General features: G+C 37.0%; 2 protein-coding genes and 1 pseudogene across 2 annotated transcripts; all 3 read right to left on the bottom strand.

Annotated features, from left to right (window-relative positions):
• Nucleotides 1-34404: 34404 nt before the first annotated feature.
• LOC149194386 (actin-related protein 2 pseudogene) lies at nucleotides 34405-35431 on the bottom strand (annotated as a pseudogene).
• Nucleotides 35432-35674: 243 nt separating this feature from the next.
• On the bottom strand, nucleotides 35675-37382 carry LOC149194385 (uncharacterized). The gene is made up of 3 exons (XM_089407661.1): nucleotides 37379-37382; nucleotides 36715-36791; nucleotides 35675-36595 (listed from the first exon to the last, which is right to left on the bottom strand). Exons 1-3 carry the CDS (start codon nucleotides 37380-37382, stop codon nucleotides 35675-35677), a joined length of 1002 nt encoding a protein of 333 aa, XP_089263787.1.
• A 16310-nt stretch (nucleotides 37383-53692) lies between these two features.
• Nucleotides 53693-70963, bottom strand: LOC149194384 (protein RGF1 INDUCIBLE TRANSCRIPTION FACTOR 1-like). Its single transcript, XM_089407659.1, has 5 exons — nucleotides 70790-70963; nucleotides 54383-54574; nucleotides 54222-54296; nucleotides 53947-54087; nucleotides 53693-53722 (listed from the first exon to the last, which is right to left on the bottom strand). The coding sequence occupies exons 1-5, from the start codon at nucleotides 70961-70963 to the stop codon at nucleotides 53693-53695; spliced, it is 612 nt and encodes a 203-aa protein (XP_089263785.1).
• Between the last annotated feature and the right edge of the window lie 1126 nt (nucleotides 70964-72089).

Raw genomic sequence — 72089 nt, 5'->3', positions numbered from 1 at the left:
CTTACACAAGCGAAAATTCAAAATTAGAAAGAGACTATCCTTTGTAAAACCAAATTTAGTAAATGATTTTCAATTCGTATTATTCTCTCTAAAAGAAAATTTTTAACTAGAGGCAATAATGTACAATGAATAGAAGAGATAATCTTCTATGTAATGTGTTATCACTTAGAACTAAAATTGATATATGTAACTTTTCATCCTAGCCCGATGACAAAGGTCAGTGCTAGTTTATTTTTGGTTTAATTTTCTTCCCTTAGAATCTGAAGTTTTGAAGAGTTTTTGAGTCAAGTTATTCTCAGCTCCCATTGGTTCCCCTCCATCAACCATTGTTTTATAGCCACCTGTTATCTTATGTCAGTCACCGTGCCTTTTTGTAATTTCGCAGCGCAATCCTGATTAGGCAGTTTCGCAGCGCATCATTCAAATTTAAAACTGACAGCGCTGCGAAATCATGGATTCGTACATTTCGCAGCGAATCTTTCCCGAAATGTCAAATCCGTTAGGTGAGTCATAGGCCGTGTCTTCTCATGTCAGCTCATGTACCCCTCTTATCACATTTCACCACTCATTGCCACTATCACCACCACTAGATCTGTTGATACACATGAATCATCATTTCCAAGAAAGACCACCGTGCATAAAACTTAATGATGGTCGTAAGTCTTGCATGAAATGACAAATCTGTAAGATTACAACTTGAAAGATTTTAAACGGCAAAATTTAAAATTCAACTGCAAAGATAATCAAGCGAGGCTGAATTCAAATAGAAGCTAAATCACAATTCCAACCGGAGCTGGTAGTCATTGTTTGCGAAGATTTGGAAGAACCAATGGAGAAAAAGGAGCACAGATCCGGCAAATGTCTAAGGACTGAGCCTGAAGGCTTAGATATAACGCTGAGAAATAAAGAGGTGGAAAAAGCATTTAAAAAGGCCGGGTGCTGGAATTTTTGCAAAAAGTTACAAGGAGGGCACGCACAGGTAACTAAAGAATTTGCACTTAACTTCATAGGCTTGAATTCAAAAGTAGCCATGATGGAATTGCAGGTTTCGCCAGAAGTGATATCTACTGTGACAGAGATCCCACGAGGACAAGAGCAATGGTTTAAAAATTTCAAGTTTGACATGAATCCTTGCAAGGAGTTTTTGAAGGATGAATTTGTAAATGAAGATTTAAGTAAGGCTGTGCCCAGGAGTTATGTCAAAGAATATTATGCTCATTTACTCACCTGCATACAGAAATATCTGACTTGTGAAGGAAGGTATAACAAGGTTTACTCTTACCATTTTAAACTCCTTTTGCATTTCACCGGGAAGGTCTCCATAGACTTACCTTTTTATCTTTTCCGTAGTTTGAGTAAGATGTGTGATAAGGTACAGCTGAGGAAAGAGGATTGTGAAACCTCTTTGTTTCATCATGGTTTGATCAAACTACTGGTTTTAGATGGGCTCCAAAAGGTAGACAGAGATTGGAATTCATTCATTTTTATGGCTGGCTTCAAAAGCCAGACTGGCCTCACTCCTCTACCTGCTAGAGATTTTACAATAGCCGAGCTCCAAACAGAAGCAAGAGCTAAAAGAGTTCCAAATTCACAAGTAAGAAAACAAGTGAAGCCACTCATCATCCAAGATCAACCTCAGCAATCAACTAAGGAAAAAGCTCATGGTAAAAAGACTGTACCTGAAACAAGCACATCTGAAGTAGTCTCAAGGATAAGAACAAGAAGCCAGATGAATAAGGAAAAAGGTAAAGTTGTAGCAGTCGAAGAAAGTCCAGTGTCCAAGGGAAGTTTAAATGCCTTATTACAGGCTATTGACTTTGAGCAGTCTCTACCCGTTCAAATTGAGTTGATACAGTCAGAACAAGAAAGCACCAAGAAAGCCAAGGCCTAAAAAAGGCTTAAATTTGATGAGCCAGCTGAAGAGTTTTTTTTTAAACCTAGAAGACCTATGACAAGGAGATTCCAGCAAGTACAGGAAGCACTGTCAAGAACAGAGGAAACAGGGGAAGGGACACAACGTTGGCAAAAGAAAAACACAGGCAAAACAGTCATCACATCTAAAGAAGATAATATAGCAGACCTGAAGAGCCAATTAGAATCAACTAACCATGAGATTTCCAAATTGAAGAAAGCTGCTAGAAGACATGCAGTCATACAAGCAAACTATTATAAAACTCTATGGGAAGGGAATGCAACTGTAGAAGCCCAGGTGAATTCAGTGGTTGATGGCCATTCACAATTTCACACCTGGACAGTACCAGCAATCAAAGAAGCCAAGTACATCAGAAGGATCAATATGCGACTGAGAGCTGGGAATAAGGTTATGAAGAAACAAATTGAAGATCTGAAGGCACAACTAAGCCAGCTTAAAGGACCTGCTAAATGAGTTTTCATTTCAAGTAAGATTCTATTTTAAAATTTTGATAAGTTTGCTTGATCTTATCTTTCTGAAGAAATCTAAATCCCTATTCGGCCTTTGGAAAGTCTAAAGAAGTTTTTGGCAATCAAGCACTCGGTTAATAAAGGTCTCAGGTTAAAAACAAGTTGTTTTAAATAACTCAGCAGTTTCGTAGCGCGCTACGAAACTGCTGAAAGTGATGATTTCAACATAAATCAAGCAGTTTTGAAGTTGAAGCGGGAAAATTTTGAAGGACAGTTTTATACAATGAGAACACCTGAAGTTACAACAGCCAATCAGACTAGCACAAGTGGAAATAAATAGTTTGAATCAAAAAGTGGCATTTTGTCATATCATAAGGAAATTGAAGCATGTATCAGACAGCTTGAATACGTTTTCCTTTTTGTTTTCGAAACAGTGGATGACACATCATCAAATCAGGTTTCATAACAGCGGACAGCACATCAAAACGTGGCCACCGTCATATTTTGAGGGACAACAATTAAAAAACCGACTTATGAAGATTCGAAGATCATACAGCCGAGAAGCAAGGATAGTCTCCTAATTTTTCTGGACAGTGAAGAAGATACAGCATCCAAGGTTAACATGGAGCATTAAACACCCATCTCAGCCAAACTGAAAGAGAACCAGATGTCATAGAAAGGAATCATCTTAATTAAAGCCATCATGCATGTAATATGGAGTTAGAATCATAGTTGATTTAGATCTCTAAAAGACTCCAGTCAACACTTTGTTGTATTTATTAAGTAGTTAGAGTTTAAGAGTTGTCAGTAATAGAAGTAGTTTTCGAATTCCCCTCATGCTTGAGGAGGAATATCGATCAGTTAGAATAAGAGCTCTATATATAGCTGAAACAACAATGTAATCGGGGTTGGAAAATTTTATGGAAAAGCTTGTATTTGGCCTATGTAAGACTCATTTTCAGTAATACATGCTTGACTTTACTTCTCAGGATTCATGAAGGATTTTTTATGTTCAAAATATGTGATGTTGTCTTTTTCTTAATTCTTACAGTGGTATGGATGTATAATCACTCAGAATTCACTGAATGTGCTCTGACTTCCTGTATACATTTATAAACTGTGTGGTCCCATATGGGTTTATGTTCTGAATGTTTAAATGTTGAATTCCCTGAATTCCATGTAGGGTTGAGTTCATTGTTATATTGAGGTGTTGTTGGCTCCATAAGCCCAATGGATAGTTTTGTTTAATGTGTTTCCACCATTCATATTTTTCACAGTTGTTCTATAAGAGTTAACCATCTTATCTTTAATCAAAATCATTAATTCATCAAGAGAGAGCCCTCTCAGGTTGAGGAGGCTAAGCCTCAGCCTAAAGTAGGTTGAAATAGTTACTTAGAGTCAACCTGACCAGCAGCCTATTAGGATCTGATTTTGAGATAACAGAATGTATTTCTTTAGAACCTGTCCAATAACAGGTAAAGATTCTCTCTTACCTGATAAATCTTGTAGAAGAAAAGTCGATGGGCCTATTTGTTCCACAATCTGGAATGGGCCAAGCCACATTTGTTGGAACTTAGTATGCTTACATTTCTCTTCGTGGGCTTTATCCCATTTTAATACTAGGTCTCTGAGTTGAAAATACTTTGAAGTTACAAAATTTGAATCAAAGGAGGCTTTGACTGGCTGCTGATGATGTGCATGCATGGTCCTAGCTTTTTCCCTTTCCTCTTCAAGCTTAATAATTTGTAATTTTATAACCCGCATAGATGAGGAAGGAGTTTCTCCAATGAATTGAACTAAGGCTAAGGAGGGAATAGCTACGTTTGTTAGTAAGACTGCTTCTTTCTCATATACCAAATTAAAAGGACAAGTGCCAATAGAGCTTTTCTAAGTTATTCGATCTACCCATAAAGAAAACACTAAAGAATTATGCTAGTGCTTTTGGCCTTGGTCAACAATTCGTTTAATAACCTGATGATATTTTTGTTTGTGGCTTTGGCTAATCCATTTCCTTTTGGATAGTAATTGGCCAAATGCTTAAGCTTAAAACCTCTTTTAAGAGAAAATTATGTCATAGCATTGCCTGAAAAATAAGATGCATTATCAAACATCAAATTAGCTACGTTTGTTAGTAAGACTGCTTCTTTCTCATATACCAAATTAAAAGGACAAGTGCCAATAGAGCTTTTCTAAGTTATTCGATCTACCCATAAAGAAAACACTAAAGAATTATGCTAGTGCTTTTGGCCTTGGTCAACAATTCGTTTAATAACCTGATGATATTTTTGTTTGTGGCTTTGGCTAATCCATTTCCTTTTGGATAGTAATTGGCCAAATGCTTAAGCTTAAAACCTCTTTTAAGAGAAAATTATGTCATAGCATTGCCTGAAAAATAAGATGCATTATCAAACATCAAATTAGATGGTAAGCAAAACATGGTGATGATAAATTGATCTATAAATTCAATAATATTTTCTGAATTGGCTACCTTGAGTGGAATTTCTTCTACCCATTTGGTGAAATAATCAGTGGTTGTAAGGATATACCTATGTTGTTTAGAAGAATGAGGAACGATCTCACCTATTACGTCCAATCCCCATTGTTCAAATGGTTGGTCAATGTTGACTGGCTGTAATGGTAGCGTGGGTTTTTCTGTCTTCCAGCAGTTGTTTGACAAATCTTACATTTCCTTACATAAATGTGTGCATCTTTGAACAACGTTGGCTAGTAATAGCAGGCACGCGGGATTTTATGTGTTGTAGTATCACCTCCAAAGTCACCACTAGCTGGTCCATCATGAAGTTCTTGCAACACCTTCTCTACCTCAGATTTCTCAAGGCATCTAAGTAAAACAGAATCATAATTTATTCTAAACAACACATCCTTGACAATTTGATATTGCCTAGCTTTTAATCTCAAGACTCTTTTCTTTGTGTAATTTAATTGGGTTGGTTTGTATCCATTTTTTAAGTAAAATATGATATCAGCATACCTTGATTCTATGTCGCTAAGGCTTACCTCATATATTTTTACATTGTCACCTCAATGTTGCAATTCTGATAGATTCGATGCTCCTGCCAACATCCTGCAAAAATCTTGACCTTTTATAAATTTCATTGGCTTAATTTCTATGTCAAATCTTTGCAGGGATGTCACCAAATTTTCTCTCTTTTCTCCTACATCCCATTGTATTAAAAGATTTCTCACTGCTGAGAAAGGTACTATTAATTTAGTGTGGGTTTTGAGGAGAAAAGGTCTTAAGTGTTTTATAGATTTGAAAAAAGCAAAAGCTTGTTTTTCAACATCTTAGAAATTTAATTCAACTCCCTGCAAATTGGAGCTAAAGAAAGAGATTGGGGCTTCAGCTTTTTCTTGATTTACTTGTGTCAGTATGGTTGCATATGATTTCTCGGAAGCGAAAGTATATAGAATGAAATGATTGGAAAATTTTGGCGTTGCTAAATATGGGGCATTTATGATTGCTTGTTTAATAAATATAAAAGCTTCATGTTCTGAATTTCCCCATTTTAATCAGAGAATTTTTCTTTATCATGGATTGAAGAGGTAAAACAATTCTTGAGAAGTCAAGGACAAATATTTTAACAAAATTTATTTGACCCAGGAAAGATTGCATTGATTTTTTGTTATGCGGTAAAGGTATTTCAGAAATTTCTCTAATTCTGTTAGAGTAAATATGAATTCCTACTTTGGACACAATGAATCCAAGGAGCTTTCCTTCACTTAATGTGAAAAAAGACTTCTTGGGGTTAAGAGAAATTCCATACCTTTGGCAATGCTCAAAGATATGTTTTAAATCTCTTAGATGATTACTGCGTTTTCTGGAGTATATCATTATATCATCCAAGTATATCACTACTAATTTGTTTACTAAACCTTTGAAGGCTATATCCATAGCTCTCTGGAAAGTGGCATCAATGTTAATCAGTCCAAATGGCATCTTCTAATAAGCGTAAGTGCCCCATTTTGTCCTGAACATAGTTTTCATCTGGTCATCTGGATGTACTAAGATTTGATTATAACCTGAGAATCCATCCAGGAAAGACATTAGCTCTGAGCCTGCTACTGATTGCAAAATATATTCCATAGGGGGTAATGGGAAATTGTCCTTTTGGCAAGATTTATTGAGGTTGCGTAAATCTATACATATCCGAATATTTTCGTTATTTTTCCTGACTAGGACAATATTGGAAACCCACTAGGAGTGTCTGACAAGAAAAATAATTTTGTCTTTTAGCGATTTATTCAACTCAAATTTAATTTGACTTTCTAAATTAGGATGGATCTTCCTCAATTTCTGTTGAATAGGTCTTTCATCAGATATCATGGGAATAGTATGTTGAATAATAGAGGTGTCATATGTCCTGAGATCTTCATAGTTCCATGCAAAGACATTCTTGTATCTTTTCAACAAACCTATAAAAGCTTCTTTTTCGTCTGGCATAAGTTCGAGACCTGCGGTAATATTTGATGTTTTAAATCAGTCCCAAGATTGATCAATTCAAACCTCAGATTTGAACCCTGAAGTTTTGAATTGGTGGATCGTTTAAATCTGTCTTTAAGGTCATATAAATCTTCCAACTTAACTACAGATTTTGGTATATAATTAATGATTGTTTCTTGTTTAAGTTGGTGATCGTGTTGGTCTTCATCAACTATCTAGTCATCGTAAGAGCCTTCTAAGGTCGGGAAGGTTATGATATCCAGATCGTTATTAAAGATTCTCCAGTTGGTGATATTATCAAGAATAGAAGTCCTAAAATTAATTCAATGGAAAATCGATTTGGGTTGTAATCTCCTGGTGGGATAATCTTGGAAGCAACATTGGCTAGAAGATCAGCACTAGCATTCTAGAGTCTTGGAATAGGAGAAATATTAAACGTTGTCAAGTGGAGAGTCAAGTCTTGGACTAATGACTGATAATGTTTCAAATGTCCTAATAAACAGTGTATATTATTTCTCACCTATTTTATGACAATCTCTGAATCTCTGAATACTTGGAGGTATTTGACGTTAACGCTAATTGCCTTATGCAAACCTTAAACTAGTGCCTCATTTTCAGTGATGTTGTTTGTGCAATCGAATTCAAGTCTGCATGCTAACATAGTCTTTTCCCCTTCTAGAGTGACTAAGATGCAACTCGCTCCTGCTCCATCATGGGATTTAGATCCATCAAAAAATAATTTCCAAAATAAAGATATAACTACAGGTTTATCTACAAAATTTACACATTTAGAAGTGTTTGTTTGAGAAAAAATTTCAACTTGAGAGACCATAGGTTTTTCTAAGAAAGGTGAAGTGTGAGAATTGATATTCCCTAGAAATGATCCTATAGAATAATTTCCGATGATATTGTTGCTATATGCGACTGGTTCATTTTCTCCTTCTAATTTTGTCACTATGAAATTTTGATGTTTCTCGTGATCAACCCTTATTTTATTTGGTTTTCCATTATAGGGAAGCCACATGTGAGACCAGTCAGTTGCAAAATAACCATGAAGATTTTCTAACCAGTCTCTACTAAGGATTAAGCCATAGAACTTAGGAATGTCAGATACAAGTATGTCAATGACTTGGCAAACTTTAGGGTTTGATGAAAGTCTGATGGTTACTTGGTTAAGTTCCCCAACAACTTCAACTTGAGAGCGATCTAACTGAACTATTTGTACAATAGATTTTTGAGGTTGAACATTCAACTTTGCACAAATTGTTCTAGGTAAGATATTAGATGAAGCTCTAGAATCAACTAAACATTTGTGTAAGTTTTTATTAAAGACTTCAAAAGTAAGGAGAAATGGAGGAGTGTGGGATTTTTATCTCCCCCCAATTAAAGCTATATTGGTTGGATCAATCTTTTTCAAAGAAGCACTAGGGGGTCTTCCCATTTCTTGGGTAGCTTGTGAGATCACGGCAGCAGGAAGCGGTGCAATAGGTACTTCTTTAAGTTCTTTAAGAAGTAACTTCTACTGATGTTTCAATTTACTAAGCTTGTGAAATGTGATGTTTTCCCTGGTCTTTTTCATATCATCAATAATATTATATTCCATTTCATCAGAAACTATCAAATTTTTAGATGAAGGAGAAGGATCCAATTGAGTAGGTGTAGTTTGAGTGGATTTTGGTATAGATTTCTTACCTGTTGCTTTGTCCCTAAGAGGTGGCATTGAAGCCTTCTGTTTTGGATTTGTTTGTGACAATTCAATAGGATTTTCACTTCGGGTAGCAACAGGTAATGCTTCTTGAGTTTCTTCATTGGGAAGTATAAAATCCCACTGTATTCCTTGTAACTCTGCTACTTCTTCATTGTCCGTTTGTTCTTTGTTTGTTGAACCTTCATCCTTCTCTCCATCTGATTCATCATTGTTGGAATTATGATGCATGTGTTGTACTTGATGGCAACCCACTCATAGAAGATCAACTCACTTATATATATCTAGATGAATCTACAGAAGAGATATCAGATGACAATTCTCAGTATGACAAGTTCAAAGGGGGAGATTGTTGGCATTATGAGACAAGTGTTGTTCTTGATGGCAAATCACACAAATGATAAATTATAGTGCAGCAAATTTATTTGATAAATTATAGTGCAACAAAGTTTCCTTCATGTATAGAAAAGTTCACGCACTTTTATGCAGAGAAAAGTTTATTCCATGTAGAGAAAAGTTCACGCACTTTTATGCAGAGAAAAGTTTATTCCATGTAGAGAAAAGCTCACGCACTTTTATGCAGAGAAAAGTTTATTCCATGTAGAGAAAAGTTCACGCACTTTTATGCAGAGAAAATTTTATTTCATGTAGAGAAAAGTTCACGCACTTTTATGCAGAGAAGAGTTTATTTCATGTAGAGAAATGTTCACGCACTTTTATGCAGAGAAAATTTTATTTCATGTAGAGAAAATTTTACGCACTTTCATGCAGAGAAAAGTTCCCTTCATGCAAGAGAAAAGTTCACACACTTTCATGGTTGGTTCATGGTATTAGTCCGACAGTTTTTGATCCTATGGTTTTGGTCTGTGGTATTGCATCCAAAAGTGTTGATCCCAAGTATTGGGTCCGTGGTATTGTGTTATTATGGTTTTGGACCGTGGTATTGTGAAAGGCCTAAGACTATAAAAGAGGAAGGAGATCATTTGGCAAAGAATCATCTAAATTATTGAATATCTGATAAAGTGCTAGATTTGGAATACTGTGATTGGGTTATGGTGCAGATATGGATCTGAGATAAAGAGGGATCTCACCGGTTGATGGAGAACAAGATCTAAGGATAGATCGGGATCAAATGGTTTGAAATGAACTATCTCTATATATTTGATTATTCTTATTCCAGATCTGTATACTGACGCTTGTAATGATCTGAATTGGGTATAACTTAAGTTTGAAATCGCTGCAAGTCATGTTTGAATATTTATAGATCTGTACGCGAGTTGGCTTTGGTGTAAGCGCGTATGTATGCAGGTTTGGTTCATTGTTATGATATTTGAAGTCACAGGTGGTTCTGGTTGTTGATGGTTTCTGATGACAGTTTAAAGGTGTCAGTATTCTGCATATCCTGTTTGGTTGAGTGTGTTTAGCTTCAGTATTGATGGATGAGAACTAATATTGGATCAGGATCATAATGACTCATATTTATGTGATCTGATGGACTAGATCTGGGTGCTAACACATATATTATCCTTGTATATTTATTGATCTGGTGTTTGGGTGATTCAGAAGATTGATTGATTATGTGCTTCAATGATATTAATGGGTCCAGTATGAAAATTGGATGAAACGTGGCCTTTCAGATTATGTGTTGTGCTTCAGGAGTATCCAGTCTGAAAATGTATGAAACATGGTACCTGGAGGAGAGAAGATCGTAGGCCGGCACCTACGTACTAGTATCTTAGCTAGTACAAGAGCTAAAGGGGGTGGTAGCTCCCTTCCACTAGCAGTTGAAAACTTTGGAGCATTGTAGCAGGTAGCAACCTGTGTATTAGTAAATGGATCGGCTAGTACAAGAACTATGGGGGTTGTAGCTCCCTTCCAGGAGAGACTAGAAAACGAGAGAGGGTTGTAGCTCTCTGCAGGTGAAAGCCTACGTACTGGTATAAGACTCCACCAGTACAGAAATATTGTAAAAGGATTTTCTTATTAAGAAGAAGATTGAGATGACTTGCAGCAGGTGGTTTTCTCCCACATTGGGTTTCCACCTTATATCATGGCGTTCATGTGTGTGGCTTATGTGTGATGATCTGTTATATTTTACTGCACCTGTTTACTATTAATATGGTTGATAATGTTCTAATGCACTCATTAAGGATCAACTAACTGAATCATAAGAAGTTGTGGCAGTAGCATATATGAATCTGAATATGGAAATGAAAAAGTTTTATTGATGTGATAATACTGATTCACCCCCCCCCTCTCAGTATTATTTCCAAAAATTGGTATCAGAGCAGGTCCTTTTGTAGAAGCTTGATCGCTTGAAGGAGATCCGTGGAACAATGGGAAAGAAGCTTAAGGAGAAAGCTCCTAAGCAGAAGAAGACATCTCAGAAGAACTATGACAGTGGGAGAATTGATTTGGGATTATGTGGAAGAACCACTTCAGATTCATAATCATTTCGGAATGAAGATGAACTATCAGGTATGAATTTGTTATCCTCTGATGTTCCAGCTATCTATCCATTTGGAAAAGATGAAAGTGATAGTGAAACAACTGAATTTTCTTTTATGGGTGAGCAAGAAAGATATCAAATAGAGGGAGAATTTAAAAGGCTTACAGACAAAATTAGAGATCAACAAGATCTATTGAACAAAAGGGAATGTGTCTTCAAACAAGAAGCTGCCAAACTAAAAGCTCAACTAGAGGAAGGAAACATGGTAAGGAAGTTATTCAAGGACAAATATCAAAAGTTGGAGGATGAAGTAACATCACTAAGAGATGAAGGCAATGAAAGAAGCACAACCATCAAGAAACTCAGAGATAGATCCAGTTACTATGAAATTATTGAAGCCACGATCCGCTCACTAAAAGAAGATCTTGAGGAATCAAAGAAGCAGAATAAAGAACTACTCCAAGCTCATGAAAATGAAGTTCTTGAACTAAGACGTCAGTTGGAAGAAGAAAGAAATGCTGAAGAAAACGTGAAGAAGTAGTATCTTGAAAAGGTAGAGCAACATCAAGTTGAGGTAAATATTCTAAAAGATAAATTAGAAGAAAAGGATAAACTGTTACGATTTCAAGATAGTACTAAAGTCTTGGATGATGTTCTTAATAGTCAAAGGTCTCCTGCTATCAAAACCGGTCTTGGTTTTCATGAATCTATTGAAGGTGAATCTAGTTCACAAAGTAAGACAAGGGACTCTACTGCAAAACCTGAAATGCTCAATAAGGATATGAAAGGTCAATCTCATCATCAACCAAGGAAAGGAATTCTTCAAAGAAGCTCTTTTACTCCTCCTATGAATAATGTTGAATGTTATGTATGTCATAATCTTGGACATGTTGCAGCCAGATGTAGAAGAAGAAGGGTTCAAGACCATCATGCAGAAAGATCATCACATTCAAGGTACTTTAATGGATATTGCTTTGCTTGCAATATGTTCGGTCATAGAGTTGTTAATTGCTATAAAAGAAATATGAGACATGTAAGATGTTACACATGTAACAAGCTTGGACATATAGCTAAGGAATGCAAGAAAAAAAAATGGGCACCATACCAAAAGGAGAAAACATCATCATCACACTTGAAGATGTGGAAGAAGAAAGAAGTACAGTCAGAAAGAGGTGGCACAGCACAACATACAGACATAACAGAATCAGAGGGAGCTGGAAGTGTAAAACTTCAGTGTCCTAAACCTCATATGCAAGTCTCTTAAAGAGAAGTCACGTATATACGTGAGTTGGTTATGACATAGTCGCGTATATGATTGTTTGAGGAAAGGCAGTAGGGACAAGTTCAAGAAAAGGATCAGTCATGATTCAGTTTATTATTTGCGTTGTTTGATAATGGTTACAATTTGCTAATGATGTGTGGAAATGTCTTGATGCTTAGAAGTGTTTTGTTTCTAACTTGATAATGATGATGTCTTGATACTTCTTGCTGATATGCATGATCAGATCTGACAGTAAACAAGATGGCATAGGTTTAGGGGGAGCATATGCTTTTAATCCATTGTTGGCATTATGGTTAATAGTCCTTGGTGATGATGCTTATATGGATAAATGATTCATCTTGCTATGATATGGTTATGAGTTGTTCAGATGATTCTTGGGGTTACATAGTTGATATTTAGATCAAATTTGTGGTTGATCCTCTAATGGTGCTTACATGGTGATCTTCATAAGGATAAGGAGAAGTACATAGCTTGAATTCACATCTTCTTTACTTGATGATGAGTCACTCATATGTTGTTGTCGTCATATGCATAAAGATCATATATTACAGTTATGATGCAGGATTCCTATTGTTCTTGGCACATATATGGATGAGGATTGTTGGCTGGATACATGGATGATTATTCAAAGTTGCATTGTTGGAGACATGATGATGATGAGTTCTTACCTATATGATGATAGGTTGTTTCGTACATATGTTGATGATATTCCCAATTGATGATACTTGGTCCATGCAGATCTGGATGGCTATGGTGTTTTACACATATGATATAATGTGAATGATTTTATGATGATGAGTTGATATCTATCTGCAGACATACCCTATCATAGGACATTTACAGGTTGCTGATCTGGAATTGGTTGTACGCGAGTTTCATAAGGAGTATCCGCGTATACACGCTTGTTTCTATGGATACAATCGCGTATATGTTAATATGGAGGAAATCAGTGGGCCAGACTCAGGGTGAGAACAGTCTGATTTGGGTCTGACAGAGACCATCTGGCACAGGTTCAGGGGGAGCAGATAAACTTCTAATGATGCATTGTTGGCATTATCATAGAAGCTTTTGGTTCTAGTTCACACCTGTTGTTGGTTTCATGTGGAACATTTGCAGAGGGAGAACAGAAGGAAATCATGGTTGCTGATATGAATGGTGATTGACAGATACTGCTGCTATCAATTATTGGTGACTTTCATAAGTCTTGATCTAGATATTTTGTCTCTATGTCATGTATCTCTTTTATGGTGTCAAGGTCATGTAACGGCCTATTTTGGTTTCCCCACTATGCCTGGGATGAAGATGTAATGTATTTGGTTGTCATATGTAAATTTTTGATGTATCCACACTTAGTTGGGTGGTTGATCCCCACTTGGTTTGGTGATGGACGTATGTATTGAGTCTTTTGGTGATAGGAAGGTCTTTTATGATGTATAAGTCTTGGTTCTTCTTGAAGAACACCTTTTTGCAGACCTTGCTTACAGACAGGGGGAGCATGAACAGTATAATTCAGTAAGAGCAGAGCTTTCATCATGTAGCATGGACAGATTGGTACACCTTGGCATATACAAAGGGGGAGCTCATTCAGAGATTTTAGCAGGTTCTCAGGGGGAGTATGGACAATGGAATGTTTATCTAGGAAATAGAATATCTTGGTTCGCCCTTTGCCCTTGATGTCAAAGGGGGAGAGTGATTTGGGGTTGTTGCCATAAAGTCCAAAGGGGGAGATTGTTGGCATTATGATGCATGTGTTGTACTTGATGGCAACCCACTCATAGAAGATCAACTCACTTATATATATCTAGATGAATCTACGGAAGAGATATCAGATGACAATTCTCAGTATGACAAGTTCAAAGGGGGAGATTGTTGGCATTATGAGACAAGTGTTGTTCTTGATGGCAAATCACACAAATGATAAATTATAGTGCAACAAATTTATTTTATAAATTATAGTGCAACGAAGTAACCTTCATGTAGAGAAAAGTTCACGCACTTTTATGCAGAGAAAAGTTTATTCCATGTAGAGAAAAGTTCATGCACTTTTATGCAGAGAAAAGTTTATTCCATGTAGAGAAAAGTTCACGCACTTTTATGCAGAGAAAAGTTTATTCCATGTAGAGAAAAGTTCACGCACTTTTATGCAGAGAAAAGTTTATTTCATGTAGAGAAAAGTTCATGCACTTTTATGCAGAGAAGAGTTTATTTCATGTAGAGAAATGTTCACGCACTTTTATGCAGAGATAGTTTTATTTCATGTAGAGAAAATTTTACGCACTTTCATGCAGAGAAAAGTTCCCTTCATGCAAGAGAAAAGTTCACACACTTTCATGGTTGGTTCATGGTATTAGTCCGACAGTTTTTGATCCTATGGTTTTGGTCCGTGGTATTGCATCCAAAAGTGTTGATCCCAAGTATTGGGTCCGTGGTATTGTGTTATTATGGTTTTGGACCATGGTATTGTGAAAGGCCTAAGACTATAAAAGTGGAAGGAGATCATTTGGCAAAGCATCATCTGAATTATTGAATATCTGATAAAGTGCTAGATTTGGAATACTGTGATTGGGTTATGGTGCAGATCTGGATCTGAGCTAAAGAGGGATCTCACCGGTTGATGGAGAACAAGATCTAAGGATAGATCGGGATCAAATGGTTTGAAATGAACTATCTCTATATATTTGATTATGCTTATTCTAGATCTTATACTGACGCTTGTAATGATCTGAACTGGGTATAACTTAAGTTTGAAATCGCTGCAAGTCATGTTTGAATATTTATAGATCTGTACGCGAGTTGGGTTTGGTGTAAGCGCGTATGTATGCAGGTTTGGTTCATTGTTATGATATTTGAAGTCACAGGTGGTTCTGGTTGTTGATGGGTTCTGATGACAGTTTAAAGGTGTCAGTATTCTGCATATCCTGTTTGGTTGAGTGTGTTTAGCTTCAGTATTGATGGATGAGAACTAATATTGGATCAGGATCATAATGACTCATATTTATGTGATCTGATGGACTAGATCTGGGTGCTAACACATATATTATCCTTGTATATTTATTGATCTAGTGTTTGGGTGATTCAGAAGATTGATTGATTATGTGCTTCAATGATATTAATGGGTCCAGTATGAAAATTGGATGAAACGTGGCCTTTTAGATTATGTGTTGTGCTTCAGGAGTATCCAGTCTGAAAATGTATGAAACATGGTACCTGGAGGAGAGAAGATCGTAGGCCGGCACCTACGTACTAGTATCTTAGCTAGTACAAGAGCTAAAGTGGGTGGTAGCTCCCTTCTAGTAGCAGTTGAAAACTTTGGAGCATTGTAGCAGGTAGCAACCTGTGTATTAGTAAATGGATCGGCTAGTACAAGAACTATGGGGGTTGTAGCTCCCTTCCAGGAGAGACTGGAGAACGAGAGAGGGTTGTAGCTCTCTGCAGGTGGAAGCCTACGTACTGGTATAAGACTGCACCAGTACAGAAATATTGTAAAAGGATTTTCTTATTAAGAAGAAGATTGAGATGACTTGCAGCAGGTGGTTTTCTCCCACATTGGGTTTCCACCTTATATCATGGTGTTCATGTGTGTGGCTTATGTGTGATGATCTATTCTATTTTACTGCACCTGTTTACTATTAATATGGTTGATAATGTTCTAATGCACTCATTAAGGATCAACTAACTGAATCATAAGAAGTTGTGGCAGTAGCATATATGAATCTGAATATGGAAATGAAAAAGTTTTATTGATGTGATAATACTGATTCACCCCCCCCCCCTCAGTATTATTTCCAACAATCATTTGGGGGCTTAGGATCAAAAGGGGAATTCTTTTTAAATGGTATAAAAGGTTTCTTAGAGGAAGTCTCTACTACCTATTTTTAATATCAACCATTTCGTTAGACATGGTCTTGAGGACTTTCAATAACCCTTCAAGATCGAAAGGATATTTTGGTGGTTTCTTCTTAGAGTCATCTTTGAAGGTTACTTTCTTAGATTTCCATTCTTCTAATGTGTTTTCCTTTTCCACAGCTAGAATGCATTTTTCCACAGTTATTGCCTCTTTCATATTTTCTGCCAAAGTTGGTTTGACATCTCTATCAATGAAGATAGTTGTGTTTGATGGAAAAGCAGAGATGTACCACTCATTTTGGACCTCATCGCTAGGCTTAGATGTCGTTGGTATCTTATTCAATAATTTATTGAAGTGAGATTTGAAGTCCTTAATGGGTTATTTCGGTTCAACTTTCAATTTGGAGAGATCATTGATTAGGGTAGTTGTAGATCTAGCATCTCCAAATTTAGTTAAAAATTTCTCTTGAAAAGCATCCCAACTGTTAATAGAACCCGATGGTAATGAAAATTACAATGATCCTGCTGCTCCCTGTAAAGTATATGGGAATAATCTTACAACTGCGTCTTCTTCCACTACTTCATTCAATTTGATGGACAACATAAAATTATTTATATGTTCCTCAACTAATAGGCCATTATCAGGATTGAATTTGGGAAACCCTTTCTCTTGGTGTGCTGGAAATTGATGTAAAGGTCTAGCCATCCTAACAGCCCCTGGATTTGTCCATGGCCTTGGAATATTATGTGCCCTTTCTAGTATGTGGGTAGGAGAAGGTGTAGCAGTGGTTGAATTTGATTAGGTAGAGGACGATGTAGCTCTTGTACCTGCGTGAATCATGATCTGGAGTGGCGAGGTGGATGATTGACCTTGTGAGAGTATAGATGGAATCAATGAAGATGATGATAGAATCTTGCTGTGAGATTCAAATGGTGTTTTCTTAGCTTTCTTCCGACTTGGCAGAGGAAATTCAAACAAAGGAATTTCGAATTTTTTGCTTTGTACTCTAGTTAACCGTTGAGATGGGGTGAACTGAGAGGTAACACAATCCTAGGATAACTCAGATTCTTCTTGAGATAGTGAAATCCCCTGTAATTTATGAATCAAAGATTGAACTTCAGGGGCTTCAGTAAAAGAAGAATGATCTGGCTTGTTTGGGATTCAACAACGGGTTGTATAATTTTCTGTGCAACTTCTCGCTTAGGATCAGGGGATTTGGAAGACTTTTGATAAGTTGGAGGTGATGGTGAGGGAGTTTTACTCTTAGAATGGCCTGTTAATTTAGATTTACTTGCCATTCACAGTTAGGCCCTCCTTCTAGCGCCAAAATGTTGATGCCTTGAAAATCAATTCTTCAACATGGGGGAAAACAACCCGGTTTGGACCTTGGTTGGCAACTCCTTTTCCGTTTAGAGTAGAGACTCTGACTAGGGATAATGGGACTAGTTTCCCAATCTATTTAATGCTTGTGCTAATGGGGTGATATGTGATGTTTTAAAGTAACGTCTGAGCTGAAAGTAATCTAATCTAAACTAACAATCACATGCATTTTATCCTAATTTAAATACTATCTAATTATAATATACCCGGGATTAAATTGATGTATGCGATCTACAATAATATCTGAAAGAAATTGGTAATAAAGATCATTCAATTGCGATGAGAAATAAATCCGTTTTAAAAATAATCTTTTAATATAAAAAGTTAGCTGAAATGATTGTGAAAGATATATCGCAGAAGGAATTATTCATATATTTAGCATAAAATATAGATCATCATCATACAGAAGTGCAATAATGGCAATCAAGATTCAAACTTTCATACATAAACAATTCTAAAAGGAACCCTTGCTTAATACATAAGTAAAAATGATTACGAGATAAAAGTATTGTTTATAATACATCATACTCATGTGTTTCAGCAATATTGATCTATCTTCAGTCCATTCAACACCATCTAAGAGTACAAAAGTGCAATTTCAGTAGAAGATGCTAAATCAGATAAAAATAAATCATCTTTCATTAATTTCACCAGAACTTCCTCAAAGGGACAAAAGTGCATGTTTTGAAGACTGTTTCTGATAAAATTTCTGGACCCCTCTCTAAATCCATGAGAGGGTTTAAATACTTAAAATATAAAAATAAAAATAGATTATTACAAAATAGTTGAGGGGGTTTAAACAACCTGCCTCAAATTGTGCAAAAATAAAATCAAAATGGAAATAAACAAGGTGACTAAGTATCCTACATTTGATCCTTCAAATCACAAATATCCATCATGGGCTTGAGCTGTGTTGGTTGGCCAACTTTAGCTTTCAATTGTCCAGTGAATATGACACTGGTCAGTGTTGGCACCATTTTCTCCGTAGAAGTGGTTAGGCATCGCAGGGTCATCCATTGGTTGTGAGGTTTTACCAAATGTTGCCAATATGCTTCCCAGTTTAACCTGGTCATTTGCCTTATCACTTCTGTTTTTTCTTCCATTGCATGTTTCAATTGTAGTTCAAGCCATTTCACTTTAGGAATGAAATTTGGAATGAACTCTGCCACAAGGTTGGCACTATGTAAATTTTCATTGACATTTTCTATGACACTGTTTGTTGCTACCGCCGAGTCTATTGTTGCCCTTTCTACTTCTTTAAGCCGAGAATCCCAACTCGCAAATAGAATTTCTTTATGTGATTCTTCTATCTTAGGCAAGTCAGCTTTTCTCCCATCTTCTGTATTCTCCCAAGTGATAAAATTAGAGACCTTTTTAAAGATCTCATCATATTCAAGTCTCATTTCCATGAATGACTTGTCAATTTATCACTTGTTTAGTAATAAGGCTTCCATTGTGAAATATTTTGGCACAATAAATATTTCTTGTGCATCAGCTGGGAGTTAAGACCAAGTGCTTAAGTAACAAACTGATCAATTTTTGGACCGTCTTTGTGTAGATCAGTTATTGCATTTATATGTGCTTCCTTCTCGGCTAAGCTGGTTTGATGTTCTATTTTCATTTGTTCAAATTCCTGTTGTAGCTTCGCCAACTATAACTCAGCCTGCTGGTCAGATTTTACTTGTTGTAATTGTTGCTCAAGCGACGCTATTTTATCTTCCTTTCCTCTAAGCAACATTTATACTTTTGTTTCTTTGTCCATGATCGTTGTAGCATAAGAACCTACAAACTATGAGATCTAGTAAGGTTGGCGGATGGGTCAACAGGTGAGTCTTTCCAGAGAACATCCATTGGTTCATTTTCAAGGGTAGTAGCAGTTGTAGAGTCCAATTTCCTTTTCTTTCTTTGTATTTTCACCACAACCTTATGTTGTGGGATATAAAACACATCTAGAGGGGGAATTTATTCAATTCTCAAAAATATCTCAGAAGTAGAGGTAACAGGGATGTACTCTACCTCTTGTATATTTGCAGTCTCTTCCACTGTTATTTCCTGAGTTGTTTTTTGTTGCAGAGTTTGCAACTCTGGCGCTTGTTCCTCTACGTTGAGACTTTTATTAAAATTTTCCCACTCTTCCTCTAAATCAATTACTAGGTTTTTATTAGTTGTGCGAAGGTAGTAGGAATTTCGGCCTGCTTGCTAGTTGAAGTTTCTTCAACTATATTCTATTTAGTTTGGGTTATATCCTTTATTGACTCCATCCTTCTGCTTTTCCCATTTTGCAACGACTATTGTGATTCCCTGGTAGATTTATATTGGATTCTGCTCCAGAAGTGGTCTTAGAATTTTCTTTGGAGTCACCTTCTATAGTTGCACTAGGAGTAGGCTCCCTTATTGGTTCAATCAATAATTGGTCCAATGGGACCTTTGCTAACCTCCTTTCTCTGTAACTATAAAAATTTTCCAAATATTCACGGTCAAAAAGTGATTGTGCCATATGCTACACCTTTGTGAAGGTGTTTTTCTGCAAAAATATGTCATCAAAGGTATCTTCCTCATTACTGAATACTTTTATTTTCACCAGAGTGGTGAAATTTTCGACAGTGCCGAATGGGTTATATTTCCTTCGAGGGAGTTTAAGTAATCGCTAAGATAGGATGTTCTCTGCTTCTCTGAATGCATGCCCTACGTCATGTAATGCAAATTCTCCACACTGTACATGGAATGTAGGCCAGATGGCCTTTTTTGATTCCTTTAATGTCTTGCTCATTCCTCCCTCACTAGTTATTTGATAGGCTATCTCTCTAGCCATCAATTTGTTTCGAACATAGTATGGGAGGACATGGGGGGAGGTGATGTTGCCTAAAACCCTAATATATGTAAATGTTTCCTCCCCAAAACATCTAGCCACTAGGAGGATGTCTACTTCAGCTTCTTTGGAAAACCTAGGGGCATCTCGATTATAAAGCCGCTTGTGAATAAGGAGCATAACTCCATGACAAATTTTGAAAAAATGTGTTTGAAAATTGGATTCCCACATGTCCTTGTGGTATATTTGAATGGGAAGTGGATATCGAACAATCCATTTCCATTCCATGATAGGGAATTTTGAACTAAAACAAATTGCATCCATTACATAGGCGCTCATAAAAAATGGAGGGTAAACCCTCGAAGCAACACTTCTTTTCCTTATATACTCGAAAATTATTTTTGCTAAAGTGTCAGACAAAATTTGTGCCCAATTCATTACATTGGATTAACAACTGCATCTATTAATGGTAACCACTCTGGGGAGAACTTAGTAGTATTGGGTCTGCCAAATAGTCTACATAACAAGGCCACTGCAAAACTATGAGGGGAACAAATAGACGAAGTAGTGTACATACTGTTTTTTTCTTTCTTGATTTTTTCCTCATCATTTGACCAGGCCCAGGTGCAGTTTGTTTGGTCGTCGTTCTCTTTGTCAAACTTCTCCACAAACTTCCTGTTGTAGATGACTTATGGCTCTGGTAGGTGGTACATAAGTCGTAGGTTGTCTGGGGTAAAAGATCCCATGACCTCTTATCTTCCTGTCTTGAGTTCTCTGGCTGAGATGTCGGCTTCATCAATAACCCATTTAACCAGGTTGGTATAAGGGATTATCTTCAGGCATGCAGCTATGTGGTGCAAAAACAAGCATGTCATCTCTAACATGGAAGCGTCTAAGGAATCATGTCCGTCAATTGTGATCGTTGTTTCCATAATCCTTGGTTGCTCCTCCTCCAATATATTATACATAGCCTCCAACATAGACGTTCCTCCCTCTTTGTTGCATGTAGTATACATAAATAGAGGAGTCATTTTTGACTTCTCAGAGGCGACTGCCTTTCCTTTCTTCACCATTGTTCTCAACGCTTTTCTCTACAGATTTTTCCTGAAAGTGAATAACAACATCTATCGGATACACAAAGATGAACATAAAATGAAATAATGTAGATATCTTGTAAAGGTGATAAAAATAATTTTATTTGAACGCATGTAACAAGATACCATATCACGCTAATTTCCCACTAATGCTTTGTTATCCCTTAGCTTTAATGCTCATAAATGTCAGCATCATAAAACGAGAAGAAAGCTTCTAGGGTGGCAAGCCTTTGAACTGTGATAATATATATATATATATCTTGCAATATCGCATTATGCCTTTTCACTTTTCTTACCTCCCGTTGTGTTTCTACGAGATGTGAGCCGCTCGTTAGTCATTTGAAAACGTAGCTACTTTCCAGGTTTATCTTATGTAAAAGACCCTTTTTACTGAGTGGCAGACCTAAAACATTTGCTTATGATATTTAAGGAGTGGGTCCAGGACTTAATCGCATTTCGCAATATTGGCTGGAGGTAAGTATGTGTTGTTCGTTTGAATGTCTGAAATGCACTGCGATAAAGATTACAATGCCATTGCAGTTTCGCATCTCGCATGTTTCACAATAACCTTTTTAAAGCGTGTTCTCTATGAATGGTAACATGTGCTGCGAGACTAAGCCTAAAGAGCTTAAGGACTTTGTTTATGTCAAATTTTCTATAGTTTCGAGCATAGAGTCCTTATTTAATCATTTTACTTGATTTTGGAGGGTTAGAAAGGTCTCTTGGTTGGTTTAATAATGCTACATGTGGGAAGGTAAGCATTTAGTAGTTTTCTAAAAAGGGGGGGGAGATTTTGATTATTATCTTTGCTTTATTCCAAAAATAAAAGAAATGCCTAAATGCTAAGTTTTATTTTTTGGATAGATTTTTTGAAGGGTCCCCATTTATTAATGTAATATTAACTACTATAATTAATAAATGGGGGGTTGTTGAATACCACAACATGTTGGAAATTGCATCTAGAAATGAGACCAAATAAGTTCAACAATAAGGGGAAACAAAAAGCCACTGCTATCACTCAATAAGATTTAGGTAATGAATCAGGTGATGAAAACAAATTCACTGTCATGGGAATCAAAAGAAAACAAGATATTGCAAGCATTAGTTCACAAAATTGTAACGCTACTACTACTCCAGATGAAAAGAGACGAATTGAGTTATTTCATGTTAGGGTCATATCCAAACACACCAAGATTGACACACTCTTGGATAGTGGGTCACAAGCAAATATAATCTCTGAAGACTTAGTCAACAGATTGAATTTTGAAACTATACCTCACCATAAACTATACCCTTTGGGATGGATAACAAGAGACACAAGTTTACAGGTTAAAGAAAATGTTTGTTTAAGTTTTCAATCACTGCATATTTTGTAGATGTGGTACTGCTTGATATTTCAGGTGTGGTGTTGGGTAGTCCATATTTGTATGACCAAAAAACAATCTTTTACCTCAAGTTTACCTCAAGTTTTTCATTCAAAAAGATGTTGCATCTTGAGATATATGATATCTCTGATCATATTCATGAATGGAGACGGCGTAGACGTATGATCAAATTTTGGATTACCGACCAGCTTCTTACCGATTGGTTTACGACTTCGTTCGTGCCTCCAATAGCTCGGGATATCGCCATGGGGGCGTGTGTCACTGAAGAGCAAGCTATTGCTCGAGCTCAATACCTTGACTTGGTTTATTCTCAGTCAGTTACGTTATATGATTATCTGCCTGATGTCCCAAGACAAGGAACATCTAAAACCCCGCCAACACCCAATGTTGACGGTATCATCGGTTCGGTTAATTCACCCTCTAAGAAAAATACGAACTCTGCAAAGCAAAAAACATCTGCTTCGAATGGACAACCTTCCCAGGCATCGTCTGGTTCGAATGTTACTTCTGAGGTTAATGCTGTCCAATCTAATACGGCAAGCAAGGCTTCGAAAGAGAAGAAAAGAGGGAAAGCTAAAAATAAGATGGAGCAACCTAAGTAGGAAACCCCAAAACCTCAACCTGAGGACGGCACTAAACGCAAACCCAAATATCCTTGTCTTATTTGCGATGAAAATCACTTTACCAGGGATTGCCCGAGGCGGTCCGAAGTTAGTCGTTTATTAAAAGGCACCTCTGGGACTCCTGCGGTGCTCAAGGAGCCCTTTCCCACCCAACATACTCAAAAAACTCAAATGGTGGCTGACCCTACTCAGCCTCCCTCTTCCTTTGGTTCTCAAGTGTTTATGGCTGGTACAATACCCATTAATATCAGTACTCGAACGAAGGATTATTCGTCATCTGCCGGGAAAGAGCCTGAGGTTCCCCCAAGTGCTCCCCCGTTCAGTTCCGGTCCACTCCACATTGAGAGACCTGCCACCGAAACGCCTCTTCGACCCCCTCCAAAAGGAGTACTCCGTAAATCCTCGTATAATCCGAATGCTCGTGCTGCACAGCACTACAACATCGTTGAGGACTTAGCACAGACTCCGTTGGCTATGTCCGCCTTAGAGGTTCTCCAGAGCTGCCCTTCTCAGAGGAAGTCCATGCTATCTGCCATTGGTGGCATAGATCCGGCCGATTCGGATTTAATAACTTTTGACTTAGAACGCCACACTCTAAGACTACCTCCTCAAATCGCCTTCCTCATACAAGTAATTATTAATTCCAAGACAATTCATCGTACAATTATTGATGAAGGTGCCTCAACTTGCATCATGTCCGTTGCCTGTTGGAAAGCGATTGGATCTCCGGCATTGAGCCAATCTCCCACCACCTTGGAAGCTTTTGATGGAAGAGCGTCCCGTCCTTACGGTATACTCCAATGTTTACCAATCTCTTTGGAAGGGAAGACGGTCGAGATGGAAGTTGAAGTTGTTGATGCTACTCTAACCTACAACCTCCTTCTCGGACGTAGCTGGATATACGCAATGCAAGCTGTTTCTTCATCTTTCTTTCGAGTTATTCGTTTTCCTCATCAAGGGAAGATTGTTACCATTGACCAGCTCTCCTTTTTTGCTTCTTCTTTCGAAGGCACCATCCCGTTCGTGGACCATACTTCCAAATTACCTAAGACTCTGGGAGCTGGAATTTTCAAAGATCCTGATCTTATCGGTGTTTTTCCACTCCCTCCTATAAATGTCGCCTCTGTCAATATGATCGCTACTGGCTCTGATCAGTGGCTCGTACCCCCTACAGACCAAGTAGATTCCTGGGGCGACCAGATGCCGTTGAGTCCTGCCGAGTTTAATTATGTTGAAATCATTGCCGCCTCGGCTCCCTCTTCTGCGCTTACTCCATCCTCAGGACTTCTAGATGAGGCTTCTTCGGATTCTCTAGGAGAAATATTCCTCTCCGACGAAGCTATTATTGAGACCATGTCTCCAGAGGAACCTCCCTGGTACAGTTCTCACCATCGTTCCTCATTTCTCCCTGCCTCGCAGCATTTCCTGACATGCCTCGAGCGGTTCGCTCCTTGTCTCCCATCACAAATCCTTCAAACGCCTATTCAAATTGATCAGGTTTTTTCTGAAGGAAATATGGCAAACATTACACGAACCCAACCCCTCGACATCTCTGTTAAACCCGGGATAGTCGAGCATCTTCATATCGGAGTCACTTGTACTCCAGAGGAGATTCAACTGTATTCTAAACTTTTTCGCGAATTTCGTGATGTTTTCGCTTGGTCCTATGAAGAAATGCCTGGCATTGATTCTAGTATAGTGATACATGAAATAATCACGTACCCAGATGCTAAGCCTGTTCGTCAACGTCTACGCCCTGTACATCCTAGGAAGGCTGCGGCGATTAAGGCCGAAGTAGAAAAGCTTCTTAACGCCTATTTTATTTACCCTATTCCCCTTACAGATTGGGTATCTAATATTGTCCCTGTAACTAAAAAACAAGGTACAATCCGGGTTTGTGTCGATTACCGTGATATAAACAAAGCCTGTCCTAAAGATAATTTTCCCACAACATTCATTGATCAGATCATTGACGAGTGTGCCGGCAGTGAAATGTATTCTTTTATGGACGGTTTCTCCGGTTATAACCAGATCAATATTGCTCCTGTTGATCAACACAAAACGGCCTTTATTTGCCCATGGGGGACTTTTGCCTATAAAAAGCTCCCTTTCGGTCTTAAAAATGCCGGTGCTACCTTCCAGCGCGCAATGTCATATGCATTTCATGACATTCGGCATATTGTGCAACCTTATCTGGATGATCTTCCTGCTCATTCAGCTAAACGTTAGGACCACCCTAAACACCTTCGCGAAATCTTTCTTCGCTGTCGGTACTACCGAATCCGGCTAAATCCCCACAAATGTGTCTTCTGCGTTGAATCTGGCAGACTTCTCGGTTTTATCGTTTCTAAAGAAGGCATCCAGTTGGATCCCTTTAAAGTCGAAGCTATTGTCAATCTCCCTACCCCAAATTCTTTGCATCAGTTACAAAGTTTGCAGGGGAAAGCCAATTTTTTACGTCGTTTTGTTCCCAACTATGCGGAAGTAGCTAAAGGTTTTACGCGATTACTGAAGCGTGATATCCCTTTCCATTGGGATTCTACATCTCAGGAATCTTTTGAGAATCTCAAGAGTTTACTTGTTTCTACTCCATTGCTTCGTCCTCTGAATTATTATCGCGACTACACCTTGTATTTGGCTGCCGCCGATACCACTATCGGCATGGTTCTTGTCCAAACCGATGATGATAACACTGAACATGTTATTCACTATCTCAGTCGCAACTTGTTAGACACGGAAACTCGATATGCTTATATCGAAAAGTTGGCACTAGCCGCAGTTTGTGCTGTCCAACGCTTCCGTCACTATATTCTTCTGCGTACTACTACTGTGATTTCTGATTGCAACCCCATGACGTATATATTGTCACGCCAATTACTAGGGGGCAAATACTCAAAGTGGATTGTTATCCTCCAAGAGTTTGACTTGAAATTTACCACTGCCAAATCTAAGAAATCTCTTGTGTTCGCTGAGTTAATTTGTTCTTTGCCATCGTCTTCCTCGACCTCGCCAGCAGAAGACCAAATACCAGATGAAACCCTGTTCCTAATTAGCACCCTCGATCCATGGTACGGAGATATCATCACATATCTGCAAACGTCCTCCTTCCGTCCGGGTGTGTCTAAAGACGCTCGGCGGAGGATTCGTCATCAATCTCAACCCTACCGTGTCATCGGAGATACATTATATCGTCTTGGTGCAGACTCCGTTCTTCACCGTTGTCTTACTCTAGAGGAAGCTGAACGGGTTCTCAATGACTGCCACGCTGGCGCTTGTGGCGGACATATGTCTGGATATGCTACAGCCCAAAAAATCCTTCGTGCTGGCTATTTTTGGCCCTCTATTTTCAAGGATTGCATTCTTGCCGTTCCGTCTTGTCATGAGTGCCAGATATACCAGTGGAAAATGCGAGCGCCCTCTACTCCGTTGCACCCTGTGGTTTCCGTCGGCCCTTTTGCAAAATGGGGAATTGATTATATGACCTGTAACCCTCGCTCGGCCGGGGGGCATGGGTTTATCATCGTTGCCGTTGATTACTTTACTAAATGAGCCGAGGCGATGCCTACATTTATTGAAGACGGTCACACTGCGGCGCAATTTTTATTCAATCATGTTATTTCACGATTCGGTGTCCCTCAAGCCATTGTCACTGATCACGGAAAGCATTTCCATAATCATATGATGTCGGAGTTAACAACCCAGCTAGGCTTGCAACACGATAGTTCAACTCCATACTACCCTCAATCCAATGGTCAAGTTGAAGTTGTCAATAAAATCTTGGTCACAATGCTTCAACGTATCGTTGGTGTGCATAAGTCTAACTGGCATTTGATGTTATTCCCTGCCTTATGGGCTTACCGAACTGCCGTGAAGGATGCCACTGGTTTCACTCCATTTCAACTAGTTTATGGACTAGAGGCTACCCTTCCAATTGAATGTGAAATCCCTTCATTGAAATTAGCCATTGAACTACTTCCCAACACTACCCCGTTAGAAGAATACCTTCTTTACCTAGAACGGTTAGATGAGACTCGTCGCCTGGCCTCTTTGGCCATCGAAACACAAAAGAAGCGAGTCAAGACTCACTTCGATCAGACCGCCCATCCGCGTTCTTTTGTTGAGGGAGACTTGGTCCTACTCTATGATCAAGCGAAAGATAAGCTAGGCGCAGGAAAACTCGAGTCTATGTGGCTAGGCCCTTATATTGTCAAGAGAGTCCTGCAAAAAGGGGCCTACGAGCTGATTGATTATGAAGGAAACCCTCTTGGGAAGCACCGAAATGGGCTTTACTTGAAGGAAACCCTCTTGGGAAGCCCCGAAATGGGCTTTATTTTTATTAAATTAAAAATAAAAATAATTACTCAAATTTTGGATCGAAAGAATTACTTTAACCATGAATGAATTTAACCATAATATTAGCGTGCATAATAATGGCTTAAAGTTCGGGATACAATGTGAGAGTTGTGGTGTGGCTTAGGTAGGTCATCGAATGAGTTGTGTTCTCATCTTAACGTTATTACTAAAACCTAACCCGAAGTTTGAGAACTAGAGAAACATGTGTGAGAATTAACATTAATGATCTTCCCCCTTAATGGAAGTGATTTTGTGGTAAGATTTAGAAGAGTTTCATAATGACGTGTGAGTTTGAGAATCGAAGGGTGAGGGGTAAGAGACACTAATTAAAAATGGAGTCGTTGAGGGGTAAGAGACACTAAGTAAAAATGGAGTCGTCTAACGAGGTGGAGGAATTGCTTGGACAGTTAAAAGTGGCCAGAATCCAGATAAAAAAAATTCAAAAAATCTTGTAGGGGCATTGTTTAAATCGTGTTTTTGATGGTGGAAATGGATTCAGTACCATCAAAAATGTCTAGGACACCTAAAATTTTGAAGTTTAACAACTGTTGTTTGGATTTACAAAAATCCTTGCGGGATTTTCTCTAAATATAATGAGAATTTCCATAAATTTCCGGGAAACTCCTCCGCCTCATTAGACTACGTGGGTAAAAATAAATCATTGTCTCTGGCTTGGTAAAAATAAATCGTTTTCTCTCGCTTGGAAACTTGATCAGAGAAATCTCTATATTGGCCCAGAAATCTCTGTAGATTCAGTCGTCCCCTCCAGTGGGGTGTGTGGGGTGTTGGTAGGACCTGACTTTATTGAACATAAAGGTGAGTTTTTTTAACTTGAATGGCATAAACATGAATAAATTTGGAGGCATCTTGTGGATAATGTTAGAAGGTAGTAAACATTGTTTACCGATGTGATGACAATTTTGATGATAATTTTGTTGGAATGGTTATTTTTCTTTTGTTGGAATGGTTTTTTTTTCAAAATTTTTAATTGTAAGAGTGTTTGAATGGTGTCTTTGATAGTGGAAATGCATTCAGCACCATTAAAAACCCCTTGGGTCTCAAAATCCTAAAACTTGCAACTGTAACTCAAATTTTTAAATTTTCTACCAAATTTTATCAAATTGTTCCAAAATTTATGTTGTCTTTTGCACAAAAATATCACTTTTTTCAACTACTTGAAGGTAAAATTGCTATAAGTCTATTTTCCATGAGAAGATAAGGAAAATGATGATTTTTTGCAAGAAAAATTACGACATCCACTGTAACGAATAATGCTATGTATAAAGTAGAGTACATTTATTCCAATGATGTTACACATTTAATATTTTAACAAATGGTAACTTGAAGAGTGGTACTTCCCTCTTTTGCAAATGGATTGTCTCCTTTAAATATAACACACCAAGAACGTTTTATTCTTTTATTACCATTACAATCTTTTACAACATAAACTCATGGAAATTATGTCTTCGATTTATTTTTGAATATACAGTTGTGTCTATTTGATGGGTTTTCTCTTTCAACAAGCTCTACACTATTTGATTGATCATCTTCATTTAGATGAGCGACAACTTCATTTTTATGATTACATGGTTTATTAGAATTTCGCAAGAGACCCAATGCAACAACAATTGGCAATTGTTTTTTATCCTTTTTAGGGCGACCAATAGGAGACATTTTTCAAAATTTACACTTATTCAATCGAGAAAAACAATAGAAAACATGAATACATAAATTTAAAAGAAATAACATATTTATTAATGGAAATAAGATTTCCACAATTATTCATATTTGAAGAAAATTTCAAATGGAATTGCATATAAGATTAATTTCATGTCCAACGTTTCAGGTGGACCCTCCACCCATCATCATGGACTAGAGAATATTTATTGGTAAAAGAAATAAAGACAACTTCATATTAAAACAAAACAATTATAATATTTTTAATATATATATATATATATATATATATATATATATATATATATATATATATATATATATATATATATATATATATATATATATATATATATATATATATATATATATGTATATATATATATATCTATATCTATATATATATATATTTTGAGAAATTATATTTCAAAATTTAGGATTACAAAGATTTTATGGTTTTCTGAATTATGTTGTTGTTTTGTAAAACGCAACTAAGAATTTCATGTTAAACTTCGAAAAATTGTAAACACATCTTGGAATTTCATTTAGTCAAACACATTTTAGATCTTTATGCCAAATGAAAATAGATTCGTCCACCCTCCCTAATATCTCATACTCACTCCATTTATTTTTAGATTCACATGTGTATTTTGAAATCCAATAATGCATTGAGAAAATTTTGTATTTAAATTTATATGGCTAATAATTAATTGAGAATTTTGAGTGGAGAAAAGTATCAAAACTTAAATGTTAATGTGATAAATCTAAATCTTAAATGTTAGAAATAAAAATCTAAATGCAAATCTAATCCTTAATTCTCATTGCACCATATTTGATACAAAAAACCAATAGTGCGACTCAAAATAATAATGAATTTCAAACCTAACAACTTGCTTTAAATAGATAATAATAACTTCCATTTTAATGTGACATTGAAGAAAAGAGGACAAACCAATTTAGAAGAAATTTTCATTAAAGAGCAAGTTTGAAGAAAAGAATGCAAAGGATAAATAAAGGTGTATGGTGGTAATATTAAATACTCTATCATAAAGTGAGAACAATGCTGAAATCCTCAAATCAGAACAATTTTGTCTACTTTCATCTGAAAGTGTCTTAAAGCCTGTGAGGGCCACATCATTTTTTAAGTAATGATAAAGGATTTTCATTTATAGGGAACATCGAATTCATCAGCGGAAGTGCATCACATATCCATTGAAAATTTGCATTGAATATTCGACATCAAATGAGGTTATTTGATGAAGGTTTCATACCTCCAACTGGTATGTTTGTCATAATCATCATCCGGTATTCGATGAATATTTATGTTGAATATCCAATGAATATGGGTTCATTGGATATCCGACAAACTTGTAGCTATTATAAAAAAATAGGAGTCTATGAGGATGGTTTAGGTCTATCTCTTTTGCCTCCATAAGTACCTAAGTTCATCCATTTTGATTGATTTCCAATCACCAACGTATATCACATTATGACCCCCATCATATATTCTCAAACATAATAGTGAGCCTAAAACTTGTTTCTTATGAACATCAATGTCAACCTGAAATTGAAAGGTTTGTGAAAGGTTTACTATTGAGTATACGATTAAGTGAATCAATTTAGAAATTTTGATTTCTTCCTGTCTATCTTCATATTTTAGGAAGTTGTTTCACCTAGGACTACTTTATCTGATATTTGAACCTATTCTAACATACTATCGTGTTGTTCTTGTCAGTAAAAAAGTTTGGGTTAATATTTGCCCCATGATTTGCAAGAGGGGAGCATGGAAACATACACCTGAAGTGCATCACAATTTTTTGTACTGTTGAACTATGATCCACTAAAGCTGCCAATAAGAGAGAGAGTGAGAGATGTCAGGAAACCCCAAGGGATTGAGTGAGTGATCACCTCTACAAATTGATACAATTTACAATGATGACCATTGCAGAACATATACAATAGTAGATATATAAATTTCCTAAAATGGGTGATGTTGTAACTATTGATCTATGTGAGAAATGATAGAGTCACATTGATGGCGATAAGGCTCAGTAACCAAAAAATAGGTAGCCTCGTTAATGGGGGATATGAATGTAACATGTATACCAAGGTATTCAAGTTGTCATGGGGTCAATGCAACTCATAGCCTTGCAAAAAAACGTATTTGGAGTCGTGCATGGGTGCATTTAATAAGATCCTGGAGCATTAATGTCTTTCCTAGGACGACACAAGGATACATGCACGTTAAAGGTGCAAGGAGCTAGATTAATCAAACCAAGAACAGGTGTGAATTATTTCCATGTGAATAAATTAAGTTGAATTTGAAAGTGGGGTAAGCCTAGTGGATCTAGGAGAATTGATCTCTCTTCTAGTCCTCCCCAAGGAAAAATATGATAAGGGAATAAATAACTAGGGTACAAATGATTTTCAACATTTCAGAAATTTCCAATAATAAATGTTGGTGTCGACATAAGTGAAAGTCTCATAAGGGATGTACAAAAAATAAGAGAGTAACTAGGACATGTACTGACATGGGAATTTTGAAAACCGATGGACGAGGTCATTTTATCAATGTGGATTACTTACTTTGAACAAAGCATATACAATGATGATTGACACTAAAAACATCGGCAAGTACCATTTGGGTGTTGAAAAAGGGATGGTGCTCTGAGTGAAACCAATGAGACTAACATGATGAAATGGTAAAAGGGGTATCATGGGGAGTACTGGTGTGCTGAGGAAAAAAATATTCAAACAAAGGGAGACCAATATTAACAATGATTGATGGTTCATCCTATCAAAGATGACACAAATAGAAAAATGACAAGGGGTATTGTGGAGGTGATGACAATAAAAGTTAAACAACAACGACCAACATTAATAACAAAATATAGTCAAACCTACACAAGTGACTCAATGCTAATTCTTTGAACAAAGGTGACACGTGATTGTTGTTAATGTAGAATTGTAGTATCAAGTACTCGAAATAAGATGATGTGAATTGGGTATCAAGTACCTTAGGCCTATTTTATAGGGCCCTTTGGTGGAGATAGCTATAGAGTTGTGTGGTGACCCAATGCGATTCATGAGGGAGAAGTCCGCATAAAGGCCATTCAACGCCTTACACTCTGAGCATCATCAAGGATTACTCATATATATGGTTCAACATCATCACATTGGATCGACAATGGATAGTTGGCCATGTTACGAGCAACATATAGTGTTGTCCACTATAGCCAGGTAGATATCATGCTCCAGAGCATCCAGAGCAAGCTCAAGGAGTCAAGGATCGATCATCGATAAGACAATTTCTTTAGATCAATACTATGATGATTCCTCATGGAGCATCTTCCATCAATGCAACCAGGTGTGGTCATGCCACATTTGGGGTGACAGACTCCCAAGCTATGATGGTGGGTAGAATTGATGCCATGCATGGGTGAGAGACCTGTTGAGTGGATCTACGATGCTTGATTAATGGAGTTTTGGTGGACAAAAATAGGATTGATTAATTGTTATTGATATGTTGGTATGGATTTACGATTTGGTCCGGAGATGCCAATCATTCTAGAGCCGCTATGGGGAGAGTAGGTTGTGTTAGCGCTTGGAATTCACCTAGGCTGAGATAGACAAACTCTCAAGGCTACATCAAACCATTTCACCTCGTAGCTAGCCCTACGAGGTATGAGAAGGCTCTCTCGGGTCAGATTTGATAGATCTTATAATATAATAAGCTGACCAATTAGGATCAAAGATATTAGGCTAGTAAATTGATAGGGGGTTTGATTTAATGATTTTTGGTTTTTTGATGGAATGACGGGGCTTTTCTGGGCTGCATGGGGAAAATCACAGCTTCAAACAGAGAAATATAATGACTACACAGGTATCAACTGAGGCAAGGTAGGCATGCAATTTAACACCAAATCTGGTTTCAAACGGGATGGCAAGACTGGTGAGGAGTTAAGGAGGGCAGACAATAACTCTGAATCCTCCTTAAACAGTAGAAAACATCGAATGCGAACAAACTTATAGGAGGAGCATATAATATTATGAATTCCTACCTAATCACTTCATTTGTTCAGCTTGAAAGGGTCATGAAATGAAATGGAATATAACTGATTACATATGAGACAAAGGGAAAAACTCATGCTAAATCAACATACCACATGAATCTCAGCAAACAGAGCTGTGAAATTCCATTAAATTCTCTGCAGAAAACTGTACATTACAAAGCTCTCTGCTTCTCCAACAGCTCCCAGCGCTCAGAAAAAAAACTCTACTCTCTCCTCCAAAAAAAAACTCTCCTACAAATGAATTTTTAATACATTAAATAAAAAAAACTGCCCAAAACAGGGGCGTTGTTTTTTTTTAACTGACTACCTCCGCTCTCCCTCTTTTTTATTACAAATGATTTTTTTTTAAAATACATAAACAGCTCAGAAGGAAACCGATCCATGAAAAGATGGAACTGTTTCAACTGGCACTATGAAAAATAGTAAAAAGCCACCCCTCTGTTCCTAAAGATCAGTGCATACAATAAATAAACCAAACAATTTTTCCCTACAGGTCGATAAAAAATGAGCTGTTCAGCTTTAATTGCAAAAATCTGCGTTCTGCGTTCTAATTTTAGCTGCGGTCCTTTCACCTTTTTGCTACCGTTTGAATAAAACCTTTCATTTTTTAATAAAAATGCTAGCACTTCACAACAGCGTAACTGCTGCAAGACAAATCCTCGCTCACAGACACCTGGAAGTTTCAATCGGTTTGGTTTGATACACCTAATGAAATGAGGTGTAGTGTTTTCCAGTCGCTGCATCAAAAAGTTGCCCCTTCCAAGCGCCACACCGCCCTCGATCCCACAAAAATCTCCAAAGAATCCCAACAATCTTTGGCGAAAATCACGGAACAAACTCCTGTCTGCCGCAGGTTCCCCATGATCTGGAACGCATCATCTGTTTACATTTGAAAGTGACTTTCTGTGCAGAGGAGGGGCGCTACTTTATCTGTAGCAGGCATACCATCTAATGGCAATAGAATTTGGCTGCCAGGATAGCCGGTCAACATCATCAATACCGACAACATCAATTTTATTATAAACATAAACACATTTGATATATTTCCGGTTCCCTTCAATGCTACCTGAAGATAGCGATCATGTATTTCTCTCTCCAAGCGACTTGGCAAACCAGGATACATTTTACTTCCTCCACTAAGAACAATATGTTGGTACAGAGACATACGATTGTCTATGTCCATTTCCTGAATACAGCGAAACACCATATCCGCCATACCATCTCCTTCAACATCTGTGAGCTCCTATGCAACAATAAGGAAATAGGGATTAATATATGATAATTTTGTTGATGTTCCACCTCACCATGTCATTCCGAACAAGAAGCTTTGTGGAATTGGTGTGAATAGAGCTTCAGGTGCTTGAAAGCGTTCAGTGCCGGCTTTTATCACCCTTCCGTCTGGCAACATATAGTTCTTAACCAGGATAGTTGTTTCGAATCCTAACTGGTACTCTCGCTTGTAGTCATAACTTACATAGCAGAGTTGCTCCTTTACTTCCCTGACAGTCTCAAAATCTGCAGTTCTATTTAATGCATACCCACGGCGAAGAAGAAGATCCAAAAGATAAGAGGTAATGTGACGTCCAGCTATATTCATACGTTTTGTGAGATGTGGAAAGGAATAGCCATCAACGACAGGCACCACATGGGTCACACCATCTCCAGAGTCTACAACAAGACCAGTCAATAGCCCTTGGGCATACAATGTCAGAACAGCTTGAATTTGGATAAAGACACTCGCAAAGTTGTACTTTTCAAACATAGTCTCAATCATTTTTTCACGGTTCTTTGAAGGATTTGAGAGGTGGATCTGTCAATAAAATTTTACACTCTGACGGATCTATCTTCAACTCATTGTAAAATGCATGATCCCAAACAAAATGAATTTTCACCCAATTCTGCAACACGTTTTATCGCATAACGAATAAGATGAAGGCCCTTTTGTGCAACAAGTCTAGTAATGCATACAACCAATGGTGAATCGTTTCCCTTATTTGTACAATTTTTTCTCATTGTCATAAGATTTGAGTCTAAACCAAGTCCCCTTTGAACATATTGCTTGCAAATCCTCTTCCCTTTAATCTCATGTGCTTGGAAATGAACTGGCAAAAAGACATCAGTAGCTGGGTGCCATATTACAGTGTCAATTCCATTTAGAATGCCAACATATTTTTCACGATATTGCAGTAATGTATTGGACAACCGACCCGAGCAAAGTGTTTCCTGAACATATGTTGGTGAAACTGTAGTGATTGCGTTACTGTACACAATACCTGAACGTGAATGATGTCAGGCTGGGTGGAAGTCACTTGCATCAATTCAAGACAGGCACGGCTGAAAAACAAATAAGCTTCTAGCTCATTATATGAACCCCCGTAGACACAGTGTCCCTTGAAAAAGTGGTTGTCTGGTTCAATAAGTATCACTGGTATTCCAGTAACATGACCACGGTATGCACGAGTAGATACCCAATCTCCATTATAATATGATGAGTATGTGTCTGAAAGAGTCAAATCATTTATCTGATTCTTCTGAATGCATTCATAGAAAAGAAGCATTATTTCCACTCTATGTCCTCTATTTAGACAAGCTCTTGCAAGACCAGTAACAACATCACCTAACCCACCGACCTTTGCTATGGGAGCCAGTTCAGCTGTAACATGTACAATACGCATAATATCATAATCCTGTCTAGCATTAACTCTGACATTTGAAGTGGCTCGACTTGTAGGAAACTCTTTCCTCCAAAATGGAATCTTGTCATCTTTTTCTCTGAAGACTCCTTGACTGTAATTGTCAGAAATGCTAGTCTTGGAAACATTTATGTTTGCATGCAGTTTACACAATCTTGGTACTTTCTGTCTGCGGGATGACCATATATGCTTTTGAACATTCTGGTGGCAATGGTCCAGCCTCCTCACTGCACCAAGGCATCCCCCTTCAAGTACGTTTAGTGAGCTATTGTTATTGAGTGCGGTCCAGGAGATCATTTGATTAAGTGGAAAATGTATTGCTGTGTACAGGTAAGATGAACAAGTTGACTGCTGAACTTTCTCACGGGGCAAACCTTTTTGCTAACTTGGATTTCATTTGTGAAAGGCCCATACATATCTGCAGTGTCAAAACACATGATGCCTCTGCTGAAAGCAATATGAACCAAAGAGATCCCATCGTCCAACAAACAACTTTTTGCCTCTTGTGCTGATGATGCTTTGAATTGTGCTTGTGCAGGGATAGGAGCTTTGAAGTTTGCTGCTGTCTTTTGAAAAGCTGGAGATAAATTACACAAATTTAAACAACACATTAATGATTTCTTCTTCAAAACCCCGTTTTGAAGAAGAATCAATCTCTGACAAGAGACGGAGTCTAACAGGTTGTACATTTATATCCTTGCCCTTAGTTAGTTTTATGCATTATATTTTTGTTATGCACATTTATGTATATGATTATGGACTAAATATTTTTGTGTGCTTGTGTAGATATGGGTCCCCAATCACCAGTTCCAGTGCCTTCGAGGCAAGATATGCCACGGGATGTAGTTGCAAAGGCAGAGCATGTGAGGGCATAAAGATTCCCGAAAGAACATCATGATAACGAGGCAAGACTAGTTAGTCGAGATAGCGTAGAGATTGAGGGATGTTATGGGGGATGTGGCCCACATAAGATGGCATCTCTTGGGTGATCAAAAGTCAAATTATTGTATGCTTGTGTCAATACGAGTTCCCCCAATGTGGTGAGACATTTTGCGCTGGGCGGAAGTAGCGACTGAGTCATGGTAGCTCAAAAGCAGCAATGGGAGTAGTCGAGACTGGATAGATCACCCATAGGATGTCATGGTCTAGGGGTGGAACACGAACCCATGTTTAAGATAGAGCCTCCTCCTCCTTTGAAGAAGCGAAGGATATGTTGGATGTATGTACTCAAGAGCAGTAGTCCCCTACACATTTTGTACTACTAATGGGGCTTCATGTGTATGTAGACTCCATCCTAGGAATTTTATATCATTCATAACGTACTATTTTGTTTTGAGACACACACACACATAAAGACATGTTTGGTGGCACATGTGTTGTTTGAATGATATGTGACTCATTGTCTTTATTTATAATGCTTTACTGGTTACATAGCTTTGCTTATTATCTTTATGCATGCAATATCATGACGTGTGGTACTATTATAGATACACACATGTGTATTTATAGTAGATACAATTAACTATGTTGTAGCTTTTAGGGTGCTTCCTTTAAAATAAAGGAGAGATGCAACTCTATTACAAGATTAGCTAGGTAATCGGCATATTGATTGTTCCTTCGAGGCTTCTCATGACCCCATTTACAAGCTTATCACCGGGAACACATTATTATTCTTCGTTGGCGGCTAGGGTTTCCTTAACTTGCAGTAGATGAAAGAAATTGCCTGTGTTTTCTGCATGTGGCGTTTCGGTTCAGGATATCACTAGACAGCATCATGAGCAAGGGACTGTTTCTTAAGCATCTGTCATGATTAAGAGACGCCGAGAGTTTCGAACAGTGAACACAACGGTTGTGCAAAGATAGACAAGAGGAGAAGAGGGTGAGGGTTCGACTACAGGGGATAAGTGGTCTACTTACTTTGATTACAGATAACGTATAATGACAGGGGATACAATAGCAGGGGATAACAAAATGTTTGCGCGCCCAATTTGATAAATTATTTCCAATCTTTTAATTTTAATAAATGTGTAGAAATTAAAAGTAATATATTTATATATATAGGGTTTTAGCGAAATCAATGTTTTTTTCCCATTTAAATTTTAATTTTCATTAATGACATAATTAGTTATAGTGTTTTCATAAATATTATTGTAATGGCTTCACGCATATGAATATATGAATCTCGAATGAATATATATGTAGACTAGCTTGGTTCCAGTGATCTCACACTAACGAAAACTAATTTCATTTTTATGAGAAAAAAATACTTATAATCAATTGATTCTAACCCAAATCATAATAAAATAAAATATTATCCTCTCAACCAAGTTCTGTTCTCATTAATGAGACAATTAGCATAAGCAGGTGTGCAAGTCGATAAGACACAAGACCTACTGTATTAAACAATGTCTTGTAGTATTTACTTTGAGTTGGTTACTTCACAACCACGAGATGATATCATATTATCTTTAATGGCTGAATGAAAATGAGTAGATGAGGAGGAGAAAGCAAGGATTGTCTTAAAAAATATCATTAAAAAGTTAGTGAAGGAAAAAGCAGTAATAATAGTTTTAAGATAGAAGTAAACATGTGTTATAATAAATAATAAACTAGATCATAATATTTGAAGTTACAAAATACTTGTGTGGATGCATTAAAAAAATGTTTTAATAGAGTTATAGATTTAAAGTTAAGAAAGTATTTAGATTAGGAAGATTTTGAAGATTTTATTAAAAATATGTTAATAAAATGGTTGACAAGTACTATTTTACAGCATAAATTTGAGAGAAATGGAACTAAATAAGAATGTGAATTGATTGACTAGGGTATTCTACTTTTGTAGCATAAACATGACGATGGTTGTTTGAGAAGAGGAAATTGTGTTGGGAATCAATGGGGTGTCTACTTTCAAATATCAAGAACCAAATGAAGTATAATAATTATAGTGTTGCATTATTCGAAACTCAATAAGCATGTCTTTCAAATTTTATAATTAATCTTGGATTGTTATAAGTTTTCCATTTGAAGAAGAAATATTTTATATTTTATGAATTAATGAGGGTCATATAAGTACTACTTGATCTTTTTCCCAATAGAAATAGCACAATGGAATGAAAACTTGAAAAATATTGTATCCATCGTACAAGCATTTTTAATTCCGAGGACAATGTTATTGGTACTACTCCAATGCATAAATGGATATGTTGATCATGCTTACTCTTGTACTATTCACGTGACTTCCTTAGTGTCTCACGCACTTGTAGATGGATTTGTGTGAGCTTCTCAACAAGTTTCTCTAGCCTTAAGGCATCTCTTGTGAGATCCTCACTAACTCCTCTTTGTTGTCCATATGCCATATCCAAAGGTGAAGGTGTAAAATGTAATGCCCCTAACTAAACCTATTATAAGTACAACAAAGAGGAGTTAGTGAAGGTCTAAAATGTAATGCCCCTAACTAAACCTATTATAAGTACATTGAAGGTGTAAAATGTAATTCCCCTAACTAAACCTATTATAAGTAAAACAATAATCAACATCTTGTTTTTCGTCCACATTCTTGAGTTTCTTCATTTCTTAAATGAAGATTTTCTTTCGTCGGCCAAGCAATGCTATTTATGCAAATGATTTACTAGATTCTTACTTTCTCTGTCATTTATGTAAATGATTTACCAGATTCTTACTTCTTCTTGGTATATGTATTTATTGATATTTTGTTTCTGACATATGGGTTCCTTTTACATTTCATCATCACATGTTCCTTTGTCTACGCCTGTCTTCTAACATCTTAAGATAATTCCTTCATTCATGCTCTTTCTTTCATTTCCTATTTCACTTTTTAGTTGATGTAAATTGATTAGAGCCAGGGCTTCTCTTCTGATAGAGATTAGATTGCTTTGTGATCAGTCTTTGATTTATGATAGTTTCTGAGCAACTCTGACTCCACCACTCTAAAACAGGACACTCCTTTTGTATCAATGGTGTGGGAAGATGCACCTAACAATGGAAACAAAATAACTCTGCCCCTTTCTCTGCGATACTACTAATCAATTCAGCGGTGCCTCCAATATCTCAAATAAGTTCAATATTTTTAAAATGGTAAGGAATATTCAACATTTTATATGCTGAGCCTTATTCTATGAATGTAGTTTATTCATAATCCATCAACCAATGACATTTTTCAGAGTTTGAGATCCATTTTGTGGGACATACTTTGTTTGTATTCTTCTTGGGTCTTAAAACAACGTTCACTGGAAATATCAGTCATCGAATCATTTGTAGACAATAAAAATATTTCAGTCTCTCGAATCATTTACCTCACGCCCGGATTGCCTGCGAGGTCGGTGCAATTGTGAGCACGGGCGGTGTTTCCTCCAGACGGGTTGCAGAGGTCGTGTTTCCTCTAGACGGGTTGCAAAGGAAGATCATAGCATGTCGAATGAGAGAGAATGTTCGGAAATGAAAATGGGTCTTTTGGCGCGAGTGGAAGTTTGAAAATGGATCCCGATGCACGCTGGGGGCTGGTGGGTCCCACGTTCCCGGAAACGGAAAGCTGGCTGCCGGATTAACGATGCATGGAGGATGGATGCGCCCATGACCATCCTTGACATCCATGGTAGCGTCAGCCTCCATACGGGCATTTAATGCCCTATGGCAGGCTGGTTAGCTCTTTAGGCTGGTTAGGATTTCAGTTTGAATAAATTCAGTTTTCAGCACCAACTTTATGTTAGATCATATTTCAATTTGCAGAAAAGGGTGTATTTTCAGTTCAAAAGTTTTAGTCACAAAGATTATACGATAGAGCATATACATGGGTGGGATTGGCCCAATGGATCAGGCTACTAGTCGATGGTGTTCTTGACATTTCATAAGGAAATACCATCCCCAATTGGAGCCACTGTTAGGTTCCTATACCAATAGGAGTCATAATTTTGAATGGCTAAGGTTAAGCCTTGTAATATTTACATACATTTGCTTTCTGCAAATTTTTTCCATATTGAAAAATAAAAAAATGAAAAGAGGGTATGTTCTAAAAGAAAAATCAAAGGACAAAAAGACTAAGAAAAGGTCCAAAACAGTGAAAAATATGAACCCCAAAAACAAAATACCATGAAAGTGTGCAAGTCAAAATGCCACTACTATTTAATTTTATGCATAATAATGATTGTGTGCAAGTTTTTATTCATGCCACGATCCATGGTAATCAAACTATTTAATCTTGATTATGCCATGCTTTAAATTTCATATTGATAGTTCAATAATAAAATCTGACCAAACTGCTTAATCTTGGTAGATCATTAGATAGGTAGAGTAAACAAAAGGAGCTCATCAGTTTAATCTGAGCCCTTAGATGATATAAGGTTAGAATTAGATAGTTTCTTGCTTTAAATGAAAATGGATAAGGGTTTGCTAGCTTAAATGCACCCAAATAAAATGAAAGAAAAATGGTAGGATGAGTAGATGGGTAAGTAGAAGAAAGGTTGCAGAAAGATGATGATTGATTAGACAAAAGCACGTTTATCATCTTTCAACATGCATTTCAGATATGAATGAACAATTAAGCATGCATAAGGTTTACAAAGTCAATTAATTAACTTCCCCCATCCATTTCACCCCTTTACTTTACTAATTTCCCATAAATAAATTCTAAGTACTTAAATACTTTAAGTCAAATAGGCTTATAGCATTTCTCTAACTTTTGGAAGGACTGGACCTTCAGCTTAATGACTTAAGGACAACAAGTACTAGATTCCCCGTCATCAAAAATTTATCTCCCTTCATTCCCCCTCATTTCCCTAGTAAAACCCATTTTCCTAAGGTTAAAACACTATTTGCCTAGGGAAAGTAATCACCCCCATGTAAAACCCATTTTTCCCAAAAACCCACAAAAACACTTTAGCCTAAGTTATAATGCATATATACGAGAAGCAAAAAAATCACAGAAAACACATTATGCTTAGTGCAATTCATTTCCACCATTTTCATATTAGGTTCTAACTTTTATATATTAATTCCCATTAATACCCTTTCCCGTATTTATATATTGAATCCCTTACATTAATATCCCTAGACCTAGTTTTAACTATAAAACTACGAATTTCACCCAAACGCCAACAAAGTTCATTAACTAGTCGATTCACGATTACGTTAAGTAAAACTCCACAAATCACCCTTGTTGCCTAAGTTCGTCATTAACCCATGCTTAATCACCATACCATCGCAATTAACCCATCCCCCCCTCTTTATCCTCCGCGCTCATTTGTAGCACGATCACCATCCGATCTGAAGGCCAACATGCAACGCTCATAAGCCATTTCTGGTGGGATCATTTGCCAAACGATACTCACCCGAAAAATTGGTTTTCTGCCCAACCCCTGATGCTACGCCTCATTCAAGGAATGGAATTGAGTGACCCCTCCCAAATACCATCAAGCCTACAAAAGCGGTGCGAAATAAACTGTTTACCGCCATCTCACTAAATGTCAAAATTGTCTACTATTCACCTTGCGCCAAAATTAAAAAAAAAAAATTAAACGTTTACCCCTTTAAACACGGGAACCTCAATTTTGCTCGTTTTCGCCTGTGTGTGGTAAAAATCTATGTAACCCTTCTACGCCACCTGAAGCCTCTGCTAACCAATTCAAGCATGGTTTACCCCCCAAAAGCACTTTGGACTCACTCCATAGACCTATAAAGCTCGATAAAGCCATTAATGACCCTCCCTGTCAACCCAACATTTTCCTAACAATTTTTTTTATTTTACATGCGATCAAAAGACCACAGCCTTGGATAAACAATCTTAATACTAGTCATAAGACCTTTTTAGTTCGATATTATTATCAAATATTTTCAAACAAACATGGAAAATAAAACATACAATTAAAAGATAAGCAGAGGAAACATGAAATTAAATGATTTATTGTTGAAATCGATAGGAAAAAACGTAAAATATACAGTGAAGGTAAAAGGACATAGTAAAGAATAGTCAAAGTGTATCAGGGTTAAAGAGTATCAGATTGAAGATCAAGTCAAGTAAAGCAGCTATCATGAAGACAACCGGCAGGGAAGACAGTTACAAAGCATACAAATTCATGTCAAAGTGAACATAGATGGAAAAATAGAGCGATAAAAGTAAATAGTAAGGGTTAAACAGAGATGAAAACACTTTCACCAGCAATAATGAAGTTTATCCAAAGTAAGAGTGAAAAACAGTTAAAAGAAATTAAAGGTTAAAAGATGAAATCAGAGCAGAAATGGTACATTCTTTATAAATTTCTTGTTTAAGTCATAGTTTTTCATAAACTAGTTCATCCAATCCAAGATGAATTTTACGAAACTGGAGGTGTTTTGTATTCCTAAAAGGCTAATCTACAAAAACTTATCTCACTTTTTACACAGGTATTACCAAAAGTGAGATAAGTTCGTGTCTTCACAGCCTATTTTTGCAGAGAATATTGTGAACATCTGGAGCTGAATTTTGGGACACGGAGAGAGGTTTATCTCAAAACCATATTTATCTACAATAACCTCTTTCACTTTTGTCATATCTATCTCGGATTGAGATATACAAAGGTATTAATGGGCCCTAATTTTGCAGAATTGCTGGGGCAGAATGCACAAAAAAATGATGCAGTTAGTGAATGGGATGCCTCATCATCAATTAAGAGTTGCTATCAAATTTGAGTTTCTCTTCTTTGTCACCCTCAATCCATAAATATAGTTCCAAATAGATTCATTAGTTTTGAGTGTCCTTTATTTAAGTTCTATTAATGTAAAACAGTTTGAGATATTTGTAAAACCAATCTTGATATTTTTTCAAGATATTTCAGTTTAGAATTTGACTAAATACTTCTTCATTTGAAGTATTTTAGGGGGGATTCCTAGACATTTCTATAGACTTTTTCTCTCAAATCAGAGTTCTATTGTATCAATGACTAGATTGGCTTGTTGGATCAAGGAGTAAAGATCAGATATTTTACAGGATTCTTGTGTAAAGTGAAATACAAATAAGTATTCTCTCATGTTTACTGTTGTTTTTTCTTATGTTTCTTCATAATCTTGTTTGTTCTCTAAAATCTAGATGTATAACAAGGAATTATATTTCAAAAATTGCTTGAATGCACTCTGTCTTGACTGTTTTACATTCTGAATGTTTTCTCCTAAACTATCTTAGCTAGGGAATTCTTAATTGCTCCTTAGCTTTCGTAGTTTCTCCTTTGGTCTATAGCAAAGGATTCTTAGTTTCCCTTTGTTCATGATCACCCTTTGTTCTTCATTCTGATCCCGGTCCAAGGATTCTTAAGTGCCCTTTCACCTTGGTTAGAATCATTTCACCCATTAGACCTGAAGATTTGCCTTTTGCTTTGCTAGCCTGGCCTGTGAACATTCCCTTTAATGATCTAGTCCAGTTATACTATCCATTCGTTGACTCCATAGCCCAATGGCTTGAAGACCTAGCTCTATCCGTCTGCTCTAAGAATTCTATCACCCAACCTTCAATCCAAAAGCATAACCCCATGAACACGAAGTAATAGCCTAAAATCTCATAAAAACAAAGCTAAATTATAAAGAGAGAGCCCTCTGTGGACTTAGGTTGGCTAGAGCCTGAGCCTAAAATATTGGTTTGTGGTTACCCCGGGAGAACTAACATTTTCTTCAGAATTATTTTACAGGTTTAGATCTGATCTATGATGGTGGACAGTGATCAGACACACAAAGGTTAAAATCATCCACCTAGCAACTCCAAATCAATTCTACAATCAAGACTCCACCAGAGGAATGAACCTAAAAGAAGTATATGAAAAGTTCAGGCTTTTAACTTGGATTGTTATGCAAGATATTATGTTCTTTCTCATCAAGAAATTTCTTCGATGTATATTATTTTTTAGAGAAGATCTTAGATTAATTTTTTATTATTTCCCTTTGAAAAGTGTAGATATAAAGTCTCCTTACACATTTGAACAACGGTCTTCTAACTCTTATGAAGATTATTTTCCAAGTGAGGAGCATCAAACAATCAAGACTAATCATACAATCATTGTACATATTCTAATACCTCATAAAGTTCCTGATAGATATAAGTCACTCATCTTACCTTCTACACTCCATGCTTGCCCTAACGATTATTACAAGTATCTCCCTAGGTTCAATGGAGAGAATGATATCACTGCTCAAAAACATATTCAAGGTTTTGAGAATTATCTAGAATTCTTTGAAATTGATGAAGATGATGTTATTATCAGGCTTTTTGCTCTTTCTTTGCAAATTAGAGTAAAGAGTTGGTTCAAAAATTTACCTATTGCAAGCATCTCAACTTTCCAACAGTTTGCCAAAATTTTCCTTGATAGATGGATAATCAAAGTCAATCTTCTTGTAATCATAGAAGAATATAATGAGTTAAAAGGACAGCCAGATGAAACAATACAACAATTTTCAGACAGATTTAATCAAGCCTATTATTCAATGCCATCAAATATAAGACCTCCCCCTGATTCAGCTCTTTTGCATTACCCAAGAGCATTTGATCCAGAGATAGAATTTCAGCTAAGAGAAATAAACCCCTCAACACTGGAACAGATGCAAAACATGGCAGTAGATGTAGAAGTTAATCTGCAAATTAGAAGAGAAAAGTTGAAAGCAGAAGTAGAGGAAAACAACACTGCAGAGGAAAAACTTGACATTTTGATAAAGAAAACAGAGGAAAGGATGCAGAAGATCACGGTGAAAGATGATTTTTTTGCTCAAAATCACCATGATTCCACAACAAGAAGAGATTGAGAATCATGAACAAATTCCTACTAATTCCAACTACCATAGATCAGAAGATAGATTCATAAAGCAATATGTGGAGGATAAATCTCCTGACCTAATGTGTATGTTTGATGACATTACTTCTTTTGATGATTTTCCCAAATATGATCAGTGTGAGGATAATTATGTTCTTCAAATCCAAACTAACTTTATAGAACAATTAGAAGGTAGTTTGGGGAATAAGGAAATTCAGTTTCAACAACTTGAAAACAGTGATCATTTATCCATATCAGCTATGAAATTTAGAAATAATTGACAAATAAAATGATTTATTAATTATTTAGCGAGAATCAAGAATGGTGTGAAATCAAAATAATTATTAAATAGTGATTTAATAATTATTTTAATAATAGAAAGAAGGAAATTAAATAAATAGTGATTATTTCAATATTCCTAAGGGATTTAGTCAAATGTGACAAGGAATAATTATTTAAATAATGATTTAATAATTATTCCTAGAGAAAATTAAATAAATAATCATTTATCTAATTATTCTCATGGGTTTTTTTTATTTAGATTAGAAAATAATTTAATAAAAGTGGTTTACTAAATTATTTTCCACAATGAAAGTGATTTTACTATGGTAAAATTAAATCTACATAGTGTATTTCGATCCACCTGGTTAGAAATCGTTAGGTAATCATTTTTTGGTGATAGCAACGTGCTTTCCCCCATCTAAGGCTAATGAAACTCCCATGAGTAGTGTTTTACCAATCTTTGCCACAATCAGTATCATGATGGCTATGGCCATTTCCAACCTTCCCTTCATTAGGTACCATCACAGGGGCTCTCATGGGAAATTTTACCATATGTATGCTCTACAGTTGATATTATCCTCTACCACCACTCCCTCCTCCTAGTCCTCCCCTCTCATGACACATTCTCTAAGGCACTATTTTCTGGGCGCATTGTGGCAGCAGTATTTTGGGTTGACTGGACCCAATTCATTATGCATGCTCTACGTCTTCCTCGTGTGGATAAAGCATCCCACTCAAGCCATTGTTATTTATCTTTAAATCTATGTTTTTGTTTATGGGTAGGATAGAGACATTTTGTGTCTCCAGCAAAGAGAAACTTTGAGTGGTGCCTTGACTTATCTACCCACCATTCCCCATCATTACATCATGTCTACCCAGTGGAACCACTAGCACCTTAGGGCCTTGAACTTTCACAGACATTGTGAACTGAATGGTTCCTCTGGTTTTCCATCACGATAACATCATCTACCTTACAATCACCATTGCATTGTAAAAATTGGGGGTCTAGCGAGGCCTCAAAGTGTCTGTTTGTTAGCAGTCTTGCCATGGTTTTCATATTTTAATCTAGCAGATTTGGAAATGCCCTTTCCAATGCACCTATAACATAAAATTATCTCCAAATTTTTGGCCTTAGGGGGCTAAAGCTTGACTTTCCTACCATCTCCAGAAATCTATCTAACAACAACATTTTCATGGCTCTTGTGACAAAGTATGTGTCAATCTCTCCATCCACTAGGACAAATAAACCCTTAGAAACATAGGGGTCAGCAGAGCATCAATGAGAGGATCAGCGTAAATGGGAGAGAGATTTCCAGGGAAGATTTCCACATATCTCCAAGTGAGAGAGAAGGCTGATTTCTTCTGCAGGAGGTTCGTACATTTGGTGCAACTTCTCTAATTCATAGGTCTAGGTAGTAGATCATTTTTCCAGTTGTCAGGAATCAATTCCGAAAGGCAGAGCAAGTTGACTAGTGTGAATGCAAGATCAATAAAATATCAGTTTCCAGATAGTGTGCATTTCTCGCAACAATGTTTTTTGTGCCTATTTACTGGAGGAGGCCGATTTTTATTTTGGAAGGGAAATGAAGGGTTTCCAAGTCGATCTACCAGTTGGAGTGGTAGAGAAAAAATTATGGATCTTTGACAATGTTTGGCAAGTAGATTATTGTACTCTGTAATTCGCTGAGGATACTAAAATACAAAACCCTCATTTGTTGCATAGGTTTTCCCTTTAGGGTTTTTCCAAGGACGTTTCCAAAAACATTGGTGTCATTTTTATGTGTGTGCATCTATTTCTCAAATCCTGATTTATTTCTGCATCATATTTATTTTAATTGTGAAGATGAAAATAGTTAGATACTCATTATTTGTCATTAAATTAATTAACGAAAGATAAATAAATTGCATCAATTAGAAGAATAGTTTCCAATTTATTACAATCATTGATTTTTCACAGTGTGTTCATGAGCTACCTCCTCTTGTAACTCTACTTCTTCAAGAACACCTACCACCTTTGGAAACAAATCTATGGGTGGATCGCAACATCCATCTACACTGTAGGGGCCACAAACTCCTCCCTAGAACTCATTCAACACACCTTTCTGGGAAATCCTTACATTTCCTAATTTATCGAAGTTAATGAATGATCCCATCAAGCACAACCCTTCCTACCGAAATTCCTAAATTTGTTGGCAAACCTAGAGAAGATCCCATTGCTGACATAATAACTTATCATCTTTGGTACTCATCCAACTCATTCGTAGATGATAGTATACATCTACGACTTTTCCAAAGGACTCTTATCAATAGTGTTGCCATATGGTATATAAACCTTGAAAGTGTTGCTTACTATAACTTCTTATATTTTGTATAAGAATTTTTCAATCGTTATCAATTTCTTGTTGGGTATGAAACAAGAACAAACATACTTACTAACCTCCATCAAGACACCTCCACTCACATCTCTAATCATATACATGTGCAGAGGTGAAGACAAAGGTTGTTTCTAAATAAGCTCCTTGATGAGATGGTTCATGAAGCTTTCATCAAATATCCATTACCTAGAATCGTTGAAGATGTAGCTAATGTAGGAACCCAAACCAAGGAACAGGTAATGATGCATGCCCACCAACTTGACTTGATTTGTTCTCAAGTAGGCACCCTATATGAAATCACCCCTATTGTCTCTCGATCATCGAATGATGTTTTGAAAACCAAGCTAGGATCCCATGTTGATGGTGTGGTGGGGTCCATATCCTCAAGAAACATAAACCAATTGGCCACTTAGATGGTCCAACTGAACATTTTTTCCATTGCCTTGGCTACTAAGCCTACTGCCCAAACTCCTCGTGCTCTTGTTCAAACCTCTAAGTTGAATTTAGTGTAATTCACATCCTTGAGGAATCCTCAACAACCTAGAGGTAGGAAGAAGAAAAACAAGATGAATAAACATTGTACCAATGAACATATGTTATCTCAAACCCAAGATACTTTTGGGGGTTGCGCCAAAGAGAAAAATAAAAATAACATGTTTGCTTACAAGATTTGTGGGGAAGAACATCTCACTCATGAGTGTCCTTGGATGGATGAGATTCATAGATATTTCTTGCAGTGAAACCTTGCTTGTCAACCCACTATTTTGACAAATCCTTTTATTGTCTAGCAACAACACATGGTTCTAAACCCTCCACCTCCTCAGGAAGGGGAAAGTAGGGAAAATCCTTCACACATTGCATCATCATCCATGTAGGATATTTTTATGTTCAACCAACTGATCCACGTGATCACCAGAGCACATAATTATGAAAATATTGAGTGGTCCTTCTACTTAAGAACCCATGATACCTACCCAACCCAATGGCCTCCTTCACATTGAAAAGCCATCATTTAGTGATATGTTTCATCCTCCCAAAGGCACACTTCAAAATTTGATCTATAATCCCAATGCAAGGGCCGCTCACATTTATAGTATTTTTTAGGATCTTTCCCAAGCACCTGTTTCCATGTCCACTCAAAGTTTTTCACAAATTCCATGCATAAAACAAAGCACTTCTAACCACCATTGATCAAGTAGATCCATCAAACTCAAATCTCATCACTTTTTACCTCACATCATGGAAACCATGCCTTTAGGAACCATTTCCTTTTAGATAATGGTATGTGTTCAGAAATCACATCCTTAAGACAATCTTCTTTGAAGGGGCATCTACATGCATCATGTCATCGAAGTGTTGAAAATCTCTTGTATCACCTACTTTGTCGCCATCAACAACTACATTGAAGGCATTTGATGGCCACACCTTGTGACTCCAAGGGGTTTTCCTTCTTTACCTATCGAGCCAAGGGATAAAACAATCTCAATTAAAGTTGAAGTCATCGATGCCCCATCAAGTACAAAGATTGGGTGAAGTTGGTTCTATGTCATGACGACTATTGTTCCATCAGTTTTCATGGTATTTATGTTCTCTCATCAAGGTAAGATTGTCACTATTGGCCAACTCACATATTACAAGCCCGAGTTGTACTTTCATGATAGACATTCAATTTCTTTTGTGGGAGATTCCCCTCACACATTTGAAAATATCAAAGTAGGGATGTTCAAATTCTCTTTGTTAACGGGCACCTTTCCTTTTGCTCCAACATATTCATTGCATTCTACCTCCACTATTAACATGATCTCATCAATCAATAATAAATACCAAGGGCCTCATGATCCTTGGGTGGTGCCTTCTTCATTGGATTTAAACATTTACGTTGATTATATGCCTTTGAGCACCACCAAACTTACTTATCAAGCTATACAAATAGCTATCGACCTTGAATCATGCTTCCAATAAGATATGGAGCTTGATCCATACTCCTTGCCCACATGGACCATTGGTCACCCAAGTTCCATGACTTCTTTAATACTACAATTCCATCTAATGAAGCCATGATGATCTCTATTGACCTTGGGATGAATCACACCATCATTCTTCTTTTCTCCCTTGTTCGAAACATTTGAATGAAAACTTGAAACACCTAGTTTCATCTCAAAATGTCGAATGGTCAAAAGACTCATCGTGATAGGTGATGTGTTCTCTAAAGGGAACTTATAATATTTCTCAAACCATCCCTATCGATATTTTAGTGAAACCTAAGGTCATGGAAAACATCCTAATGGGTGTGAATTGTACTACTAATGGAATCACTACTTACACTACCCTATTCAAATAATTCCATGTCATTTTCGCTTGGTCGTATGAATAAATTCCTGGAATCAATCCCGTGATTGTTGAACATGAAATCATTACATATGAAGGGTCCAAGCCAGTCAAGAAAAGTCTTTCGCTAGTTAACGTTCGTAAAGCGACTACCATTGAGGGAGAAATTGAAATGTTGCTCAAGGCTGAGATTTTATATCCAATTCCCCTGACACGATGGGCTTCTGACATTGTTCCTATCACCAAGAAATAGGGTATTATTTGTCTTTATCAATTATATGGGCTTGAACAAGGCGTTTCCAAAAGACAACTAGCCAACATCGATCTTCGATCTTATTTTCAATGAATGTGTTGGAAGTGATGTTTTCTCCTGCATGGAGTGATTTTCTAGCTATAATTAGATTCAGATCAAACTGAAATACCAGCACAAGATGAATTTCATTTGCACTGGGGTACTTTTGTAATATGAAATTGTCATGTGGTCTTAAAAATGTTACAGGTGCAAGGAGCTAGGAGCTTGATCTCAAGGGCTTCAACCACCAAGTGCATCAACCATCCACCATCCAATATAAGGTATGTTCACCATCCTCTTTCTTGTATATTTCAATTATGGATTGCATCATGTGTATAAATATGGTTTAGTAGGTCTCTAGCATTGTAGGTCTTGGGCAAGCCCAACGACATTAGTATTTTGTGTCTACAAAGAAAATTCCTAATAAATAGTAGGTAGGTGAGTGAATACGGTTGTGGATAAGGCTAGTCTCCCAAAATAAAATGTTAATTCATATTGGACCTTAGGGATAAGGCAATGCACAATAATGGAGAGGAAATAGCCATGCCATAGCGTAGTCAATGCCCAACCACTGCCACATGCCATTTTAAGTGTCACTTGCTAAGAATAGACTTATTAAAAATAGAAAATGTTGAAGTAGTAGATGATCCCAAATGGTAGGGAATGTCTAGTGATGAATGAAAAGTGGTGATTATGTGCCCCTAATGACATATGGAAGAGGGTCAAATGATGGCCTAAGTGAGGCGTTAATGAACTCCTAATGAACTCCTCTTAGTGTAATATACCCCAACAATGGCACACAATCTTTAATAACTCATCTTCTCCTCAATATTAATGCCACATGATCCCTAACTTAATATCCAATTGATTCATGATCTTTATTGCCCTACACTCTACAACTAAACATGGAGGAGATGTAGTGTATTGAAGCAATAAATCAACAAATAATAATAATAAAACATAATGTCAAGCCAACCCAATTCAATTGGTTATATTGCAGTTTTGTTTTTATTAATAAAATTATAGGCAATTTCTTTGGGAAAAACTCATAATATGCCATATCATATTAAAAAACTAAAATAATTATGAAACATATTAAAGAAAAATGGGATACAAATATGTATGTAGTTATATGTATTATGGGGGTTTTAATAGAACTAAAAATAAGCATATTTTTATATAGAGATAAATGTGAGATGTATGTATGTATCCATCTTAACTATGAACCTATGAAGCATTGAAAGGGGATGAAATCTCTCAAGGTGCAACATTTCCTCAAGTTTTTCATTCAAAAAGATGTTGCATCTTGAGATATTTGATCCCTCTAAGTGCTTGGTAGATTTAAAGTTTAAAACGAATCTATTTTGGTTTAAAAGTATAAAGAGTCGGTCATTGAGATCATTTATAAGAAATATCATGCCATTTATTTTCTTTTAACAATAATATATTGCTTTACATGGTTATATTGACTAGAACCATGAATCATTTATCCCACCTAAATATTAATGCATCAATCTTTGATTTATGTGTGAATGATTGTCTTAAAATATTCAACTTAAGTAGATATACTATGTTTTTTTAAAAACATTATAGGAAAAAAAATGAAACCATTAAAAAATTTAATGATTAAAAAAATCCAACTATTTTGTGCCATATGTACTTACACTTTTACAGCTGAAGTGACCATTATTGTTAGAGATTTTCATTTCCCCTATGTTTTCATGATGTGATTTATTTTATAATTTATTATATTATATATATATATATAACTAAACCGACATAAATGGGAAATTTTTAACTATAAAAATACATTCAACAAACATAAAAATGCATTCAACAAATACACTGGAATGTGATTTACGCCATAAAAATCTTCCCAAATAGATTCTAATGTCATTTACCCTGAAAAATCTTCTCCAAAAATATATATAAATACTTTTACACATTAATAAATCAAACCATAAATAATGAAATGAGTTTTGAGAACGACAAAAATAGAACTAAGATACGTGGTTCAAAGTTCTTCATATTAGTGAGGTTAGGTAACTGCGAAACCCCAAATTCCAGACCCGAAACAAACAAATATAGAGTCAATGATAACCGGGTTATGCAAAAGTTGGCACATCGAGCCTTATAATAACTACATGGCCAATACATGGTTGTTATCATGATAACTACATGGTTGTTATCATGTCAAAATCGGTGCGTCTCAACCTTTGTCCAAATAATTTAATTTTAAAGCTGCCTTAACCCATGGCTCAACCAGTACAAATAATTTAATTACCTTCCAAAATTGCAAGACCCTAAAAGTCCACTTCAGGCTTGCTTACTGACTTAAACTTGACAGGAAATAAGTTCAGACCAAGGCCCTACAAGCCTGGTATGTGTAAAATTTGGCACATCGAGCCTTATAAAAATGTTACAGACCGCTAACAATTAACCAAATTTTCTGGACATATAAAGAATTAGTCAAAATTTCATGTACTGGTACACCAGAAGTCAAAATATTATGGACTTCTAAACAAGAAATCAAAATATCAGACTGCTGAACCAATTCATCAAAATATAATGGACTATTCAACAAAATATTGTGCTCTATTACTGCTGATTGTTGTTCTTTTCCGAAAAACAGATCGACAATAAGCAGATTTTGTCTTTGTCGCATTTTCTCACCTTGCAAGCCACGGAGCAGAAGCGATAAGGCTCTTGTAAGCTTCTTTCGCAGGTGCTGCAGATGTTTCCAGATCGTTTGAAAGGCCGAGTCTGAGGCCTCTGGTTTAAGAAGACCACCTTTTCACTGTTCGTAGTGTACGCCTGCAAGAACAGATAAAATTCACAAATTTCAGTCCAATTTATACTTCAGGACTTCATATATTCTCTGGATCCGTGAAACGCCGAAGCTTTGAGTGGTTTGAGCAAATTTAAGCTCAGCCATTAGTGTAGCTCACCTGAACATATGAGCAATCGATATATTTCTGCATTTCGTCTAGTCTGATGACATCGTGATAGACATATCTCCGAATCTGCGCGCAGGGAAATCATCATTTCATTAGCAAGATAACCGTTGAATTACGGGGACAATTAGAGCAGAGGAGAAGAATTTTTTTACCTTGAGCCGGCGGTGGCTCCGGTGAACTGGCACGCAATGCGAGCAAATGCTCCGGCAGCAGTCCAGGCAGAAAATGTTCTTCTCGTTTTTCTTTGCAGTCTCATGAGTGGCGCAGGGCACGAAGAATTTGTCTGTGAGAAGAGCATCCAACCAGGCCGGCCTCTCCTCCTTCTCGCAGACCACAAACCCATCCTGAACACACACAATTCATGCACAATTCCAATCATTTTCACACATTTGGCTCTTGCGGCGGCGCCCAATTGTTACCCCGATGGAACAGTAATCTGCTAAGGCAATTGCAGACAAAAACACAGACGAAAACCAGGAAATTTTAAGATCTACAAAGCAGACAGGAAGCATTTACTCAATGCGTGTTGTTGTCGCTGGGAATCTTGTTGTATGCCGCTGCTTGTGCTTATGATGGCTGTTGCAATTCAATGCATCACACTCACAAATATAGCTGGGTGGGTATACATGAGAAGGTTCAAAGGGAGGGAAGGAAGCAGTGAGATTAGGGTAAAGGTGAGAGGGCCAGGGAGCGAATTAGGGTTCCTTTCATCACCCTTTTGTCTTCATTATCCGATATATATATATTGCTCTCTTGGTACGCCCCGCCCCGCCCCGCCCCGCCCATCTAGCTACTCTTTTTCATAAATATGAACGGATCCATACAGAACTGAAAATGTGAGGTTCGAGGTGGCAAAGATGTTTTCAAACTTAATGAGACTGAACTTATTTATTTTTACCAATTTGTATTAATAATAATTTTAATAATAGAAATAAGGAAATTAAATAAATAGTGATTATTTCAATATTCTTAAGGGATTTAGTCAAATGTGACAAGGAATAATTATTTAATAATTATTCCTAGAGAAAATTAAATAAATAATCATTTATCTAATTATTCTCATGGGGTTTTTTTATTTAGATTAGAAAATAATTTAATAAAAATTGTTTACTAAATTATTTTCCACAATGAAAGTGATTTTACTATGGTAAAATCCACCTGGTTAAATCTTCATTATCCCATATATATATATTGCTCATTTGTCCCTCTTGGTACCCGTGCCCTAGTACCCCGCCCATCTAGCTACTCTTTTTCATAAATATGAACGGACTATGTGACCTCTTCCACTCCATACACAACGGAAAATGTGAGGTTCGAGGTGGCAAAGATGTTTTACAGAACGGAAAATGTGAGGTTCGAGGTGGCAAAGATGTTTTCCAACGTAATGAGACTGAACTTATTTATTTTTACAAACACGTCTTTTTTTTCTTTTTCTTTTTTTTACATGGGATGATGGGTAATAAATGAGTTAACTGTAAAATTGAAAATGAAAAATAATATTAGTTAATTATTTATATAAATGGATTATTAATGAAAATGTATCTGACAAATAAATAACTAAAACACATTAAACAATTTGAATTTGAAAATGAAAAATAATATTAGTTAATTAACTTTTTATTTTTTTTACATGGGATGATGGGTAATAAATGAGTTAACTGTAAAATTGAAAAAGAAAAATAATATTAGTTAATTATTTATATAAATGGATTATTAATGAAAATGTATCTGACAAATAAATAACTAAAACAGATTAAACAATTTGAATTTGAAAATGAAAAATAATATTAGTTAATTATTTATATAAATGGATTATCAATGAAAATGTATGTGACAAATAAATAACTAAAACACACTAAACAATTTGAATTTGAAAAGTATAACCATAATTTAGTTATCTTGTTTGAAAAAATCAGGAGTGAATTATTCAAACTAATAAATAAGTTAAACAATTTGAATTTGAAAAGTAAAACAATAATTTAATTATCTTATTTGATACCTGAGTTTTAAAGGAGTCAATTATTCAAGCTAAAATAAAAATTTATTTTTATCAATTATATATATATATATATAGAGTTATGGTTCTGGCCAACGGGTGAGATTAGGTAACATGGGAAGGCGCAAAGTTGGAGGGTCAAGATTGAAAACCAAATTTAAAGCTAAAAGATATATATGTTTTCCAATTTTTTATAACTAATTTTATTTAGTTTGTTAATATTTTCTATTTTCATTTTAAAAAAATATGTAATTTAAAGAATTATAATAATATCAATAAAGAAAATATATTTTTTTAGAATAATAATTCTTATTTTACCAATAATTTAAGTAAATAAACTATTTTAAAATTAATTTCATAATTTTACGTAACTTTTTAATTATTAAATTATTATTTTCGTGGAGTGGTGGAGTTAAAAAAATAGCCTAGTGGATCTTGTGTATATATCACATCAGTAGATTTGGTGTATATCACTGGATTGAGATACCTCTGCGGTTTTGGTGGTGTAAATCTTATTTCACAAATAATTTAACTAATTAATTCATTTTCAAATTAAGTTCATACGTTTACCTAACTTTGGTAATGTATATCAACCCGGAGTGAATTATCGCATTAAATTATGGCACACATTTGAAATGTTTCAATTTCACATTTGTTTTTAAATTTATTTATTGAATTGAAGTTACTTTTAAATTTAATATCTCGGCAAAGATGTTCTCCATGATAGCAGGAGAGTTGAATTTTATAGTTTAAATAAAATTTTAATACTTAATTTGCAAAATTAATATAATGAACCTGAACAGAGGTCCACGACATGAACCTGTGGTCAAACTACAAGTTGTTGGAATCATTAATGTAGGGTATGTCTCATGATCGATTCCCGCAATTAACACCAATTCATTATAATTTATAGTCGATCATTCTCACTTACAGGGGACTCCGTAGTTTAAAAATGTAGCGGCAAGAAAAAGGCGGATCGACGGGTAAGGGGAGCGGGGCACGGAAGTGAGAGCCTGAAATTAGGGTTTCTATTCTAAAACTACAGAGATGCACGTGGTCATCGTCTTACCGACCTTAAATAAATATTTAAAAAATGAGTTGTCGAGCACGGCCGGTAAATATCTCCGCCAGCGCTGATAGCGACGCACATGGGCTCAAAATTCCAAATTTCAGCCCCCTTGGGTTGAAAAATGCAGCCGCCCATTTCAAATTTAAAAGAAAAAGCAGCCGGTTTTTTTGAGGTATAAAATTTGATGATGTAATGTAATCTTATTTTATTATTTCCACTATTATTTTATAATTTCCTTAGGACGCTCATTTTATACTTCAAAAAAACCCTAATGCACTTGTTGTGTTGAAAAATTTGTTTCTGAATCACGAGACTAATATAGTTGATCGATATCCTATTTACTCTAACTTGGTTATGATTCTTTCCTCCACCAAGACAAAAAATGACGTTATGGTGGCCACTGGGAATAAAGACTAAAATAATGTGAATTCCTCAACTGGTCAAGCTACTGATCAACTTGCTAGTTCTACCGCATCTCCATTTGGATCGATCCTACTCCAAATTTGTTTCCTATCGAATTAAAAATTAAGTCTCCCAAAGGCATTATCCATAAATCTGTATTCAACCCTCGTGCAAGAGATGATCATAATTATAACATAGTTGAGTATCTCGCTCAAGCTCCTTCAGTTATGTCAGCGCTCGAGGTGTTACAAAATTGTCCTGCCCAAAAGAAGGCTTTACTTTCCACAATTATATGTGTTGATCCCTCATATTCTAATCTTGTAGTTTTTAACCATGAGAATTATACTCCTCGACTTCTAGCATAATTATATTTCATGATTCAGGTTATCGTTCGAAGTAAGACCATCCATCGCTCCATTGTGGAAGAAGGATCTTCCACCTGTATTATGTCACTTTCTTGCTGGAAGGCCATTGGCTCTCCCCAATGAAATAAGTCATCAACTACTCTAAATGCTTTTGACGGAAGAGGATTCAAGCCTTGTGGAATTTTGAATTCATTATAAGTAGAATTAGGTGTCAAGAAGGTGTTGGTAGAATTCAAGGTTATCGATAAACCATTAGATTATAACCTTCTACTAGGTTTTACATGGGTTTATGCTATGGCTATTGTTGTTTCAACATATTTCAAAATTATTGTTTTCCCTCATAGTGGAGGTATAGTAGCCATTGATCAACTCACTTTATTTGCCACCAGTTCCCAAGTTACTGGAAGCACCCCTCTTGTAGGAGAAACCCCACATCCATATCAACATGTCGGGGTGGGATTTCTTAAGGATTCTTCCCTCCTGGGAACCTTTTTTCTTCCTCCTCCTCTTCCTCATTCTCTTCCCAAAAACTCTAATCCAGTGTCCTATGTCAACATGATATATTGTTGTACTACTCCATCTGATCCTTGGATAGTGCCAAATGAATAAAACATTGACACTTTTGGTGACTGAATGCTTCTTAGTCCCATTGATCTCGACAATGAAGCCATCTATTTGTCTTGTGCAACACATTCTACTCTCTCCTCTTCGATCAATTGGGTTTATAATTATTTATATTTTGACACATCCTCTGATCCCTTCTCTCGTACATTTTCTACTTATAAGAGCATCATAGAGATCATGATGTTGGATGATGCACCATAGGATGACCATCACCATCGTTCCTCCTTTCCATATTCCTCCAGGGATAATCTTAGTGAAATCTATTGGACCAATGTAATTAATATGTCTGTGAATTTTGTATCCATCCATGATATAGATTATGAGAATAATTTGTCAAATATTGAAGAGACTATCCTTGTTGATATTTCAATAAAACCCAAAATTGTTGATAATGTACATATTGGTGCATTCTTCTCTCCCAATGAGATTAAGACTTTTAAATCCCTTTTCTAGGAATTTAGAGATGTTTTTCTCGTGGACTTAAGAGGAGATGTTAGGTATTGATCCAAACATTGGTGTACATGAAATCAAGACATATCTTGATGTTAATCTAGTTCGGCAGTGCCTCCGTCTGGTCCATCCATAGAAGGTTGCCATTATTAAAGCCAAATTTGAAAAACTTCTACGTGATAGTTTCATCTACCTACTATCTCTAACTAATTGGGTATCCAACATTTTTCTTGTCATGAAGAAACGGGGAACAATTCGTGCATGTGTCAATTATGGGACATTAATCATGCTTATCCTAAGTATAACTATCCTACCCCGTTCATTGACCATATTTTTGACGAATGTGATAGCTATGAAATATTTTCATTTATGGATGGATTTTTCGACTACAATCAGATCAACATTTTCCCATTGGACCACCATAAAACTACATTTATTTTTATATGGGGCACATTTTCATATCAAAATCTCCCTTTAGGATCGAAAAATATTGGGGCAATGTTCCTGAGGGAAATGAATTATGCCTTCCATGAAATTTAACACATTGTACAACAATATTTGGATGACCTGCCTGCTCACTCGAAACATCAGTTTGATCATCTAATGCATCTTAGGGCTATATTTTTATGTTTTCAACACTATAACATTAGGCTAAATCCACACAAGTATGTGTTTTGTGTAATCTTTGTTTGAATTCTTGGTTTCATTGTTTTGAAGCATGGAATTTGTATCGACCCATTGAAAGTCCAAGCGATCCTAGATCTTCCTTCTCCTTCCTCTCTTCTTCAGCTTCAATGACTCTAAGGGAAGGCTAAATTTCTACGAAGATTTGTTCCCAACTACGTTGCATTAACTAAAGGATTTACTCGCTTGTTAAAGAAAGGGGTTCCCTTCCATTGGGATGAAATTTCCCAAAAGGAGTTTGATTCCTTGAAATACTTTTTTATTCAAGAATCATTGTTATATACCCCGGATTACCAATGTGATTACTTCCTATACCTTGCCACTACATTTACTACCATCACTATGGTATTGGTCCAAAAGGAAAATGTAAGGACCGAAAATCCTATCTATTATTTGAGTCATAATATGAATGATACCGAGATCAAGTATACTCACATTAAAAAGTTAACTTTGGCGGTTGTCCAAGTTGTCCAAAGGTTTCATCACTATATCCTTCTTCGCAAGACCATGGTTTTTTTCGACTACAACCCCATGACATACATCTTGTCACGACAATCATTGGGGGGTGAGTACTCCACATGGATTGTATTCCTCCAGGAGTTCGATTTGGAGTTCATCAAATCCAATTCAAAGAAATCCTTAGTCTTTGCTCAGGTGATATGCAACCTTCATGCTACTAAAACTGAAACAATGTGTGAGAATGAAAATTCTATTACAGATGAGTCATTATTCCTGATCGATTAATATGAACCACGGTATGGAGAAATTATCATATATCTCCAAGCCCATACTTTTTGCCTCGATACCTCTTGCTTTGACCAATGACGTATCTGATATCAAGCTAAAAACTACATTATAATCAGCAACACCCTTTATTGTTGTGGTATCAATACGATTTTTCGAATGTGCCTCACCCATGAGGAGGATGTGAAAGCCATGAATGAATGCCATGTTGGGGCATGTGGTGGACATGTGTCTTATTATGCCACGACACAAAATATTTTGTGTTGGCTACTTTTGGCCTACTACATTTCGTGATTGAATCCTTACAGACCAAAAGTGTCATGCCTGCCAGATATACGATCATAAAACCCATGCTCCACCCGCTCCTTTGCACCATGTTATCATCGTTGGACTTTTTTCGAAATGGGGAATTGATTTTATGAAATGTAACACTCACTTAACCAGGGGGCATGGCTACATCATTACAGAGGTAGACTATTTTACCACGTGGATCGAGGCGATGCCTACATACAAGAACACGAGTGAAGCAACTGCTTTATTTTTCTTCAATCATTTCTTTGCAATGTTTGGTGTACCACAGGCTATAGTTATAAACCATGGGAAACATTTCCATAATCACATGGTGTATGAACTAATTGCTAAGTTGGGCCTCTCCCATGAAAGCTCAACTCCCTACTTCCCTCAGGTGAATGGGCAAGTTGAGGCCATCAATAAATATTTGAAAAAAATTCTTCAATGCATGATAGGGATCCAAAAATCATATTAGCATCTTATTCTTTATTCAACCTTATGGGCATATCAAACTTTTGTTCAGACTGCTACCAAGTTCACACCATTCCAATTGGTATATGTTCTGGAATAAATCCTTCCTATTGAGTGTGAAATTCCATCTCTGAAACTTGTTGTTGAGCTTCTCCTTTCCACTTCTACAGAAGAAGAGTGTCTCTTACACTTGACACGCTTAGAAGAAACCCGACATGATGTCGCCATGGCTAATGAGGCCCATAAGAAATGCGTTATGGCACAATATGACAAGAATGTCAAGCCTTATGTCTTCTCAGAAGGTGACATTGTCTTGTTGTATGATCAAGAGTCTAATAAGTTAGGATCGAGGAAGTTCGAGCCAATGTGGCTAAGCCCATACATTGTTAAACATGTTCTTCGTAAAGGGACCTACGAGCTTATTGATTTCGATGAAGTTCCATTGGCACAACCTAGAAATGGGTTGTACCTTAAAAAATACTATGCTTAATTTATTTTTATGTATTTCACTGTGTACATGTGTAGAAATTCCTTGTAGATTCAAACTGCAGATTGTAATATGCTAAAACAATTGACTTGAATCTACTCTACTCATCAACATAAAAAATAAACAATTGATGAAATCATGAAGCATAAAAGAGAAAGAATTCAATCTCGCATAATACAATAATCTTCTAGGGAAAGGCACAGTTAAAAACCATTGTTTGATGTATATTGAATTTATCAAAAAATATGAGAAGATTACAATGCTTTTCTCAAGCCCAACCAACCTCTACACTATCTCTATCTATCTCACTACTTCACAAACAAGCTTCAGCCAATACTTAGTGAAATATACTGCCTACCAAGCTCCTATTTCCTTGTGCATATTCCTAGGGAATTATCCCATATATAATTGGGAAATTACACAAATATGAATTAAGGAATCATATTAGGCTTTCCTCTAATTGCGTGCACCACCTGTACAATTCAGATGATTATACAATTGATAATACATTGTCCTTGAACTCCAATCTCAACTAGGTATTTCTCTAATCCGACAGGTATGAGTTAATTATAAGTGACTCTTTAGTTTATTGGATGATCAGCGTTGGTTAGACCCCAGTACTATAGGTTACACCCCACTACTAGGTCTCCCACCAATTCCTCCATCAATTAGAACTAGTTTAACTGAATTTAACTCAACCAAGACTCCTAAAAAGTAGGAAACACTCTACATGACTCTAGTTAGACTCCCAAATCGAATCAACTGAGCCAACTAAATCAAATTAACTTAGTTAACTATTACAAGTTGATATGAGAATTGGAATTACAATTTAATTCTTATGTTAATTCAAGGACAAAATTAAATTAGGATTTTATTGTTGCATTTTCAACAACATGTTGTATATAGGGTGTGTTGAGTGTGTTTCATTGTGTTCCTTTCAAAGTTTCTTACGATTTCTATTAATCATGTTTACATTTGGTTTGCATATGTCAGCTTCCTTCAACCATATGTTGGTTATGTTGATGGGGCTAGTCATAGTACTCAGAACCTTTCCTCCACACCATGGGCTATATATGCTTTGAGTGGCAAGTTAGTGAGTTTACAAGGGATTTATATTGATCTCTCTACTAATAACATCGTTGAGTATAGCGCAGTGATGGAACTATTTTCTGATGTTATTTCTCATGGTATTTGTCGTATAGTTATTAGACTTGACTCACAACTTGTAGTACTATAGTTGACTAATGTCTATTAAGTTAGAAGTCCAACTATACTTCATATGTTCTTAAGGGTTCACCTTCTAGAAAGACATTTTTATTATAGCCAATATCAACACATTTACAGAAGTCTAACTACATTGACAGATGCATTGGCTAATCGTGTTTTAGACACATATGGCCACATGGCCTTGCATATAAAAAAATATACATGCAGTCAAAACATGGCTATATAGCCTCCAAGTAGACTAATCCTGATTATGCTCATGATAGAAAGAAATTTCATGAGCCATATTGCACAGTAGTTGGTTGATACAACTAGGCACACTAAAAGTATGATGTTGCAGTCTCATAGGGATCATATTGTCCTTAGTCTCAACTATTCCCTAGGTCTATCCCTCCATGTGTCGCTCAACCTCTACAAGAGTCTCAGCCACATTAAGATCCTGCAATACCTCTCGTCCCCCTGTAGCAACATGTACTCCAATTGGTTCCTGTTGTGGGTCTCCAACATGTTGAAGATAGGATGAATTCACGGGTCGAATGATTCCAACGTCTGCATGTAAAAATCGATAGTTAGTCTGAGATACATAGAAAATACAAAATAAATTGTAAAACTTAAAAATAAAAAAAAATGATCAAAATGCTTTTTTTTACCTATGGCACCCCATCGCTCTCCATCAGGAATCACGAGATTTGGGTCTCCATGGAAATCCATCCTAGCATATGGATAACCTTTAATCATATTGAGTTGCATGCGTAACCATCAGAAGAATACTGATGTGAAACTCATAGATGATGGACCTTCATGTATGGATATGAGATCCACCCATCTTCTCATTTGCGGGACTCTCAGATCTAGGAGCTCGAGCAAGATATGTTATGGTCGGAGTAATGGAATCTGCTCCAAGGCAAATGAAATTAGAACGGAACCATACCCAAAGCTTTTCAACCATCCATCCTTTGCCTTGGTAAGTTATTCCTTCATGTTTGCAAGTACTCCCTCGCTCAAGTTGAATACTATCGGCTCTATGCAATCTAAAGCATATTACATTTGGGACCAGTTATCCAAATGCAGGGTAGCACTAACAACCATCTAGAAATGATAAACATGATTGTCCTCAAAGGAAAACAAACCACATCCTTTATCTTGATTTTCCCATCTTTGGTTGGTTGGGATCAAGGTATATAGTGTGTACTGATATAGTCTTTGACAGTCTCTCCATCCCTTCCCAAACCACATAACGAGACAAGGGCACCTTTCCTCAATAAACCTGTCAAGAAATAGTTGTCTTCCACCTGTATGCTAAGCATATGTGCTCCAAGCCTAAAAGCGTGTGTCTAAACATACCATGCTCGAACAAAATAATATAATAACTCCAACTATTGCCTCATCCCAAGAAGAAGAAAAAAATCAAAAGCCCACAGTTTCTCAATGCCTAGATGGTGGCTGGATAATTAGTTGCATTCATGTATTATTCTTCGTGTTCACTTTCTCTGCATATCAGATCCATTTTGTTTCGATGGAAACCTAAAACATGACAAGAAGAATCATTAGAGTGAATCATATGCAAAAAATTGAGAGAAATTTGAGTGAAACAAGCAAAACAAATTTTTGAAATGCTTCCAGCACACCCTACTAAAGGGATACATTGTGTTGCAGTGCCCTCCACAGTGAAATTTTTTTCTTGCCCAACGCACTTTTCAACATTGTTGTGGTGTGATGGGTATAGAGTGAAAAATTAAAACCCTAGATCACCAAAAATTAGAAAAAATATGCATGAAATGAAAAATCAGAATAGTTGAAAGAAAAATGAAGGTGACATTTCCTACCTGGAAGTGACGATACTCTAAATGATCCACCGAATTGGCCGCAATCAACTGCAGAAAATCAGGGGAAAAAAGCACTTAGAGCTCACTCACCATGAGGTAAAATGTAAAATGGTAAAAATGGAATTATTTTTTTCCTATTTATGGTCATTTTCATGATTATTTTACTCATATTTTATTATTTTGACCTAAATTGTACCTAATTTTACCATGTATAAGATATTTTTAGTTTTTTTGTGATGTTCTGAGCAGGTTAACCACTGTTTAATGTATTTTATGATATTTGAATCAAAACATATCATTTTGACCAAAGAGCATACTTTTATCACTTTCTCAGGCTTTGTAAACTTAGGAAAAATGAACATCCTCGAGTCCTATTTCAGCTCTTTTTCAGACTCCAAAAATATGAAAATATTGTTGAGCACTTGTATTTTCGAACTCGTTAAAGTAAATGAAAAGATGTCAAATCAGTATAAGTTTAACCCTTTTCCTGGACTGAGATAGACTATTTACGAAAAATGAATACCTTAGTCGAGCATGGATAAGAGGTTCTCTTGAGTATCATTTTCTACCCTTTCAAACTCAAGGGGCTATTTACAAAAAAGGAACCTTTGGAGTTTTCCTTTTCACCTCTTTTTCAAACTATCTAAACATGAAAAAGGAGTCAAGTTTCACCTTTTATGGACTCGTAAAAACATCAAACATAGATGGACTTGTCGAACATGACAAGACCAAACCACTCCTTCTTAAGGTTCATTAAAAATACTCAAAGGTATTTATCTGAAGGATGAACTTACAATTCAATCATATGTTATCCTCCTAAAGCTTGTCAGAAATAAAGAGGTACTAACTAGAAATGGTTGGGGAATTTGAGAAAATAGGGTACTTTATCTATTAATGGTAGCGAGTCGCTCTTGAACATGACACTCTTCCACTTCATCTTCGTGGTTGTTGGGTTGGGAAATTTGCTTGTATTTTTGGTTCAGCACACCATATCAAAGCCTCAAATTTCATTTTTGGATCAATTCTACCAACTCCATTCAATGTCATTAATATGTTCAAGAGAAGTCAATCAGTTGATATCTGCTATGATACTCTTAAGAATTCATTACATGCCTGTCGTTCTTGAATCAATTCCACATTAGCATAATTTTGTCTCAAATCATGATACTCATTTCGTGTCATTGATGGGGGATACATCAAGGCCCTCATGTGATGAATTTCTTCATGTCGACATTAGTTCATTATCTAGGAAGTTGACTTAGAAACTCCCTTTGGTACATTGGAGCTTGCATACATCAATGACAAGTTTCCTCGCCCTCAGAAATAGGTTTTCATCATTGGCCTTTGACCAAAATATTTTATCTGGTGTTCGACTTCAACTCATTCATTCACACCATACAGATTGTACTATAGTACCTTAAGAGCCATTAACATCATCGGTGGTTTCTCTCTTGTTTGTTAACGGCTTACATCATTGGCCGACAATCAGATGGTGTCCACCATGTTCAACTTCAACTCATTTATTTGCATGGTTAGATTCATAAGTTGGATGATCGAGTGAATGAGATAGAAGACCTCGGGTCTAGTTTCATCCATCTGGGATGCTCTTTCAGAATGAATGCAAGATTACGAAGTATGATTGCTATGATCATATAGAGTGTCCTCTAATCATGAGTCCACAATTTTTCATCATTGGATGAGACTTCTTGATCATTATACATGTAACGTTAGCTTATGTGTTGAGCATGGGTATGCCTCCCTCAACAAAAATATCATGATGAAAATTTATTATAATAGATGATGATCTCGAATATTTTTTCTTGATCTGAAACTTGTCACAAGGTAAAGCACTTCAGTCATCAACTAATTTTTCTAACTTTGTGCTTTAGGGGGAAACCTCCAATAGGCCATTTTGTCACATGTTTTCAATAGGCCTACAAACTAGATCAATCCACATCCATGAACATTTTTTCATCATCCTTACACAAATCCATAAACATGAACTTTCCAAAAAGTCTGAGTTCCTAGGTGTTACACAGTAATTTGTCACCATCCCTGTTACTCCTCTTGTCGTACCTTGGAGGACCCATCTCGGGAGTTATAAGAAGTGACAAGGGCTAAAAACACTTGCATTATGTTCCCCTGAGTATGTACTCCATGTTCCCTGAAGACACCTTCTGCAAATCATCCCTAAAAAGTGCTCTTTTTCCATTGGCGCAAGTCCATAGTGTCTTACCCGCACCAATGATGGAGATCCTCAAAAGAGGGCGCGACCATTGGCGCTCTATCTTAGAGCAATAGTCGCGCCAACCAAATTTAGTCGTGCTTTTTGCCTTAATGCACGTCCAACTGTTGTTTCCTTCATTACATGGAGCTTTTCTGAGGATAGAAAATCAGCCTTTTGTCGAGTTTTATCCATCTTTATGGCTTTTGCTAATTCCACAAAAGGTGTCCCGGTTCATCGCATCCTCCTCCCTTCTTCATCTATATAAGCTTGTCATTATGCATTGGGAAAGCTAGTGCTAAGAGAGCTAGAGTAGAGAGAGTGTTGGTGTTAGTGTTATGCTAGTGATTTGGTGATTGAGTTATAGTAGTGATGATTATTGGTCATGGAGAGAATGCTAATGAGTGCTAGAGAGGTTATGCTGTCGGAGAGGAGATGCATGTCAAGACACATATAGTTACTCACCTAGCCAGGAGAAGGGTCGACGTTAGAACAATGGTTGTAACTTTTCCTGTTTATTAATTGATGAGCGACTACTATTATAGTTCCAATCTCATTATCTGTCATGGTGATATGTTGATTTATTTCCTTTCTGCTTGAAATATAGTTGTGCCTTGGTAGTTTCTATGTTGGTATTTGTCTCTTCCTTTGCATGTGCAGGTGTTCGTTTATGATCTGTTGGAGCAAGGGAGCGAGGATATCAACTCTGCTTCAATCATAGCGTTGGACTCCAGGTTAGTCTTCTTGATTCACCTTTGATGCATAACTAGGAACTTGCGTAGCAGCGTGGTTTGTTTGTGGCTAGTTCTGTGTTAGGCTAGTGGGATCGCCTCTGTCCGCAGAGGGGATTTACCTTACCAACAAATTGGCGACTCCGCTGGGGAGTAACTCTTTGATTTCTGTCTTGCATGTTAATTTTCTTCTGCTTGCTTGAGTGCATGAGCTTCCTGAATCAGTTTTGAGTTTATTCTTTACTGTTTGACCCATCTGAGCACTGTCAACCCGACTTGAGGTCGTATCACTTATCTTTTTAGTTGGCAAGCTTGATTGGCGCGGTTATTTCTCTGACAGTCGCGCCAGTTGGCGCACGTTGCTCAAAAGAAACTCGCGCCAATTCTGTGGTAGCGCAAGTTGCAGGCTGACAGTCGTGCCAGCTCTGTAAATTTTGCCTGCGTGTGGGTGGAAAGCTCATTCAGTCTCTTTATATACCTATTTTAGCCTCTGGAACTGTGTTGAACCTCTGCTTGACTGGTTTTAGCCTATATCCCTCAGCTGTTTGCTTATTTCCAGTGACTTTGCATGTCTAGCCTTCTGTGGGAAGTTTTCGGTCTCTTGATCATCCAGTCAGCTTGTTGATTGTTCTACACCTATCCAGTGCTTTGTCAAAGCTTGATCTTCTATACTCTGAATACTTCACTCCTAGCCTCTTTGAAGTTCACTAGTTTTTGTGTTTTTCCTTGCTTTCATGGTTCATTTCGTGTTTTAGAATTGGTTCTATTTCATTGACTAAATTTGGATTGTGCATATCTCTTAGAATTTGTTTGCATGCATCATGCCATCTTAAAGGGAAGAAAAACAAAAAATCTCTTGCATCATAGTAGTTAGCATTTATTGTTATTTGTTGCTATTGAAAAAAGGAAAAGACAAAATTTCGTTTCTTGTTATTAGCTGCATTAGGATCTTTGTTCTTTGTTGAAGTGATCATTTCGTTTGTGAAAAAGATCTTAACCGTCCTGTAGATAGAATTCATCGAATCAAATGATTTAATTTCGGCATATAGTTTGCATGTAAGAAGTTTTCGAGATATCACATACGGTAGGACCAAAAAACTGAAACATAATCAAAGATAAACTTTAAAATGAACCAAATAAACATAACAACGCATTGGAACATAACGCAAACACTCTAGAGGTCTAGGTTAGAGACGTGTTCCGGCGTCGTTAAACCTGGTAGTCTATTGTCGAGTGGTTAGGTGATTCCTCCACGGTGAAACGGTAGCTGTCAATACTGACTGTGCTCCCACGTACCGTCGAGTATATATTGGGAGACCCCTATAGGAATAAAGCTTTTATCCATAGGAAGCCATGTCAGCCGCCCTACGATTCGCAATGCAGTGAACACAACATTCACGAAGATCGACCACCCGTACCCTAAAAAGTATTCTGTGGTTTTGCGAAAAGTTTGGCACACCCTCTACCTAGAATTCTAGAGCAGTCACTTTTAATCCTTTTCGGACTCCCTAAATGAAAAGGTGCCTGTGAGCATCTTGTCACTTCGTGCTCATTAAATATTCGAAGGAGACTAGAGTCATCTTTGACCCTTTTCTCGACTCTTAAAAAATGAAAAGGTTAAGTTCAGTGTCTTAAAAATTTATTCGCCACGATAACATCTACCCAATTAGCTTTTGTTTGCATCGGTCCAAAGTAGGAGTTATCTCGATAAACTTCTCAAGTTTCATCCTGGCAGAATTACTAGTTTCGTCTTCTACCGAAACACCGGTGGTGAGTCTTCCTATGGTTTTATGTATACAACCACTTAGTTCTCGTGCCCCGGGTGACGAAGCTTACCAGTATCATTGGAACCCTATGTGGGAACCTTTTGAGGACGGTATCCCTTTTTGGGACCATCCTTCCCCTCGTGGGTGAGTCCCACAAGTTTCATCCGACATGGATGAATTATCCCCTACTACAACCGATGAGTCCGTTGCAACGAGCGGTGAAATTCCCACCTCAACGGACCCTATATATGTCAGTAGTACACCTACTACTACAAATTTACCGCTCGGTTATAAAGCTTTGAGAGATGCTACGCCTTATGGAACTCCGTTCACAGGTCCCATGTGGTCATCCCACACTTTTCCTGCTACGGAGCCTTTTACTCCACAAAGTCACGGTCTATCTGTTACCTCCGTCACAGCCACTCCAACGGTATGTGCAGCCCACTTGACTTCTATTTATAGTCGTCCCTCAGCTTCTTTTTTTGGAGTCTTTGACCCCATGACAAATGTCTCAATGCAGGAGCCATATGATCCATATTTGTCATCTCAACCGGTTGTTGAAGTATCAGTCCCATTGTCAATTGATTGGACCTCCACCTCTTTCCATGGTGGTCAAGTTTTATCTGCACAATCTCCAATACAACCCCCTCAAGACCACCTAGGGCAGTCCATTTATGGAAACCCTTTCGTTACTGCTGCTCCTTTTTCCTCTTTGCAACCTTCTGGTAACTCAGGTCAGTCGTCTTTTCAACAAAACCAACCTGGTACCCAGCAAGGCCATCCCACTAGACAAAGTGGTCAACAAACCGTTAACCCGAACCAATCCAATGTCCAGTATAGTCCAATGTCTGGACAAGGTACTCAACCACTCGGTCAACCTACTGTCCAGTATTCACAACCCGCTGGGCAGATTGGTCAGCCCCAAACACAGTTGGGCCAACCAACTGCCCAATCTCCTCAACCATCTAGTCTGCTAGGACAACCTTCAACTGTGCAACAACCGTTCCAGCAGGTAGGCCAACCTCAGTATCAGCAGGCCCAACCTTCTGGACAGATCAGCCAACCTCACCATCAACAAGGTTTTCCTTCTGGCCAGGTAGCCCAACCTATAGGACAGTTCATTGGTACTGGTCAGTCTGGTCCATGGCCCCAAATGGGACCCCAACACCCATCTGGCCTTCAAATGCAGGCTGGGTCTCAATCACAAACTTTTCATCCAACCCAGCATGGTCCTTCAACTCAATTCGGAGCCCCACCACTGTATGGCTACCAACAACCTCAAGGGCAATTTCCTTTTGCCCCGTACCAGAATTACCAACAACCGCAAGAAAATCCCTCACAAACTTATCAACAGCAATACGGCACGCTTGCAGCATCATTTGGTAATCCTTATGCTGGGGGGCACTATACAAATCCTTATGGCCAATCCACTATGGGGCCAAATCCTTCTGGACAAACTCTATGGGGGCACCCACCACCTGGGTGGAACCCTGGTGCTCCACCCTACCAACAGCCCCAGATGCCTTTCAATCCTCAATTACCATTCTTAGCGACTTTAGAATTACCAGATGTATCCAAATTAACCAATGATCCTATCCTTCATAATGCTTATTGGCCTCTAGTTCCAACTAAGATACCTGGTGACTGTCCAAAATTCGATGGTAAAGCCAATGAAGATCCACAAGCCCATATTATGACCTATCATTTGTGGTATTCGTCTAATTCATGGCTCGACGATTCAATTCGACTTTGTCTTTTTCAAAGGACTCTCATTGGCTCTGCCGCTAAGTGGTATATTGAACTTCATCGCGGGTCCTTTCAAGATTTCAATTCCTTGGCTATGGCGTTTCTCACTCACTTCCAGTTGCTCATTCGATACGAAACGGGTACGCACCTCCTCACTTCCTTAAGACAAACGACGGCTACGCATATCTCTGATCATATTCATGAATGGAGACGGCATAGACGTATGATCAAATTTTGGATTCTCGACCAGCTTCTTACCGATTGGTTTACGACTTCGATCGTGCCTCCAATAGCTCGGGATATCGCCATGGGGGCGTGTGTCACTGAAGAGAAAGCTATTGCTCGAGCTCAATACCTTGACTTGGTTTATTCTCAGTCAGTTATCATCGGTTCGGTTAATTCACCCTCTAAGAAAAATACGAACTCTGCAAAGCAAAAAACATCTGCTTCGAATGGAAAACCTTCCCAGGCATCGTCTGGTTCGAATGTTACTTCTGAGGTTAATGCTGTCCAATCTAATACGGCAAGCAAGGCTTCGAAAGAGAAGAAAAGAGGGAAAGCTAAAAATAAGACGGAGCAACCTAAGCAGGAAACCCCAAAACCTCAACCTGAGGACGGCACTAAACGCAAACCCAAATATCCTTGTCTTATTTGCGATGAAAATCACTTTACCAGGGATTGCCCGAGGCGGTCCGAAGTTAGTCGTTTATTAAAAGGCACCTCTGGGACTCCTGCGGTGCTCAAGGAGCCCTTTCCCAC

The sequence above is a fragment of the Pinus tabuliformis genome, chromosome 2_2, assembly GCF_031772625.1.
Source record: "Pinus tabuliformis cultivar Carrire ecotype Pingquan chromosome 2_2, CPIR1, whole genome shotgun sequence".
NCBI classification, from domain to species: Eukaryota; Viridiplantae; Streptophyta; class Pinopsida; order Pinales; family Pinaceae; genus Pinus; species Pinus tabuliformis.
This window is presented reverse-complemented; position numbering and strand designations above follow the sequence as displayed.

Coding starts and splice junctions, on each gene's coding strand:
- LOC149194385 (XM_089407661.1), bottom strand. Junction 36,596..36,714: donor AAGCATCATCAGCACAAGAG/GCAAAAAGTTGT, acceptor AATCCAAGTTAG/CAAAAAGGTTTGCCCCGTGA.
- LOC149194384 (XM_089407659.1), bottom strand. CDS start 70,963: ATGATGCTGCAAGCGTGCCGTATTGCTGTTGATAAGTTTGTGAGGGAT. Junction 54,575..70,789: donor CTGGGTTGGATGAAAAGTTT/GTGATTGAGACC, acceptor GTGTGTGTTCAG/GATGGGTTTGTGGTCTGCGA. Junction 54,297..54,382: donor GGAGCCACCGCCGGCTCAAG/GTAAAAAAATTC, acceptor CCCTGCGCGCAG/ATTCGGAGATATGTCTATCA.